General features: G+C 37.0%; 1 protein-coding gene across 1 annotated transcript; it reads left to right on the top strand.

Annotated features, from left to right (window-relative positions):
* The first annotated feature begins 4,510 nt into the window (after positions 1-4,510).
* Positions 4,511-43,298, top strand: LOC129264889 (A disintegrin and metalloproteinase with thrombospondin motifs 16-like). Its single transcript, XM_064105352.1, has 18 exons — positions 4,511-4,780; positions 10,533-10,834; positions 11,734-12,028; positions 14,265-14,497; positions 19,550-19,698; positions 20,071-20,226; positions 22,086-22,254; positions 23,057-23,140; positions 29,062-29,277; positions 30,220-30,340; positions 30,901-31,058; positions 32,742-32,871; positions 33,693-33,773; positions 35,611-35,881; positions 39,585-39,663; positions 40,233-40,361; positions 40,922-41,099; positions 42,504-43,298. Exons 3-18 carry the CDS (start codon positions 11,797-11,799, stop codon positions 42,728-42,730), a joined length of 2,613 nt encoding a protein of 870 aa, XP_063961422.1. The 5' UTR covers positions 4,511-4,780; positions 10,533-10,834; positions 11,734-11,796; the 3' UTR covers positions 42,731-43,298.
* Positions 43,299-72,089: the final 28,791 nt, after the last annotated feature.

Here is a 72,089-nt window from a genome sequence, read left to right on the forward strand (position 1 = left end):
AAATTTGACGAGCGCGTACGCGCGCGTCGTGACCTCCAGGTGACCTTTGATGACATGACCTGTTGACCCTTGACCTGAAGTTGATGTGATGTTAATTTGATCGATTTTTAATTATTGATAATGGAGATATGATCGACAATGTGATTTTACAAAATGGCGCCTGGATGACGTCATCATGACCTGATGACCTTGAAAAAGTTGATTTTACTTGAAATCATAGAGCTTGATGACTGACAGAAATTTGAAGGAAATTGACCATGTCGATTTCGAGTGAACGTGTGTACAAAAAAGTGTACGGAAGAAATAAAAATTCTGGCGAAATCAATAGGTGATCTGTCGTTGACAGACCACCTAATAAAGAAGAAAGAATTGAGCTAGAGTATTTCCCATAGACTTTACACGTAAGGAAAATACGAGAATATCCAATCCAATTTTGCAAGTGAAATACGGGCATGATCCCGGCATCTGATCGAAAAGATAGGGTAACATTTTCGAAAGCTTAGAATCTCAGCTACAACATACTAAAAGCTCAGGAAAAACTGACAGGAAGAAATGGAGATATGGCTCACGAAATAGAGGAATGTCGAATCTAGTTTTGAGAAAAAGTCATGTCCCATAGAGATTGCACGCAAAATGAGGAAAAATGACATGTCTTTATTATTTGCAATTTTTGAGGATGATCCGTTCATTAAAATGAAAATTGAAGGCAATAATTCAGAAAGAGTAAGACTTAAGCTACAACATATCGAAAAATGGGCGAAAATTGACCAATATTCACGGAGTTAGAGCCTAATTTGCATAATTGTTATGACGTCATAACAAGGAAAATGGATATTTTAACTTCCGATGCCATTTTGATGATGTCATGATCGAATTGAGGGACAATGGAGACATGAAATCAAATTTACAACTCATACTCTATCGATATATGAAAAAAAATTGGGGGTCAACGGACTATTTAAAGAACTACAGTGAATTTTTAATAGGCATGTTTTTGCCCATATATGGCCTATAGTAAGAGCTCGCGCGCACACGTGCTGCAAACTTTAACGGGTGTTAATTTCGTTATTAATGGTCGTAGAAGGTTGATCAAGGTATCAAATTGCTCAGAATTATATTATCAATGCAATGATATAAAAAAATGGCGTTTCTGCGTTGCGTTGAAGGCGTTACGCGCGGAAACGCGCGCGCATACGTGTGCGTGCGCAAATTTTTGAAATGCTTGAAATGACCTGAAACGTACTTTACTTTGGTCAAAAAGTGATTTTGAGCATTTTAAAAATTTGACGAGCGCGTACGCGCGCGTCGTGACCTCCAGGTGACCTTTGATGACATGACCTGTTGACCCTTGACCTGAAGTTGATGTGATGTTAATTTGATCGATTTTTAATTATTGATAATGGAGATATGATCGACAATGTGATTTTACAAAATGGCGCCTGGATGACGTCATCATGACCTGATGACCTTGAAAAAGTTGATTTTACTTGAAATCATAGAGCTTGATGACTGACAGAAATTTGAAGGAAATTGACCATGTCGATTTCGAGTGAACGTGTGTACAAAAAAGTGTACGGAAGAAATAAAAATTCTGGCGAAATCAATAGGTGATCTGTCGTTGACAGACCACCTAAAAAGTAAATGTTTACTTATTTAAAACATGCAGGCGCTTAACCCTAAATCTCCCGGGGTATTTTGATTCTTGTCATTCCCGGGGGGGGGGGGGCATTATGGCCCCCCTCAAGATCTTGGCCGCCGATCGCGCGAGCGACGCAAAATTTTGAACGCTGGTAGTGTGCGATGTAATCTACAATAATTTGGTCTCAAAATTTGCACGAGACTTAAAAGTAAAAAGTTAGTGAGCGGCGAAGTCAAAAAATTTCGCGCAGCAGATATATCGCGAAAATTGTCGATAATGGAGGGGTTGAGCTGAATGTGGGAGGGAGTGATCCGGCCCCTAAAAATCACAAATTTATGGACTTCGCGTTTTTGTATACGTTTGCTGAATTTAGGGGGGGGTGGAATGACGCTTCATACCGACTCCAACGCATCTGTAATTAATTGAACTAGTACAAAGATAGAGACAAAACGGGATACAAATCTTTCATGGCTAATTTATTACTTTTGTTTTCGGTTGTGAAAAAAATCCAGAACGGTTAAAAAATGAATAAAATGAAAGAACAAAATAAAACACTTAGATGCTAAAATTTCAATAGATAAAAATGATTTACTTTCTCTCATTGTGACGAACAGTAATCGGTAGCATGGTTATTTTGGAGGGAAAACTGAGATAGAAAAATGAAACGTAGAACGAGACGAGGAGAGCGTTCCCAGGTAACAAGCCAACGTTGGCTCCACGTTGGAAACTTGAAAGTCGTTGGACGTTGGGAAAACTTGATGGATTAACGTTGAATCGACGTTGGAAACTAGTTTGATGGAAAGATGATGGACAATCAACAATGACACGACGTTGGCAACGTTGGAAACTTGTTAGTCGGAGAGTTGTTGGACAGTCGACAATGTCACAACGTTGGAAACACGTTTGATTGGATAGTTGTTGAACAGCCAGCAAAGGCACAACGTTGGCAACGTTGGAAACTAGTTCGCTGGAAAGTTGTTGAACAACCGACAGTGGCACAACGTTGACAAAGTTGGAAACTAGTTTGTTGGAGATTTGTTGGACGGTCGACAATGGCACAACGTTGGAGACTAGTAAGTTGGAGAGTTGTTGGACAGTCGACAATGTCACAACGTTGGAGACACGTTTGATTGGATAGTTGTTGACAGCCAGCAAAGACACAACGTTGGCAACGTTGGAAACTAGTTCGCTGGAAAGTTGTTGAACAACCGACAATGGCACAACGTTGACAAAGTTGGAAACTAGTTTGTTGGAGATTTGTTGGACGGTCGACAATGGCACAACGTTGGAGACTAGTAAGTTGGAGAGTTGTTGGACAGTCGACAATGTCACAACGTTGGAGACACGTTTGATTGGATAGTTGTTGACAGCCAGCAAAGACACAACGTTGGCAACGTTGGAAACTAGTTCGCTGGAAAGTTGTTGAACAATCAACAATGACACGACGTTGGCAACGTTGGAAACTTGTTAGTTGGAGAGTTGTTGGACAGTCGACAATGGCACAACGATGGAAATTAGTAGGTTGGAGATTAGTTGGATAGTCAACGATGACACAAGGTTGGCAACGTTGGAAACTAGTTCGATGGAAAGTTGTTGAACAACCAACTATGGCACAACGTTGTCAAAGCTAGAAACTAGTTCGATGGAGATTTGTTGGATAGTCGACGATGGCACAACGTTGGAAACTGGTAGATTGGAGATTAGTTAGATAGTATACAATGACACAACGTTGATAAAGCTGGAAACTAGTTAGATGGAAAGTTGTTGAACAACTGACACTGGCACAACGTTGGAAACTGGTAGATTGGAGATCAGTAGGATAGTCGACGATGACACAACGTTGGCAACGTTGGAAAGTTGTTGAACAACAGACAAAGGCACAACATTGGAAACTAGTGTGTTGGAGATTTGTTGGACAGCCAACAACGTCACAACGTTGGAAACGCGTGTTTGATTGGATAGGTGTTGAACAGCCAACAAAGGCACAGCGTTGACTACGTCGGAAACTAGTTCGATGGAGAGTTGCTGAACAACCGACAAAGGAACAACGTTGGAAACTATTTTCTTGGAGATTTGTTGGACAGTCGACAATGGCACAACGTTGACAAAGTTGGAAACTAGTTTGATGGAGAGTTGTTGAACAACGGACAATGGCACAACGTGGACAGCGTAATTGGAATAGTTTATTGGACAGTTAACATTGACACAATGTTGGAAACTATAGTTTGTTGGATATTTGTTTGACAGTCAACATAATATCCTGGCATAATATACACAGTGTTGAGAACGTTAGAAACTGGTTCATTGGAGAATTGATAATTGATAAAGTTGGCGGAGTACAGCAAGTCTGCATATGCCGACTTAACCCAAGACAAGACAAGACTACTGGCATAATTTCCAATGGGGCCAAGGGGGGGGGGGGTCGATCAAGTAAGTTTGCTTGTCTATCCATGTCACCCTTGGTATCCCCCAGCAATAAGGGGAAAAGAAATCGAGAGAGAAGGAAAATAATGGGAAGGGAAAGAGGAACTAAAACTAAGTCTAAGGGGAAAACAAAAATAAAGATGGGGTAGAATAGAGAGGCTGCATGCACCTGCATGGGGATGCAAATTAATGTGTCGATTAATATAGAAAATAAAGAAGAAAAACAAGAAAAAAAATGTAGTTCAAGACCAGAATTTCCAGAAACGCCCTCGTCGATCCTTTGCAGCTGGCAAGGCCTTTCACAGTAAGTACGAGATATGTCATAGGCCTACCGTACCGTCACATAACTAGAAGAAATTGAAGAAGGAAATACAAGCATCAAATGTGCCTATTTAAAAATACCATACTATTCTGATGCGCAGAATTAGTCGCGACGTCGGACTCCTTCTGTCATGTCTGTGTAGTCTGCTTCCTTCAATTTTGAACTTGAAGAATCTGGCAGAATTTGGACTGGATAGTGGATATAGATAAGTAAATTCCAGAATATCTAGTGATCTGGAACAGTACTTATAAGCTGTATATTTAGGACCTACAATCTACAGTTGAATTTTCTTTGCACTTGCAGATAATCGGTAACTGCAACCATTGATCCCCTCCGAAAGATCCCGGAGTCAGCTTCTGTGTGCGTACAGTCCGACGCTATAATATTCGTGTACTGTAAGTAGTAGTAAAGTAGTACTTAACACCAGTCACTGCACAGTATAACATACTAACTAACCTCGTAATTAGCTTGTGTGAGTGACTAATACTAACCTCGCAATACGTGTGAGTGGGAACGAGTATGCGATACCAATGGCAAGGCAACAGTCATTGGATGATTTTCAAAATTCAAGTACGTACAGTGTTGAAATCTGGTGTTGGTGTAACCCAGAGAGCTCCGGCCCGCGTAGCGGGCCGGAGCCCAGACGCTCAGTGTGCAAACGGGCATTCAGGTGAGAGTACCGTGAAGTTTGGTCAAAATCATTTTAATAATAAATAATTAAAACAGAAATTAAGCACTTACCACGATTGTATGGATGATAGTCTAACGAGTGGCAGTTTCCTGACATCGAGGCACAGACTGGAACCTCAAAAAACGATAAGTTCTGTCGCGGTAGCTCTCCTCTTTCAGAATTCAACACAAAATGGCCGATCGAGACCGAGGCTAGTATAGCACTAGCGCATATAGACTTTGTCAAATTCGCGCATGCGCCCTACACCCTCTCGAACGGCCATTTTGCTATGAATTCTGAAAGAAGGAGAGCCACCGCGACAGAACTTATCGTTTTTTGAGGTTCCAGTCTGTGCCTCGATGTCAGGAAACTGCCACTCGTTAGACTATCATCCATACAATCGTGGTAAGTGCTTAATTTCTGTTTTAATTATTTATTATTAAAATGATTTTGACCAAACTTCACGGTACTCTCACCTGAATGCCCGTTTGCACACTGAGCGTCTGGGCTCCGGCCCGCTACGCGGGCCGGAGCTCTCTGGGTTAGTGTTGGTGTAACCCAGGCACCCAAGGGTTCATTACATGCCGCCGCGCACAGAAAAATCAAGCCATAGAAGTCGTGTGTTGTGGACCCAAGAAGTGAGATCCCAGCACGTGCGACCCACTAGTAAGAAATCCACTGCCAAACGCGGTTCGTGGTGCGAGGTTAGTATACTAATACCCCGGGGGGGGCACTCAGTATATAATGCATAGTGGGTATGTGCCGCGGAGGGGACCCCCATTTTTACACTCAAATTTCCGTTCCAAGGCATAGCATTTTTGTCTTTTTGAGAAAAAGAACAAAGAAAGCCGCTCCAAGGCATAGCATTTCCTTCTTATCGAGAAAAAAGAAGAAAGAAATCCGTTCCAAAGCTTCGCATATTTTTCGTTACGCCGTTCCGGTCGCATTGATCTGCTACAAGGAGCTGCAATTTTGGTGAAAAGCGGCCGTAGAGCGCTTTTCGACCATCGCCTAAGCGCGAGCGCACCCGGCGGAGGCCGCGCTAGCTGCGTCATGCACGATTGCCCGTTCCATAGGAATGCATACGCACTCACAGAGATACGGAGATCCGTTCCGAGGACCCCCATTTTCACAAACATTTGTAGTTCCGAAGCCCGTTCCGAGGACCCTCCTTTTTACAATAAGCCCGCTCCAAGGCCCCCGTTTTTTGCCTCGCCCGCGGCACACCCCTACCACTTTTTTGGTCGAGTGCCCCCCCCGGGACTAATACTAACCTGGCAATACGTGTGAGTGTAACCCAGGGAGCTCCGGCCCGCTGTGCGGGCCGGAGCCCAGGGGCTTACCGTGTAATTCACCATACCCACGGTAGTAGCATGAAGTATGGTCTAAATAATTATCCGAATAAATAGTTAAAACAGAAATTAAGCACTTACCACGATTATATGGATGAAGGTCTAACGAGTGGCAGCTTCCTGACATCGAGGCACAGACTGGAACCTAAAAAAACGAAAAGTTCTGTGGCGGTAGCTCTCCTCTTTCAGAATTCAAAACAAAATGGCCGATTGAGACCGAGACTAATAGCACTAGTGCATTAGTATACATCTCTATGATATAGACTTTGTCAAATTCGCGCATGCGCCCTACACCCTCGGTACCGGTCTCGAACGGCCATTTTGCTATGAATTCTGAAAGAAGGAGAGCTACCGCGACATAACTTTTTCGTTTTTTGAGGTTCCAGTCTGTGCCTCGATGTCAGGAAGCTGCCAATCGTTAGACCTTCATCCATATAATCGTGGTAAGTGCTTAATTTCTGTTTTAACTATTTATTCGGATAATTATTTAGACCATACTTCACGCTACTACCGTGGGTATGGTGAATTACACGGTAAGCCCCTGGGCTCCGGCCCGCTGAGCGGGCCGGAGCTCCCTGGGTTAGTGTTGGTGTTGTGACAACACCGTACTTGAATCAGGCTGGTGTTAAGATTGACCTCGGAAAATATGGTGTATTTCCGGCAGTTTGTGTTGAAGGCTGGTGTTGATTGTCATCTGCTGAACCCAACACTGCACTGTGGCTGCATGGTGTTGATGATCTACAAGCAATTTCCCCATTCAGCAACACCGACGTACCCCAGGGATTGGGAGAATCGTGATTTAAAGTTCAGTGTTGGTGTTGATGAACTGTAGCTATTACGAACAGGGGGCGAACACGACGAACCATCTCCGTAAAATTATCTTTTACATTTAAGATGAGAGCAAATCATTAGAGTTTTAATACATTTCAATGAAAAATAATATTACGCTTGGTGTTGGAGCTCAGTTCAGCAGCCCTTTCACGCTCTCAACACCGTACACCGTACTTGAAATCACCCAAATGACTTGCTACCTGGCATTCCTGCCTTATTTATTATACGCTGCCTTGAATTGACTTGGTCGGTCCTGCCTGGCCTAGCCTGGACCGAGTGTTTTCCAACTGCTGTCAAACCTGTAGTTGCTATGTGAGGCATGCTACACTTGACGCTGAAATATCATTTAATAGTTATGGCACGAGCGAGACTAGGCCATGGCCATGGATATTGAGATATCAGTTGACTTCTATCTTAATCAAAAAGAGGCACTCTTTAGTTACAGTAGGCAGTAGCTACGTTACTCTGAGTGAGGCCAAGTTACGCGACCTCCTTTTTTGATTTTGTAAATACTGAGAGACTGCAATTACACATGTGAGTTTTTGTGATGATTACTGACGTTGCAATTGGCATTGCATACCGAGTCATTAAACAATTGTAGACAGAAACAGAGATTGCAACTCGCAAGAAAATGTAATACATCTTAATTTTTATTACATATGCATATGTTTTTTTGGTATTAGTCTTGTTTGAGAAAAAGAGGATGTCAAAAAAGTTTGAATGCTACAAAGGCCTCAATAAATATCACACGTAATTATCTTGATTTCTCTTAATTATGTGAAGAGACTTGTAACAGAAAGAATGAAAAGAAATGAATAGCTGTAATAATAGTTGTAATGTTTTTTGATAGAATCATGAACAGATTACAGATGATGATGGCACAGTGTTGAAAACTGTTTGATGGAGATGGCGCATCGTTGGATTTGTTTAGAATTAGACCAACAAAGAATCAACGTTACAACAAAATTTTACCGATATTAGACAAACATTGAATCAACGTTTACGCCAACGTTGGACTAACATTGGACTAAAGTTGAATCAACTTTCCATCAACATTGGACCAACATTATACCAACGTTGGATCAACGTCACCCAACGTTGGACCAACATTGGACCAACGCTGCCATACCTGCCTCATCTGGACAATGATTATGCACTCATGAATATTCATTACATCAGTAAATGACCAAAATTTTAGGTAATATTGCTATAATAATTAGAGTATTTATGTTTATTCAATATTTCCACCATGAAAAGTTTCAGAAAAGTATGTGGCTCCATTACCATATCATATATAATCAAAACATATTATTCTAAGTGAAATATTCAAGGTTAAGTGTGGAAAATGATATTAACTGTATTCTGCCAAGTATAGCAAAGTTGCTCTATATATAGGAGTCAATGACAGGTAACAGTGGATAGGTGTAGGATGATAGGAATAGGATATAGGATTAGGATGTAGGATTTTAGGATAGGATAAGACATATGATGATAAAGATTTGAGTGTAGAGTTGTAATGGTGGACTTCACCTTGAAACCAATTAATGTTTTGTTAATTACTGCCATACGTTGGAATAACGTTGGAGCAATGTTGGAGCAACGTTGTGACAACGTTGTAACAATGTTGGAGCAATGTTGCCAGACAACGTTGGAGCATTGTTGCTGGACAGCGTTGAACCAACGTTGTAAACATAGTTGGACTGACGATGTATGCAAGTGCACGTCCATCGCTGCTTCAACGTTGCCCATCAACGTTGCAGCAACGCTGTTATTGATGACTCAGCCGACATTATACCAACGTTGGAGCATTGATGGTGGACAACGTTGAACTGACGTTGGAAATGTTGTTGGTCTGACGATGTATGGACGTGCACTTCTATCGATGATACAACGTTGCTTACCAACGTTGTAGCAATGTTGTATTTGACTATTTAGCCAACATTAGATCAACGTTGCCAGACAACGTTGAAACATTGTTGCTGGACAACGTTGAACTAACGTTGGAAATGTTGTTGGTCTGACGATGTATGCGCGTGCACTTCTATCGATGATGCAACGTTGGCCTGCCAACGTTGAGGCAACGTTGGGAAAAAAATTCCCAACGTTGATCCAACGTTGGTCCAACGCTGTATTGTTACCTGGGTTGGGAGGTATGATTTCAGATTTGAGTCACATTTACACCCTTCGCTCTTTGAAATTGCAACAGGAAAACAAATCGAACACTGGTATGCAATCTTCAGGAACAAAATTATTTTTTATTACAAACTGTAATTTATGAAAAGAAGAAACCAAAGGCGATTTTTAGTGAAACATTGAGGCCACCGTCTTGAAGCCCAGAAGCCAAAAATCACAAAATAGTTTCGGACTTTCGTTGCGCAGCATCATCATCGTACTTGCAAGGGAATATATTCACCCTTTTTTATTCATTCTGGAAAATAAAGGTATTTGGTATGGTGTGATTTCACCAAAAACGGATTATCGTCGTAATTATACACTTTGCAAATGATCTGAATACAAGGGGGTAAAGAGACCATTCATGAGTAGCGTTACAATAGGCAAAGAAAAAAGCACTAGAGCAGACAACAAAGCGGTATCGATCGAACCCGACTTGTCCGCGCGTGCTGATTGCCCTTACGCATTTTTGTACACAGTGCCTATTGACTTGGGAAAAAGCGAAGATTTGACAAAATAACACGACTTTTTGCTCGTAAATTTCTTAACTATTCTGTCGATTTGAGAAGCGAGACCTTTAATTCTAGAAAGAAAAATGTCTGATCTTTCATCTTTACATTTACTAAAAATCCTGAAAATACTTCAGTTTGGCGCAATTAGCAATAGATTAGGAAAACACCGCCACAGATCCAAATACTAGCAATGTACAAAAACGGCTCCGCCGCAGGGAGAGGTATCCGGTTTCGCGGGCCCGCACGCAAAGGGATATTTTCACTGGGATTTGACTTGCAACTATATCATCATCATTGTCATCATGTGTTAAAAAAAACTTATAGACTAAATATGACTAGAGAACGGAACTACATAGACGGATGCAACAGCCAAAACTACAACAGCCCAAATTTAATGAAAACTTTAATTAATGTTGTGAACAAAAAACATAAATACAATATCTCGTTGTAAGGTTTGATCATGTTAAAATGTGTGATCGTGTTAGAGAGACGTTTTATTATGATTCCGAGTTTGTAAAGGGGGAGTAGTATTTTTAAACAGACAAGCATTGATCTTTGAGAGTAGTTGAATTGCCATGAAAAATATAATATTGTATTCTTCTTCTAACAGATTATGATTTCACACGACCAGTTTTCGTCGAACCCAAATCAATAACCAATAAACGAAGCGTAGATTCAGAACCAGTCTCGAATCCAAACCCTGAAGTGAAGTTCAACGCGTTTGGCCAAGTCTACCATGTTCGTCTCCAACCAAACCGCTGGTTACTAAGACAAGGTTTAGTCGTTGAACGAGTAGCTGCAGATGGAACGGTTACAGAAGAAGAGATACACGATCGGGATTGTTATTACTTTGCTCACCTATTATCTCATAGTAGTGAATCTGCTGGTGCTCTCAGTACATGTAACGGACTGGTAAGATATGTTCACAATCTTCTTAATCTAAAAAATCTATTTGTGGGAACCACACTCAACAGCCCATGCTTTCCTCAAATTTAGACTACTTTAACAAAATTAAAATGTATATTAAAAAATACAATTCCGGTATTTTGTCCGCGCTGTCCACACGTGAGGTTGATTTTTTTTCCATTTTTATATTGCCTCGTGTATTTATGGTATTGGGAAATGATTTACGTATCCTCTAGTTTAATGGTTATAGATACATTTTATTTTATGATCTAAAACCATAGAGATATGTCTAAAACAAACGTGAAACCATCGAGCGTAGAGGGCAGCAATAGACAAAAGTGCTGCCTTCTACATTAATTTCTTGAAACTCAAATAAAAAAAATCACATTTTACGGAAAGTTTTAATTATCTTCTCATGAAGTAAGTGTAAGTGGACGTACAAACACTAAAATCAAATTTGAATACTAATATAATACTAATTCTATTCTTTATCTGTAGTGAGAACTTTATTCAAAGAAGGCATATATGGTTGGGACTGGTTAAAGAGGTTCTGGATTGAATGAAGAATTTGATCCCCGATGAAAACTGCATGTGAAACTTTTCTCAGTATAAATGATACTTTTATTTGTTTTTAGCGAATTCAAATCGATCATAAAGTCAAATATCCTTAAGATTACAGAGAAAAGATTACTAAAGACAAATAAAACAAAGGGTCACAGCTCATTGATTCAGAATGAGGGGTCTACATAAAAAAAAAACATAAACAGAGAAAGTGGTATATGAGGCATATATAGAGTATCAAAAAGGATATCATTAAATCTGAGAAAATATATACAATATCGTGATAAGTTATTTCATGCTCCTGGCATTCAGAAATCTCATGATTTATTCTTATATCTCGACAGCGTGGTTTAATAAGCCATGACGATACTGATACCTACATTGCTCCGTTGAAAGACCATCATGCAATGCGATACCGCCGGGAGATCGAAGACCTGATCGAAGGCGAGCAAGCTCATATTGTGTATAAACGAACATCACGTACACGGCGACAAACTACGACGTCATCATCGGATGATTACATTGATGACAGTGATGATAACGACGATGACAGCGAGTTCTACTCCTATGATGATCAAAGGAGTGATTTTAGCGGCAATGACACTTACAACAATGACACATTCTGTGAGCAAGTTTTCGGTAAGTGTCTGAAATGAGTTATAATTATATCCTATCAGGGGCCGCGGAAGCGGGGGGGGGGGGGGGGGCTGGGGGGGCTTCAGCCCCCCCCCCCCCACCCACTTTTTTTTCCAAAACCGTGTACAAAAACGTAAAAATTACCATATGATTGTGATTTTTTGCATGGTCAGCCCCCCCCCCCCACTTTTGGCTCAGCCCCCCCACTTTGAAAACCGTTCCACGGCCCCTGCCTATGATATATTATAGACATATGTATGTTAAAATAATTATGTTTTTAAGTACATAATAAGTGAACAACTTCAAACATCAGCGTAGACTAGACCTACCCCTTGTAGTATTTAGTTACAATAACTATGATAACTTATATACGCTTGGGGAAAAAACACACGCCGGGTTGGATTGAGTAAACAGTATATGTCACGTGATCTGCTTTTAACCAGTCATTTCATTTGGATCGATGGGCCTATAGGCCTATCAATTTTAGTTGTAATGTTATTGGTATCTCACTTCAAAAACAAAACCTACAAGTTGTGTCACCTGAGGAGCGTTTTATTCAAAAAGGACTTGGGCGACGTTTAATGTAACGAGTCCCGTTGTATCCGACAGTTACCATTTTCAACATTGCCTCTCAGCTGATCAAAACCAAGAAAAGTTGTCAGATCGCACAACTCGTCGGACAGAAATGTGAATGAAACACTCCCATGCTGGTCTATGCAATTCTTAAGAACTGAATATCGCAAATTGGTATAGTACCAGACTACCAGGTGAACTTGAACGACATATTAATAAAAATGAAAAACAGTTACGTACATATCCAATTTGATAAATGGGAAGGTCGTTTTCGAAAAGTTGCTCTATACAGTGCGTATCAATAAAACGGAACAGTTTTGAAAAGTCTATAAAATATTTGTTTCAAAATATTATATCTATATTTTGATGTTAATAGATGCTCTGAGATCTTATCTTTAAAATGCCATTCAAATTAATAAATTTTGTTCATGCTTGAGCGAACACGAGACGTTTTTGTCGGGGGTTCAAAAAGAGGCTTGCGCCAAAATGGCAGAAATTAGAAATTTGATGATTAGACTTTTGGCTAATCAGCAGACTTTTTCTTAATCTTTTCATTATCTTTGCCATAATTTTCGAATTATGCTGTCAAATTTCATTTACAAATTTATTTATTTACCTGAATTATTTTGTTTTTCATTTAAACTTTTTTTACCTTTGAATTTTCTTCATAACTAAGAAAAGAAGACTTTTTGTCAAACCAAGTAAGAAGATTTGCATTATTAATTGGGAGAGTTTGTAATTATTTAAATCCTTTTATTATGTGAAACAAATTATGTTATGGTACCTATATAAAAGACATGAATCCTATTTTCAAGGGGTTATTGAATCCTTCACCAAGTTTAATTATGTGCTTGACAGGACAAACAGGAAAGTATTCATTCTTTCAATGGCAATGGTGTATTGAGTCAATTTTGAAGGAGCAAGATATGGCAGATCGGGTAAAATGTATTAAAAAGTTGTGAAGCGAGCAAGCAATAATTTCCACTTTTTTTGACATAATATTCAGAAAATGATATCATATTTCACTTTCTATGTTTTCTGTTATTTTTCTTTCCACTTTTTTCTTGGTCATGATTTTTTTTTATTTGGGGGGGGGGGGAGCACCCCGAGCCCCCATCCATCAGTATGCCACTGTTCAAAGGCACCATAACCTTTGTAGCACACAATGAAAGGATTTGAAAAAAAAACACGCTCTCCCATACTTCGGTTTAAAAAAAAATGTCCTTGCCTAAAGAAGGAATATTCAAAGCTAAAAGAGAACATATTAAAAAGGAACAACAACGGAAATATTCAAGCAAATAAGTAGATTTGGAAATGAATTTTGACCACATAATTAAAAAATTATGGCAAAGATAATGAAAAGGTTAAAAGGAAGTCTGCTGATTAGCAAGAAATCCAACTATCATATTTATCATTTTATGCCATTTTGGCGCAAGCCTCCTTTTTAACCCCAGACAAAAACATTCCGTGTTCGCTCAAGCATGAACGAAACTAAATTATTTTAATGGCATTTGAAGGATAAGAATTCAGAGCCCCTATTGACACCAAAATATAGAGATCATAATTTGAAACAAAAATTTTATAGACTTTTCAAATCTGTCCCATTTTTTTATACGCACAGTAGTTAATTAAAATTGGCTGATTGTATCTTGATATTACACCCCAGCACCAGTGGATCTACCTGAGCACTCCTTCCTTGATCACGGATCGGTGGATGGTGGTAATGCGTCAGACTATGAACCAAACTTTGCCGATAGGATGGCTGCAGATCAAGAAGACGGTGATCATTCCCAAGAAGGGGGTCACAGATACATCGAGGTCTTCGTCATCATCGATGACAAAATGCTCAGACGTCACAGAGAGGACGTCATGAACTACACATTATCTATCATGAACATCGTAAGTAAAAAATAATGTTGAATTAAAGGTGGAAGTGTCGTGGTCTAGTGGTTCGGTCTTGACTCTTAATCCAAAGGTCGAGGGTTCGAATCCCACCCGGCACTATATAGTTCTTTGGCAAGGCATTTATCCACGTTTGTCACTCTCCACCCAGGTGATAAATGGGTACCGTCAATCAGACCTTCATTTTTGAGGAGCGCGATCGCGCCGGTGTACCGGCGGATCCTGCGCCTGGCAGATACTGTTCTAGGCACCAAATCCGCCGGCGGATCGTGTTCTACTCCGGGAGATTCAGTACCAAAAAAGGCCACTCTCTTCGGAAGATATCGTTCTTGCGCTATCGCGATATCCTTCCTTCACATGCTCAATATACATTCATTCTTTCAGTTTGCGTATTGTTATTATTTGCTTTAGCAGCATTTTTGCATGATTTCGGATTATGTCTCTGTTCTGATACAATTTGTCTGCTATATGTTACAGTGTTATTTGATTTGAGTATTCACAGCTGCAATTATCATTTTTTTTTTCCTTAATTATGTATGTATGAAATTTATTTGAATGAATAATAAAGATCACTACAAAACAAAAAAAGGTCACGTGGTACTTGAAAACTATATAGTCAAAAGCGGTAGATTTCATCAATTAAAGCTTGCAGAAAAAGATATTTATGATATATCTATGTGATAGAAGTGAAGAAATAAAATGCGTAATCTGAAAGGGGAAAATAACCCATTTTCTTGTAACAACTCTATGGAATTACTCCACTTCTAACACTACATGACGTCACGGTCTCGGTGCGAGGCCGGTGAAAGCATTTACAAGAAAGTATATTTTCGAAACCCGATAATTGGAGTTATTCTTATGCAAAATATTCAGCTGTAAGCGATGACTGCATAAAACTTGCATTTCTGTTTTTAGTTTAAATTAATAGCTTTCGTCGGATTTGTCTGATTCGTCAATTAAATTTTTGGGTCTGGTCTGGGTCTTTAAATAGTCCACATTTAGTCTTCATTCAACTGTCAATGTCTGCTGCACTATAGTATACAAAGAATTTACCCCAAGATATGATAATAATGCTTGTAATCAAATAACATGCATTTGTTAATTTATTTTATGCCTATTAATTTATTGCAGTATGAAAAATCCTTCTTATCACAATTTTAGGGATAAATTGGGCACAATATGCATCAATTATGATTAATACAGAGTATTAAATAAAGGCAAACAATGGCAGTTTTGATATTTAAAATTAGTATTTTGTAATAAGCTTTCTAAAGGGAAGTATGAATAATGATCACTGCAAATGAAATTTCTGATTACCGAAATTCCAATGTATTACTATTATTTCCTTCACATTTTCTTGTGTATTTTTTATATTTTCTCTCCCCTTCCTCTTTCTCCTTTTTAGTGCTATATCACCCACTCGTATACGCCCCAGATATATTCATAATGTGCCAGAAAGGTTAGGAAACTGGAAAAGAGGCAAAAGGGGCGAAATGAGCAAGGAAAGAAAGAAAGGCAAAAAAAAATAAAGAGATGAAAATCAGGAGGGGGTATATATAGTGAGAGAAACAAAAGATATAAAGGAGAAATCATATTTCACTAAAGATCCCATATTGATCTTAAAATTAGATGACTAAGAGGTAAATTAGGGAGCACCAAATAGTACGTGGCGTATCTAAATTCTGTCAGGGTGAACTTCCGGTCCCCTTTAATTAATTCAGATTCCTTAACATTGAAAAAAAAAAGAATTAAAAAAAACAAATTTAAAAAAATACATGAAAAATTAAAAATAGGCCTACAATAAACTACATCATGTTTTGACATTCTTTTTTTTTATGTTTGTTAGAAATATCAAATTTATGTTTTCACAAAAAAATTAACATTCTACAAGCAATAATATGAGTTAACATCAAAACATATTTTCATACACTAATTTGCATCATTTATTTTGAAATATGAAGTTTTAACTTGTTGATTTTTTTCTAAACATTTGTAGTTTCAAAAACCTATAGGCCTATATGGGGGTGCAAATTTTCGCCAACCGTCTGGCAAACTGACACATGGTGTGAAAAAGCACAGTTAAAGAGATCGATGCATACTGCGGACTGAAAATAGTATAAAAATTCACAAAACAAAATGATGGAAATTTCATCAAAATCTTATAATTATGTTTAGTTTTGACGTATGTGCCAGGTCTATGTAATACATGAAATATCGAGACATTATTCAGTTTCAGTTTCAGTTTAGTTCATTTCACTTCCATTTTCTGATAATAAACATAACAAACATATATACATGTGTATGAATGTACATAACAGAATAAGTGTCATAAGAATACTTCAATAATTAATTAACAAACTCGTAGGAAATAGTCGGAGTATATATAATTCTTTTTGTTCCAAACATTTTGATAATTAGACAAATTATAGATTACAGTTAGCATGTGAAAATGAAAGTGAGGGACTTATTAAAAAGCAAAGCTTGTAATGGTAAGTCCCTTGGGATAAATTTATAGTAATCTTAATCGTATGTAATTAAAAGTAAAGTAGGTCAATCTTGACCATATATGAAGAACGGCAACACCATGGAAGTCTACATGTGGGACTACAATATTTACCGAGTGTAAGTTCAAATCAGAGTTGGGAAAGAGGTGAATATTCTTAATTTTTCTGATAGTTTTCAAGAAAATAAAAATAATTTCAAGGAATTATGGAAAATAGATGGCCATTTCATGGATTTAAAGATGTAAAATGTGAAATTTTAGCTTTTTTTTTTTTTTTTTTTTTTTTTAGCAGGAGCGTCATATTTTGTAAACGTATTGACCCAGACCTAGTTTCACCTAAGATTAATTAACAGCTACACAGCTATTGCATATATATGATGTTAAAAAAGTCTACAATTTATCATACATGTATTGTATTGAATTGATTTGGGCTCCTCAAGGATAGCGATTCTGAGGAGCTCAATTGCGCTCCTCAAAAAAAATAAGGAGAGCGATTTATGGAGCTCCACGAAAATATAAACGTGAAGGACTGCGTCAATGTGATTAGACTGGCACGTGCTTGCTAGGCAACTCCCCAGGGAGTGCAGATGGTGCACTTTATGTAATGACCGGCGTAGAATCCAACGTATGAAGCGCTATATTAATAGTAATAATTATTATTATTATTATTATTATTATCAGTGAATTAGTTCGACAAGCTATAATCCCTTTCGTCTACCATGTCTCCCTCTTCATGAATATCTATCATGTGCCTCTCTTCTCGCATCTTCCCAATGTGGCATTACATTCTTCTACATCATTTCCCCTTCCCTATTACATGTATTATGTTCCCTCCTTTTCTTACCACTCACCCCAACATTGTCTCTCCGTTCCCTTCCTCATCTCATCTCGACCTCTCCCTTCCTACCTATTTTTTAACCTCCCTTTGCCTTCTCTATATTCCTCTTTATCTCTCCCTTTCTACCTGTTTCCTCTCCATACATTGTTCATTTTTCGAACATCCTATTTCCCTTGTGGTTGTCGTCACATTACTCTTCTTTGTGTATCACACTTTATTCCAGATTTCAAGAAGATACATTGATCCTTCATTGAAGAATGAAATACGAATGGCTATCGTAAAATTAGCAGTGGCTGAAACCGAAGACTTAACGGTAACGTCGATCTTACTTTTCACCTTCTTCTCCTTCTTTTCCTTGATTTTTTTCTCTTCATCTTCTTCTCCCTTTTCTTTTTCTCTTTCTTCTTCTTTTTCATTTTCTTCTTCTTTTCCTTGAGCTTTTCTCTTCTTCTCCTACTTATTCCTATTTTTCTCCTCCTCCTTCTCCTTTTTTTTCTCCTTCTTTTTCTTCATCTGCATCTTCATCACCGCCTTGTTCTTCTTTTACTCCACTATGGTGAGCAGAATTTTCACGTTTAAAACATTGATAAACCAAGGTCCGCTCGCCGCCAACCCCCCCCCCCCCCGAATCCTTGCCTTTGGTATCATTTATAGTACAAAAAGTAGCAGCAGCAGTTGCGGTAGTAGAAGTAAAACTAGAAGTAGCAGTAGCGGTAGTAGAAGTGGAAGTAGTGGAAGTAGTAGAAGTAGTAGAATTAGTAGCAGCAGTAGTAGTAGTAGTAATAGTAGTGGTAATACATGTAGTAGTAGTAGAAGTAGTAGTAGTAGTAGTAGTAGTAATAGTAGTAGTAGTAGTTGTTGTTGTCGTAGTAGTAGTATATAGTAATAGTAGCAGTAGCAGCAGCAGCAGTAGCAGCAGCAGCAGCATCAGTAATAGTCAGGGGCGGATCCAGCTTTTTATAAAGGGGGGGTTGGGGTGGTATGCGAGGGAGCGTAGCGACCGAGTCCAAGCGAGCGGAGCGAGCGAGGGGGGAGGGTGTGTGAGGGGGGTGTCCCCCCTCCCACAGTAGGGAAAATTTTTGAAAATCTGTGTGTGAAAATGGCGTTTTCTTGCATCTAAAAAAGATAAGATTTAAATAAATGGTCCCCGGATTTTTTTTTTTTTTTTTTTTTGGGGGGGGTTGCAACCCCCCAACCCCCCCTCTAGATCCGCTTCTGATAGTAGTAGTAGTAGTAGTAGTAGTAGTAGTAGTAGTAGTAGTAGTAGTAATCATGGAAGTAGTATGTCCTTTCATAATCGTTCAATCGCCAAGTTAAATCCTTTTCTACCGTAAAGCAAGCTTCGATTATCTGAGAAAAGGAAAGCACATTTTGCCTCGATCTTGAATCATAGGCTAGTAACATAATCACTTTCATTTCATTTTATTTCATGAGGTGGTTTCATCGGCTTCAGAGTATTAGCGTTTTACGTGTATGATAGAAAGGTTTTAAAGCAATTAAAAGGATGGTCTTTTAAAAAAAAGAAATTCCCAATATAATTATTGAAACTCAAGACTCGAAACTCCAGATTCGAAACTCGAGACTAGAACTTTGGCAACACGCGCAGACCGCCGTAATAGTGGTGGTAGTATTAGTATTATGATGAGGAGTTGTTGCTATTGTTGCTGCAGTAGTGGTAGTAGTATCTTTCATGTTCATTTTCATACAGCTGCTTGGAAGGGATGGTAGAAACCACACTCTGAGGATACATGGTAATGGCCCTGATCTAGTGGATGACGTATGTCGCTGGGCAAATATCTTGAACCCCTCCAGCGTTAATGATCCGCTACACTTTGACAACACCATCCTCATGACAAGGTATTTCACTGATTACATTGTATCAACGCGATTTAAATAATTACCGGTATGTAACAAAACCATATTTTACGATGGTAAATGTTACCATATACCTTGGGCCGCTCTTTAAGCTCCGAAGTGTGACGCCATCAGTTCTTCAATTTTGCATTTGAGCAATTTTGATATTTCGGTAGAACACGATGAAATGCCGCCACATTCTAAATTGGGTGGGAATCTGTCAAGGGGGCCAAATATATGATTTTGTGAACGCAAATTTAGCCCCTTGCAATTTTAAGTGACCGGTGCGTGTAATATGGAGAGATTGAAGAGCGCCATCATTTTTTATTAACTATTATAATACTACTTTGATAATAATCCTCTCACCATTTACAGGAGAGACCTGTACACCGTCTCTGGAGGCCAAAAGAACTTTGGGCTGTTAGGAAGGGCACCTCTTGGGACGGTCTGTAGACGGACTGATTCTTGCAATGTAAATGAAGAAGATGGATTGGAAGCAGCACTAACAGTCGCTCATGAACTTGGTCATAAGTAAGATCTGCTTCTGTCTCGGCACGTTGCGTATGTCATGATTGGAGAAAAATAATTAGGATATTATAGAGAAAGTGAATTGGAATTAGAATCGGAATAGGGCCTCCTGTATTTTGGATGCTGATTTGGGAAAATTAATTCATGAAGATTAAAAAATATTTTTCAAGGTATGCATGTCTTTACTTAATATCTTTAACGAATTTAGAGGAACAATTGTCGTTTAAAACAATACTGTACATATCTAGTGACGTAGATAATAAAGAGGTGTTAGTAATTGCCCAACTCAAAGAACAGTCAAGAGCCCCAACGTCACATTAATACTGGTTCTTGATATACCAACTCGATATATTTTATTCATGCCCTCCTCTCGTGATTATAATATAATCATTAAAAATATATATATTATATTTGTTTTTAAAAAAGTATATATCATATTTGTACAAAAATCTATTATTTGTATTCTTCATTGACAATTTCCTATCTGTTTCAATAATTTCCTCTTTGTTTGAATATGTCATGTAAATGTAACATCCTCACAATTTCATGCCTATATAAATCATTAGTGATGATGCTTGATGGTTTGCACGGTGGTATGATGAATCGCCGAAGTGTCTTACAGTACACCAGGGGCGGATGCAGGATTTTCAAAGGGGTGGGGGGGTATTTTTTACAGGAAAAATTCGGCATACCCCTAAAAAAATGTGACCCTGCCGGGATACGCCACTATTCATGGTGTACTGTAAATCACTTCCGCGAAAATCTACCTTATTATCTTCTATCTATCTATCTTTCTATCTATCCATCCATCCATCTATCCATGCATCATATCCATTTTAGTTTGAATCTATACCACGATCCCGACTATGGTTGTGCAAATGGTCGATATGTCATGTCATCTATGAAGGTCGTAGGGGCGTCATCCTTCAAATGGTCTCATTGTAGTGCAACCTACTTAGCACTGTTTCTCAAGTTAGTCATCCAACATCATAGCAACCAAATAATATTTATCGACATTGTTAAACCTTCCTCAAAATATATCCATCCCGTGGTCTGACACAAGCAATCGTCACCACGGTTACATGTATATTCTGTGGCTGATTCGTATCCCATCCACGTAGGCCTACTTCAAAACTGCAATAATAATCTTTGGTGTGGTATTTTTATATTTATTTCTACACCTGATTTGTAATGTTGCCTTATTATTGATATCGCTTGATTGGCCTGTATTCAATGAACAACGTGAATTAATTCTACATCGATGGTATCTAAGGTAATTAAGAGCAACATTCGTTTTCATATTATTTCATTGATCTTTCTTTATTTATCTATTTATTTGTTTTATTATTTATTAACTATTTTAGATACTAAAGTTAATATCCAATTAATACTAGAAGTAATAAGACAATGGTAGCGGAGGAATCAAACTGTATTTCCATATCTAATTTAGATCCCTATTTTTATCTTCATGACTACACCCTTAATTGTGATCGGTCATAAATTATAGCCAAATTGTTGGTTATATCAATTTTGACATACAAAAATTATCAAAATCAATAATTTATTGGTAAGAATATTACCAGAACTTTGGTTGATATTGACCACTTTCATTTGGGCGGACACTTATTCACCAACAGATTGAATGCTTTGATTTAAATGATGCATCGAAAAATCTAATCAGCCGATCTTTATGTTCTTTCGATAGTTCGCATAAAGCAGCATGCGTCCTACATGGTAATCGAACTCTATTTCTATATCTAATGTAGATAGCTGAATTCATCTATCATGACTGACATGAATGATATTCTTCAATGTTGCATCTTATTATTTAAATGACAGACCTATTTTTTTTTTATATGCAGTTCTCCCAAAGCGGCATGCCTTCTGGATGTACCCTCAACAGATCACCAGGAAGTCGATATGATACCTATAGATCAATTAGCAGGTACAAAGTATAGCAGATTGCAACAATGTAAAAAGGCATATGGAACTGATGTCTATACACTATGTGGAGGAGCACGGGCTCATACTGTAAGTATGCATGTTTATTAGCTAAATTTGACTTATTTGATTCATTGGCACTATGGCTGTCGATCCGGAGAAAATTAGGGATATATTTCCCAATATTTGAGGTGGGAATGACCTTTAATATCACCTCCAATAATTTAAAGTACAATAATTATGAACATCATTCATGACAAGTGTCATGATGATAAAGAGGTAGTACGAGTATGATGATCATGATGGTAGTGATGATTGTCGTATAGCCCACAGGCATGATGACAACCATATTTTTTTTTTTTTTTGGGGGGGATCTCCTTACGTTAAGTGTTATTGAATGAATCCATTGCTTTCCGAAAGTGTTATAGAAACAGATGTACGGATAGAGCAAACATAGAGTAAAATAGTTAATATTTTTACACTTAATATTTTTTTTCAAATTCACTCTTTCCCCAACAACGAATACCGATCGACACCCATGACCGTTATAGTATAACAAGGTAGAAATATGTGATTTACTTATATCGAGTAGTGTTTAAAATGCCGTGTATACAATCTTCTCATGTCATTATCAAGTTGTAAAGTATCTCGATATATACCCGATAAATGCGGCACATATTTTGGACGTTAATACAATTCATCTGAATTCCGTTTCATAAAAACAAATTTGCAATAACAGATAAAAGCTAAAGAAATCGATCAATTTGATTGGCTAACTGTAAACGTGTTGTGGAAGTTATGCATCTGATATAATAATAAGTCTTTATCTACTTTCGAAGTGAAAACTGTTATGGTGTATTGTGTTTTATTCCACTGCTATCTACTTTGCCAGACTTGTGGACAACTCGGTTGTAACCGGTACGGGTGGTGTATGCACATGTCAGTAATGGAAGGCACCAGCTGCGGAGAAGACAAGGTAAAATCGGTTCTAGGACAATTACCCCCCGGACAATCACCCCCGGACAACTACCCCCCTGACAATTACCCCCGAGGACAATTACCCCCTGGACAATTACCCCCCGGATAATTACCCCCTGAGGACAATTACCCCCGAGGACAATTACCCCCGAGGACAATTACCCCCGGATAATTACCCCCTGGACAATTACCCTCCGAGGACAATAACCCCCGAGGAAATAACCCCCCCCCGGACAATTACCCCCGAGGGCAATTACACCCGGACATTCACCCCCCCCCCCTCCCCCGGACAATTACCTCTGAGGACATTTACCCCAAGACAATTACCCCCGGAAAATCCCCCCCCCCCCTTCTCTCCGGCATCGATATCAGAATCAAGCGGGACCCATTGTAAGTCTTGGTCGGTGGCACAGGTTTTCGAAATATTTTCTACTGTATCTTATGTTAATAACTTTTTAGTTTTTTCCTGGCTTTTACCTTTTTTTCTTCCTTTTCCGCATTTTTTTGTTTTTGTTTTTGTTTAGCAGTGCCTTTTGCATCATGAAAAATGGGGATGGGGGCTTGCGCCCCAAACCTCCCGTTTAGCTACGCATATATACATCAGAAAATATGTAAACTGGCCCTCATACTAAGTTTTCATAGAACAATTGAATATTCATGAAAGGACACGATTGGACATAATAATCACAAATACCTAATATCCCTGATTCCAACTGATCTATTTTTTAAAATTTATTTTGGGTTTAATTTCAGGGAAAAAATCAAGCAAATACATACAACGTTAAAAGACACCTTCACAGGTAGAAATATTGAAAGTCGATAACGCAACCATCAACACTAACACTGACAAGTAGGAACTATAAACCTGTTATTTTAAAACAATTCAACTAACAAGAAGCTAAGAATTATGAAACAATTGGTGCACATTCCAGATTAAGATGTGGCTTTAGTTTATAACTTAATACAGTAAGCTAAAAAACAAATCTATGCACAGATTGTGTGTATTATCTTAGAGTGAAGGCAATTAAATGTTAAAAAAGGAAATTAAGTACCAAAATTACTCAATTTGTAAACAGTATGGCATAATCAAATACTGTGTTTTTCCATACAAATTGGCAATCATGATAGTGTTAAGCATATATACAATTCGTTTAAGGGGCATTTCAAGGACGGTGAGAATTTATAAAGAAATTGGCCTATACATAATTATACTAAACAATCAAATAATGCGACCGCGCATTGTGAGCTGAAAATATTAATATTTAGACCATAAAACGGACATTGTACAGAGCTCTTGAAAAAATCAATTTGTAAATGAAAAAATAATGAAAGCTCGATATACGAGCTGAATTATATTTTTATATTGACTTCAAAAGTTGATATTTTAAGCTCTATATCAGCCTATATTGAGCAAGATATGAATCTCATCGAACAGGCAATGCGAGCGCGAAGCGTTACCGAAACTTGTATATACTATAATAATAATAATAATAATATGTTCATTTATATAGCGCTCTTACAATATATCATCGTTTCACAGCGCTTTACACAATGATGGAATAAAAAATTACAATAACTAATACATGTAAATATTATTGATTAAAAAGCAGAGTCTTGAGATGTTTCTTAAATACTTCCAAAGAAGGAGAAAGTCGCATATATCTTGGAAGGTCATTCCAAAGTCTTGGGGCACATGTCTGAAAAGCATTGTCACCAGGTTTAGTATTTGTCCGTGGAATATGGAGTAGAGTAATGTCCGTACTCGAGCGAAGCCCGGGACGTTCTGACTGATGTAGGCGGATGAGAGAGTCCATGTAGTGTGGAGCTTCATTGTGGACAATCTTGAAAACAATGGTCATAATCTTGAAGACAATACGTTGCTTCACTGGAAGCCAATGCAACTCTCTTAACAGAGGAGTAACATGATCGTGCTTACGAGCTTTGAAAATCAACTTGGCTGCACGGTTTTGGACCCTCTGAAGACGTTGCATCTGTGAGGAGTTGATTCCATACAAGAGTGAATTTGCATAGTCAAGACGTGACAATTCAATGGCTCGAATAGCATGTTCACATACATTGGCAGTTATGTAGGGTCTAATGCGGGCTATGTACGAAAGCTGACAATGAAGTCCCCGACAAAGTGCTGAAACTTGTTTATCCATTTTCAGAGTCGAATCCAACTCAACACCCAGACTCTGAGCATGAGACACTGGAAGGATGTTCATACCGGACAACGTGAGAGAGACATCTGCTACATATTGCCGGGCTTGTGGGTAGAAACTACAAGAAATTCAGTCTTGTCACAATTAAGTTTCAACATATTGGCAGCCATCCATTCCTGTAGATTTTCAACACATTTTGTGAGTGATTGAAGAGCTTGACTCAATGATTCAGGACTTCTAGGATCAGCAAATGTATAAAGAGAGACATCATCTGCATATGAGTGATAACATACTCCATCGTATTGTTTGATAATATCCGACATTGGCAGTGTGTACATGCTGAAAAGTCGCGGTCCAATTACCGATCCTTGCGGAACGCCATACTGAAGCGACTTCGGTGAAGACAGTTCACAAGTAACTTTACATCTGCTGGTACGACCTGACAGGTAAGAAGTGAACCAGGAATGAGCATTACCCGTGATGCTGAACACTTCAGACAGACGATTGAGGAGAATGTTATAATACACAGGATCAAACGCAGATGAAAGGTAAAGGAGAAGAACAAATGCATGTCTATAGCCTGAAGGATATCATTCTCTATCCCCAACAGGGCTGTCTCTTTGCTGTAATGTTTACGATAGGCCGACTAATAATCAGAGTTGAGCTGATTCAACTCTAAGTGTTCTGAGAGCTGACTAAGAACTGTTTTTTCGATCACCTTAGACAAAAAAGGTAGATTCGATACCGGGCGATAGTTTTTCAGATCGTCTCGATCCAAAGTTGGTTTCTTGATGAGAGGCGTGACAACAGCATCCTTCAATGGTGATGGAAACTGCCCAGAGTTCAGTGACGTTTCGACAATTGACACAATGTATGGAACAAATATGTCAATATTCTCCTTCACCAACCACACAGGAACAGGGTCGAGTGAGCAAGATTTGTTTGGCGATGACATGATAATCTTCCTGACTGCATCGGCTGACACAGGTACAAAGAATGATAGCTCTCCTCCACTTGCGGCAGGATTTTCTCCAGGGTGGAGATCTTCCGAAACAGGCGGAGTAGGATCGGTTGAGGGAGAAACTGATTATAAAGCCTCCCTTATCAGTGCAAATTTACTGCTAAAATAAGTGGCAAATCTGTTGGAGAGATCTTCAGCAGACGCATGTACTGGATGGATTTTCGGAGACCTGTCCAAGAACACATTCAGAGCGCCAAATATTTTCTTAGCATCAGCATCACTCAATTGGTCATTGTAGAATAATGACTTTGCTTGTTTGACAAGGTTCTCTATCGTGTGGATCTGGTTTAGGTATTTATCGCGATTATCAGTGGTGCGATTCTTAGACCACACCTTTTCAAGTCTTCGTCTAGTACGTCTCGCTTCATAAATCTCATCATTATACCATGGAGGATGAAAACAAAATTTGTGGGTCCTTTTGGTGGCTGGACACAGGGTATCCAGTACTGTAGAGATTGCATTGTTGTAAAATGTACCCTGTTCATCTGCAGTACCTTGAAAAGGAAAGTCCACAAATGCTTCAGCTATCTCAGATCATAGAGAATCCTTGTTGAGGCTACGAAAATTACGGGAAACAGATGTCACATTCTGTAACTTTGGTTTTGCCACGTCAAGTACACAGTAAAAAAAAAAGATGATCAGAATAGAACTTCTCTCGAATCCAGCAGGACTTCACAAAGGAATCCTCATTGTCCTTAGAAATAATCAGATCGAGCGTATGACCACACCTGTGGGTAGGGCCCTGGATGTGTTGGCAAAGGCCAGCTTCATCAAGAGATGAGAGAAGCTGCATTGCCTCAGGTTTACTTGGGATGTCTACATGAATATTGTAATCTCCGAGTAAAAGGACATGGGACGAACTTGCAGAAAGTTCTTTTACAAGTTCATCAAAATCAGCTAAGAATTCACTAGTTTTGAGGGAATTCCGCATATAGAATGAGGTGGTCTGTAGACAACCACATAGCAATTAACCATCCGTGATGGATCGGTAACACCGATATGCTCATAAGTATCATGTCTCAGCTCAAGTTTGATGACAGACAGGATGAGCTGAGTTTTTCTCATTGATCACCACTGGATCCTCACTTTTCAAACATGTTTCAGTCAGAAACATGATGTCAACGTTGTTTTCTAAGATGTAATCAGTCAGAAGGAATGTTTTTTTCCTGAGTGAATGACAATTCCATAGATGAACATTAAGTTTATCATACTTCTCTCTTTTAACAGGCACTAGATTATCAGAGGTAGCTTTTATTTTGTAAGATGGCAGCCTTCTACTAGAGCTCACGATTACAGGGATTGTGTCGTCATTCCCTCGATTGTACATATATTGATCCTTTACGTACTTCTTTGTATAACCATTTACAATCCTTTCTTGAATATGCCGTCCACCTCTCCTACCTCTCATTCGACATATACCCAACTCCTTGATACGAGTATAAGTATCAGGTGATAGATGACAAGATCTTGGCTCTGGCGGAGAGAGTACATAGCTTGCATAGTATAACATACATGCTTGTCATGTCCATTGGCAAAGGAGCTAGACTTGACACTACTAGGCATTGAAAGCGTGCGCCCATCCATTGTCACTGTATTCATTATGTGTCCATTATCTATTGTCCAATGTGTGAATTGAACAACAGCAGCTCTCTCAACTGTAATCCCATCAAATACACCAGTTAAACAGTCCAAACTTGGGCAGAAAACATAGTGATATTACTCCAATACAGAATGATGAACAGCTGTCAAATTTGTCCAGGATGTTGACAACAACTACCCAAACCGAATTGCCAACCGAATGATCTTGTGCTACGGTGACATAAAAATTATGATAGAATTCTGGGATCGTAAAGATTTGCAGATGGAGCTCACTTTTTACGGCTTTCTTACTGCGTTCGTTTGATTCCAAGATACTCGAGAATGCCTTGAGTACTTCTTACGTCAACCGTACGGCCGTCGTATGACTCTGTGCACTCCCTTTGTCTAGGCCCCAGGGGGTTATTGTCCTCGGGGATAATTGTTCCCGGTGGTAATTGCCCTCGGGGGTAATTTTCCGGGGGTAATTATCCGAGGGATAATAATTGCCCTTGGGGTAATTGGCCGGGGGGTAATTGTCCGGGGGGTATTTGTCCAGCGGGTAGTTGTCCTGATAAGGGTAAAATCATCACTGGTTGATTATTATGTTAATCCCAAAAATTTCATGTCTTAGAACATGTAAGATATATATAATAAGATGGGGAGGAGGAAAAAGGCAACGAATAATAATAATAACGATAATAACAATAAGAAGAAGAAGAAGAGGAGGAGGAAGGAGGAGGAGGAGAAGGAGAAAGAAGAAGAACAAGGAGAAGAAGAAGAAGAAGAAGAAGAAGAAGAAGAAGAGGAGGAGGAAAAAGAAGCATGAAGAAAAACTTAATCACCAATTTCCCTTTATCCCTTTTCTCCTCCCCTTTACTATTTAAAAAGAAATGGAACAGGTGGCAGTTGCTCATCTGCATGTCCCCCCCCCCCCCCCTCCCCTCTGGAGGTGCCGAACCTAACTTAATGCATAATTGCTAAATTTAGACAAAACTTAGCTTTTCAAAAGCCTTACTTCTCCTATTTGACATATAATTTTGCTATTTTATTCAGTATTATGCTGGTTCGGTTTTACAAACTATTTTGCTGTTTGGTTGACTTAGCTTTATTTACCTGCCCCTTAATTAATACAATTTTTTACAATTATTTTTGCTGCAGTGGTGTTACAGCGGGCACTGTCGTACATCTATCGGGGGCATTCCCGACCCCGTAGACGGTGGATGGGGGGACTGGACGGAGGACTTCACCCCTTGTTCTCGTACATGTGGTACAGGTGTCACTTACAGACGACGACCATGTGATAACCCTGCCCCTCGTTATGGCGGCAAAGCTTGTGAAGGCCCGATGTATATCATGCACACTTGCAATGAGAATGTAAGGCATTCATGTTTTTAAAATCTTTCTTTAAAGTTGTAACCACCCCCCCCCCCCCCCTCAGTGAAAAGTTATGAAAAATGTAGTTTGCCTGTTTAAAAAAAAATAACTGCACATTATTCAATAATATTGTTGAAATGTTTAAAATGCAAAGTCTTTATGGATAATTACTGCAATTAAGTGCTTTCCGCATTATTTTTACAGAGAAGATTATTAATTTCTTTAGTTTCATAATGGCGAAGCACGAGCTGAAATTTTGTTAGATATTGATCTGAAATACGATACGTTACTTCGCTTAACAATAATACAATCGAGAAGCATGAGCGGACTTTTTATTATGGTTAGTGACCTAAAAGATTTGATATTCTGTCAATTTTTTCCTCTGTACTTTTCTTACTCCTTTTGTTTGTCCACTTCTTGTACTTACCTTCCTTTTCTCCTTTTCTCCTTTTAACCCCCCCCCCCCTTGCGCCGCCAAATAAAGGGTGGGGCGCTTCGCCAGTGTGCACAAGTGAGCAGAGATCTCATCAAAATTTTATGCTGGCCGTCCCTCTCACGTCCCTGCTCCGAAGTAACGATCCACCAATGTATTGTTTAACATGCACGGATATAAAGAAACATCTTCACTCTTAACCAATAAGATAACTGGGTTGTTTCTCACTCTTATCACAATATAAATATTGAATGTGCGAATAATTGATTCCCTCATTGTCGTACTGCCAAAGATGTGCATACCACTGTTTTGTGTAAAGTAAGATAATTATAAATTTATCATTTTTTAATCTTTAAAAATGGCTAGTGAAAATATTTCTAATGAAATTTTATTTTCATGCTTCTTTGTATTTATCTCTAGATATAAGTCACATGTTTATTTTTCTTGGGGTTGACTTAATGTACCCTTAAAGTGCTAAAATTAAGCTGTAATTTTTATTGTCTTGGTAGCCTTGTCCAGGGATCGAAAGTGCAGACGATTACAGACGAAGGGAATGCTCCAAGTCCAATTCTATTGTATACAAATATCGCACGTTTGAATGGTCCACGGAAACGGATGGCAATATTTTAGGTAAAAATTATTGAGAACAAATTAAGCTTAAAGAAGTTAAAATCCAAACCATTTCACTTCATATTTTATTAATCATTTCATAAACATTTTCTTTTATTTTCCTAAGAAAATTAGATTTGAAAGACTTTGGATAGTTATTTATTGATCACTGGAGTACAAAATGGGGGGGGGGGGGCTTCTGGGCCTGGACCCCAATATTTTCAAAAACAGGAAACAAGGAGAAAATGAAAAAAGGGGATGATGAAATAATTTTGTGATTATGTTCAAATTTGTAACAAAATCAGATTTTGAAGCAACAAGGTCGATTTTTTTGCTCGCTTGCATCTTTGATAAATGTTGCCACATGTGCTATGTCTGACCCCTTCAAATCTTTGAGGTCATTATGCTGCTATGATTGATTGTCTTCTTCTTCCTCTTTTCTTCTTTTCGCCTGTTTTCTGCCCCTTTCCCCCTCCCACTTCTCTTACCCTTTTTCTTTAAGGGTACAATGCCTAATCCTGAATGAATGTTGCATGTTAGTTGGTCTTGCTTTTATTTTCTTTCTTGTTTGTTCATGTTAGATGATTGGCTGTGCATTTTGAAATGTACAGCGAAAATAGGAAGTTATGTGCTCGAGCATGTCCGACCCCCATATAAAGTATCGGGTGGAACTAAGTGCTGGAGTGATGAACCAGATGAGCTAAGACGAACTCGAAGATGTGTCAATAACGAATGCAAAGTGAGAAATAATAATAATAAAGCATTTACCAACGAACGATTTTATCATAATAATGTGAGCAATTTTAGGTTTTGTTGTTTTGGAACTTGGACGTGATCTTTATTATTAAAAAACACATCAAAAACGTTGTTGTTGTTGATGATGTTTTGTCCAAGCGCCTTTTTTATTGCTATTTTGATAAATTAACCGTATATAAATCAACAATATCTATAATTCAACCTCCTCAGCAAAAATATAGTATTAATTCTAGGCCCATGCCATTACCGGCTGCTTAAATCTAATTACTTTCAACACGAATACCCTGAATAACTTCATTTTAGTAAATACAGTTCAATCTATTTATTTTCAGTCAGACTGCAGGTCCCAAGAAAGTGGCTTCTTTCATCCAAGTGATATTCATGACTTGAGATGTTTTGCATATTTAATGAGCTTGATGCGACCCAAAACACCTCTTTTCATTCGGTCATTGCTGCTTTAATTATGCATCGAATTTCATGAATTTGGTACCATTGTAAAGAAGAAGAATTATTCTTTCAGGTCATGTGTTTGGATTTATTCAAAGATTTTGTAATATAGGTTAAAATTGTGATCTAAAATATGCTACAAAATAAATATTTTCACCTGACAAAAGCTGCTATTTTCACACTTTATTTTTGTTTGAGCCCAAATGATATTTATATCATGATAAAGCTGAATATGTATGCTTTGAAATGATATAGGTTTCAAAATAAGAATTGGTTTAATCGGGTCAAGATCACACTTTTCATTTGCCAAGTACATAAAGCAGCTTGAAAACAAGTATACTGCACTCTGATTGGTCAAAAAGACCACACAATGGCAAATTCCAACGGTTCCAGTGCCTGGGTTCGTGGGAAGGTCACACTTCCCATGTGGTAATCTCCTCAAATACCCCGCGCCTGTTGTTCTGTGAACCTTATCCAGCCAATCAGAACTCTGGATTTCATGCAAGTACAAAATTTCAGAAATCTCGTCTTGTACCTTGGTGGGAAAAGTGTGATCTTGACCCGATTAAAAGTTGCCGCATATCAAGAGTGGCATTGTGAGAAAGTACAGAAGTTCAGCTTTATGGTGATATAGATATCATTGAGGCTCAAAATAAAAAGTTTTGCACAATTTGCAAAAGAAAACAGAGGAAGAAAATTCAGTTTTGAGGCACAATTTCAGGCCAGAAATTTACTTATTTAACAAAATATTGTAAACAAAATAAATGACTAATGTGAAAGAGTAACTTTTACTCTATCTGATGGTGCAATAATATTTCATTTAACTTGAGGTTAAAACAGGTAAATTCTTAGAGAAAGAAAATCTCACGAATCACGAGATTTTGCAAGGAGGAGGATTCAGCCACGAGATGATCTGGATGAATCTGGCCTTTTTGCTCATTAGCATAGGGACCTGCGGTCTGACTGTTTTCTCAGCATGAAAATGATGTTTACATGAATAAACAAATAACATGGTTCCGGCTCAATCTATTTTTTTTGTCAGCTTGAAAATGATTTGTGCAGGAATAAACAGATACCATTTATTATAGATAACAAACGGAAACCAAAGAAAATTTTAGAAAAAAAAGCTTGTAGTTCCCAGAAAATTAATATAAAATACAAAGCCATGATAACATCATTAAATGGTAATTTATTACATTTCAAACCCATTATGCCATAGGAGTTTGGGTGTGATGGGGTATATGGATCGGGTAAATTATTGGATAATTGTGGTGTTTGCGATGGGACTGGAAGGACATGCAAACGGGTGCATGGAGCACTCCTTGAGAGGATGCCAGTAAGAAAAATGAGTAAGTTCCAGCATCATCTCTATCTGTTTCTACCAGTGGCGTACAGAGGGGGGGGGGGGCTTGGGGCGCTCGTCCCCCCACAAATAGTAATAACGGCAAAAAAGGAAAAGGAAAGAGAGAAGGGTGAAATATAATATTATTTTCCGAACGAACATTATGTCAAAATCTATCACAAAATTGGATATCTGTAATTAAAATGTCGAAATTTTTGCTCGCTCGTTTTGCTCGCTAGCAACTTTTTGATAAAAATTGCCCGATACGCCATATCTAGCCCCCTCATTTTTTTAGCTCAATACTCCACTGGTTTTTACCAATTCTTTTGCTAATATTTTCTTGTTATATCGTTTAGAAGATAAATGTTTGAATTGTGAGATTGCGAATTTTATAACTGACAAAACGCTTGTAACTGTAAAGACAATGAAAATTACTAAATAAACACTGGAAATAATTATAATGCATATTGTTGAACATAAGGATGATTATACATTATTAAGAATATGATTTATGGATTAATATGAAGGGATACAAAGTTTAAATACCTCTTTGATATAATTTTTTATATTTTGATTAAGGAGAGTTCCAAAACTGTATACCATTGTTATTGGAGTTTCAAAGTTGATTGTAATAGCATGTCCATGAAGCCATGATTATTTTGATAACACGGATTTACAATGGCAGCAGGGTATCAATTTTGTGCCACGGGTATGGTGCGCTATTTGTCCCATAAAGGCGAACACTAATTTTATCGCCGTTATGGGACAAATGGTGCGCCATAAATGAGGCCGCAGAAGTAACCCTGGAACTTTTCTCCTATCCCCAAGGATATTGGAGGTGGTTGGAGATACCCGTTGGAGTTATAGGGGTGAATATAACAAACATCGATGCCTTCAATCAAGGTTTGGGTGAGTAACCTTTTAAGGTAAACTGCAATTCAAAAGCTTACCAACGAACGTAGAGGGCAGCAACACACAGCAGTGTTGCCGCCCTCTACGGTTGTTGGTAAGCTTTTGAATAAAACAGAAAATTGAGAACAACAATTAACGTTTATCATGTTTATAAAGATTAGCCGAAATCTATCATAGAATATCAATATTCCCATGGGTGAGCGGAGTCAGGAGCGTTGCTAGATATTGTTACAGGGACAGAGTTTGGGCCATCGCGAGATATTTCTAAAAATGGATTCATGTCTGTTCCCGAATATTTTTTTTTTCAATTTTGGGTTAACGGCCCCGCCCCTCCCCATTACTTCTTGATATGTAAGGATTCATTTTAAGAAACGTGATTTAGTTAGTAATAACCATTTTCTAAACAATGAAGAATGAAAATCCAAACTTGTATAATAAGGATGGTAGATGGTTAAGTGAATATGCCAAAGTAAGAACAGCAATTAATCAACATTGGTTCAAATGCATAAAAGAAAATGAACAAACAAATGAACGGATTTAAATAGGCAAATACAGTTTACGTACTCTACTGTGAAAATTGTAAAAACACGAAGTAAGCGTAGAGTGTGTTAAATTGAAACAAATTTATAATGATCTCTTGACTATAAAAAAGAAGACGTCTAGAGCAATATGTTACTGGAATAAATTTTTTAACCCGAATCCTGCGACGAATTGGAAATCACTTTGGTTATATAAGTTAAAATATGTTCGTGATAATTCTCTCATTCAATTTAATTTTAGTTCCATCAAAATTGTTTAAATAGAATTTGAAAGACTCTGATATTTGTAATTATTGTGACCAAAAGGGAGATTTAATGCATGCATTTTTCTTTTGTGATTCAGTTAAACAATTTTGGAATACTGTAGAAATAGTTATACGAAACATCTGTTGTAAATTTTTTGTGTTTTCACCTCAGTTTTCCGTATTTAACTTAGTTACAAAGATAGAAAATATCAATGATATAAGATTATTTATCAACTACTCACTTTTTTTCTATTTATAGAGCCGCAATTATACATATAAGAAACAAAAATGCGACACATACATAATATTTTGAAAAATTATTCGTCTTTATTGTTAAGAGATCGTATAGAGGTAGAAACAAACAAAAGCAAAACAAATAATGAGATAAATATTGAGTTGTGGAAAAGGGTCCTCGGAGGATTGTAATTCCTTTTTAATTCAATTCATTGTTGTCATCGTATTCCGACAATTTGTATTGTTTTCCTTGTTTGTACCTTAAATTTTAGTATACAGTTTTTTTTTGTTTTCATTTGAAAAAAGGAAATTTTGTAATAGCCCGTAATTTTTATGTGGATTTGATATGTAATAAATGAGAACAGAAATGGTATAAAGAGAAAAAAGAAACGTAAGGGGCGTTTATACACAAGAAAAATTTATTTGGATCACGATCCAAATTTCGATTTTCGATTTTAAATTCGAGAGAAGGTTTACACACACCCACACATGCGGTGCTCAACAAATTATCGCGATTATTATTAACAAAAAACCGCAAGAACTATACGAATTAAATCGTGGTTAGGACCGCGACATTTCTAGGATTTATTTTGTCAACAGTAATCGAATTTCAAATTCACTTTTGCCATGTCTGCCGTATCTATGAGGACCTATCCATTATTATTGGATGTAGTAACTTAAGTGAGATAAAAATTATTGTGTAGCTTAAATCTCCAAGCTGCCCTACTGCTTCGAAATTTTGTAAAGGTTGAACAAAAATGTCCGCCGGGAATCGAACCTGAAATTCAAAATTTATGTTTTCATTCTCGTTTTCAGTTCTGATGGTTGATGGACGAACCATTTTTCGCCCGACTGCTTTGAAAAGACAGAATGCTAAACGATTTACCTTGCATAATATGTTAATTCTCTTGCAAAATAAATATATGAAATGGGAAAAACTGTGGATTCTTTCTGGACCAACGACTAAGCCGATATTTCTTGATCTTCTAAATGAACATTTTATTATCAAATCAAATGCCGAAATTCGTGCGAACCCAACAATATTCTACGAGTGGTATGAACCGATCAACATGACTGTCTCTTATTAGTGAGTATGTAGTATTTACACTGAAATATATATATATATGTTTATATATATATATATATATATATATATATATATATATATATATGTAGTAGTACATGTATAACTTCACACATTTGTATACTTTCTCCCATACGTGTACTGTATCAAAGCAATAGCTTTGATCCGGCTGAGGCATGGCGGCTTGTCATTGTTCAAAACCCACCTTCACCCGACAAAGGAAATTATAATTGCTATGGTGTCGAAAATCTGTCTATCTGACGGTCAATCGGATCGGGGTCGCCCTAGCCACTAACCCGTCTCTGTGGTCTAGTGGTTAAGGCACCGGCGCACAGTGGGCCAGAATGAATCCAAACTGCGCCAAAACCCATTATTCACACATTTGTAAGATTAAAGTTGGTAGAAAGGGGTAAATTCACCCGTAGAATTCAATGAAAGTATTTTCAAATATTGATGACGTCGTCAAAATACCGTTTTCTGATTGGCTGTTAACATTTGAGAAGAAATTACATGTTTCTAATTCTACAATAGGTTTCAAATTTTCAGAAACTAGTTTTAGAGAAATTTCAGCAATAATTTAGCATATTAGCAAACAGCAAACACACAAACAGGCAAACAAACAAGAAAAGTCTGTGCTCGGGGTACAAACAATTCAATTGGTGACTTGAGTATCGTTTAAAGAGGGCGCCCTACCATGAATCCGGAATTGTAAAATTCAAAGTGAAATTGTAAAAAAAAATGCAAATGAGTATTTTCATTCCCTGGGTACAGTAATTAACCACACCTATATGATTTTTAACAACTTTTTTATTACAATATCAAATTTCGTGATCGATTTTGACATAATATTAAGAAAATAGTATCATATTTTACTTTCTACCTTTCCTTTTATTTCCTTTCCACTTTTTTTTCTTGGTCATGATTTTTTTTCAATTGGGGGGGGGGGGGCATCCCCGAGCCCCCGCCCATCTGTATGGCACTGTTCAAAAGGCACCATAACCTTTGTAGCACACAATGAAAGGATTTGAGAGAAAAATACACTCTCTCCCATACTTCGGTTGAAAAAATTGTTTTTGCTTGAAGAAGGAATATTCACAGCTAAAAGAGAACATATTTGAAAGAAACAACAACAATTCAAGCAAATAAAAAGATTTTAAAATGAATTTCGACCGCATAATTTGAAAGTTATGGCAAAGATAATGAAAAGGTTAAGAGGAAGTCTGCTGATTAGCAAGAAGTCCGATCATCATATTTATAATTTAGATTTTGGCGCAAGCCTCCTTTTTAGCCCCAGACAAAAACATTCCGTTATTCGCTCAAGCATGAACGAAACTAATTTTTTAATGGCATTTGAAAGATAAGACTTCAGAGCACCTATACCAAATATAGACATCATAATTTGAAACAAAAAGACGTTTCAAATCTGTCCCGTTTTTGATACACACTGTATAGTTAGTGGAAGTGGAAATGAAAGCTTGTCTTTATGTAGGTTTAACGAAAATATTTTAGGTAGATACCAGTCACAAGAGCCAAACACTTGAGCCAGACATTCATGGTCATTTCAACCATTTAATGTAAACATTGGATTGCCCCTACCCGTCTCCTCCCCCTTCCCTCTCTCTCTCTCTCTCCCAGCACGCGACGGGGATTTGTTTATTATGTGACCCGCAATTATTTTTTGACGTTTGGCTGGTCTACTACATAATGGGACATTAACTTTGAACGATTTTTGTGATAAATACGGCGAACATGTGGTTGGAAAATTGGTTATATCTCCAGAAAATGCACGTTTCTGCAGCTAAATTTGGTATCAATGTAAAGCATGAACTATAACAAAGACCGTCATGGTATTTATAGCGCAGCAATCGGCAGCAATTTGTAAAAGAAATGCTCATGAAAAAAAATTGCTAAAACCCCCCCATTGTCAAATAGTTTCGTCCAAAATTACCTCTGAAGGGATTATCATTTTATCTTGAAAATATTCGATCACTTAAAACAATTATTCATCAATAAGCACCGTGAATTGGAAATACATTAAGCAATTCGTTTTGTTAAAACAGTGAAATATCTAAAAACGTGTCATTTACACATGCGGTAGCAGTAAAGAGTCATTTGCCGGTAATATTGAATAAAATTGGCAACTAATAATCAATTTCATGGAGAAATATTGTATGGAGACATTCTACAGGTTCTTATCTTTGCTTAGAACATGAAAAAAACAAAATTTGTTTCATGACCAAAAACCAGTTTTGGCGCACTTTTGCTCTATCCTGGCCCACTGTGCGGCGTTCAAAGCTGGGGGCCCGGGTTCGATTCCCGGCAGAGACATTTTTTCGGCATCACCAATTTTTCCAAAAGGGTAGATAGCTCTGGGGAACCTTGATTTAAGCTACGCCTACCATTGTTCTCTTCATCCATTTCTTTCACACAATATATATATATATATATATATATATATATATATACATATATATATATACATACATATATACAGTGCGTCCCACAAAAAACGATACCGAGATTTAGCGATGATTTATCATAACTTAATCATAAATACAAAAGACAAATGACCTATCAATGTAAAGCTCTTCGTTCATCTGATATTACGTAGGTTATTCCTAATTCACGCGTGAGTGAGCAAAAACAATTTGAAGAAACGATATCAAAAACTCATTTGGCGGGGGGTATCTGAATTTCAACAAGAAAATCACATGCCTAAAAAGTTCAATATCTGCTCTTTTATTTGATACCTTAATCACACAAAAATGGTCGAGAAGTAAAAAAGTTATGTTCCCTCGAAACAAGGCTTGTATTTCGGTAATTTCATGAAATAAACGTGTTTTCACCGGTTTTCCACAGAAGCTATATCGCAGTGCACGGTTAACAAACGACTTAATGCATGGCTGATCGTCAACAAAACGGAGTGTCGAGTAAGTTTGAACGCCAGCCTGTAAAAACCTCTTCATTTTATGAATTTATTTAAATTCAAGCCTTATTTCAAATAACCAGAACTTTGTTATTTCTTGACCATTTTCTGTAATTGAGGTATCAAATTTAAGAGCAGATATTGAACTTTTTAAGAATGTGATTTTCTTTTTGAAATTCAGATACCCCCGCCAAATGAGTTTTTGGTATCCTTTCTTCAAATTGTTTTTGCTCACTCATGCGTGAATGAGGAATAATCTAAGTAATATCAAATGAAAAAAGAGATTCTAAGCTTTACAATGGTAGGTCATTCGTCTATTGTATTTGTGATTAAGTTATGATAAATCATTGATAAATCTCGGTTTCGTTTTTTGTGGCACGCACTGTATATATATATATACATTTTCTTGGGGAGAAAAACAGGGGGTTGCCATATTAAATTATAATTAACTCGTTTATAATTCCACGATATAAAAGCACGCATAATGTGGCTTTGATCTATTATTTTCTTATTCTAATGGTCGGAAGAACGGAATAAACCATCCGCAAAAAGGTTTATAACGTAATTACTGCAAATAGCATTATTTCTATTATAGAAATCGGAATATCCTTAAACTCTCCTGGAAAGGTAATGATAAGACAGATTTTCAAATGTCTTTGTAAAAGAAGAGACTTCTTGTAATAATGAAGATATTCAACCGTTTCTATTTACCATTTTGTGTTTTATATTGAACTTCATACATTATTATGTTATCATTTTCCTTTCATTGAATTCATATAGTTGGGTGTTATATACTTTAATTGAGTGTTCGGTTACGTGTGGAGGAGGTAATCAGACGTTTCAACCAGTTTGTGTTGAGGTAGGTTTATTATCTCTTGCTAGCTTTCCCTCCCTCTCCATCCACCTCTTTCTCTTCCTCTCTCTTCTCTTCCCCACCCCATTCTCTGTCTTTTTCCTTCTACAACTCTCTATTTATCTTTTATGTATCATTTTGTCTATCCATCCATCCATCTATTAATCATCGTCCACGTATTTGCGTAAGAAACAACAACCATCAAAAGTCAATGTGCAGAGCTGACTCATCATATGCATATAGTTGTCAACATGATCAATAAAAATTGATTTTCCCCAAATTTGGGGCCCTCCCCTTTCCTTGGGGATACAGACGCTCCCTAAAAATAGGGGATCGAGCCCCCCCCCCCCCCCCGAGGGCTTTATTTGATTAACAAACCTCTTATTAATGTATGAGGTTTTTATTCATCGGAGAATTTGGATTTTCCAGATTTTGTAGATAATGCCGTAGCTATAACGTGCGTGTCTTTTTAATCAGCCGCCACACTCTTTCTTGTTCGGGGCCAAAATAGCCCAGTCTTTTAACGGTTAAAACGGTTCACATACAAAATAAATGATTCTGTTTTCAATGTTCAGGAAATCAATGGAACGCGTGTAAACACAAGTGATATCTTCTGTAAAGATTCCCCTGTGCCACCAACCGTCTATGATTGCAATACTCAGAGATGTCCAGGAGTGTTCTGGTTGATAGGTGATTGGGGTCAGGTGAGTTACCAATAGACACACTGTCGGAAAAAACAGAATATTTTATAGAATAAAAAAAACTGATTCTATAGAATAGTTTCTATTATTGTTATAACAGAAAAAAATTATACAATTTTAAAGAACAGGTCTGTTTTAAAAAGGGAAAACAGTTTATGTTACAATAAATTTGTAAGGTTACATACACCAAATACAAATTTTCTGTTATTTTACACAAATGCATGTAGGATTACACAGTGCAGTAAGATTATATAAGTGTTCTCGAGACTCTGCTGCAGGAAGTTTTGTCGTTGCGCCGAACTGAGCAGTCTACTAAAAATGCGTTACAATTAGATTTCTGGTTTTTTTTATTGCTGTTTGAGCCTAGGCTTGTTTAGCCACAGAAATGATGCACTTTTATTTACTGACAGGTCGGAACGAATTTGACCCCGTTCAAGATTTACATCGACCCCCCCCCCCCAAGGACATTTATATATGTTCATATACAACGTAGATGAGTTACATAAGCGTATTTAAATCGTATTTTTAAAACCAACTTGTTCCTTTTGATATAATATTTCAAGGAGTGCTCTGTGACATGTGGACAAGGCGTCTTCGAGCGTTTCGTTGAGTGTGTAGAAGGATATACCATGGTGGTCAAACCAACCATTGACTGCATTGCAGATCTGGGGTATAGACCTAATATCACCTTGCCATGTCCTCTAGGTCCATGTCCTACCGTCATTGCAACCACATTATCAGGTATCCTATCTATCAATCAAAGTATTTCATACTTTTAAATCAGGGGAGCTTTTCATCGACATTTTTGTTCGACAAGTTGCCGGATCTGACTACTTTCCTTGATTTTTGGATTGCTAAGGGGAAACTCTACAACCACCAATTCCTTTGAAAATGCACGTCAAATCACAGTGGAGAGCTGAGAGGCTTTTGTCTAAAGTTTGTGGACCGGGACAGCATCGAAATCACTTGACTCTGGACAGCGACAAAATTTTATTTGCAACTGTTCGTTCGCTGCAACTCTTCGGATGATCTGCTGTCCCAGTCCGCCAACTTTCGACAAAAGCCTCACAGCTCTCCATTCAGTTTGATTTTAATTGCATGCATTTTCAAAGGAATCGATGCGTTGTAGTCAGAGTTTCCCCGTAGAAAATAAGAAAACTGAGAAGCACTGCTATTATGGTAACTGTCAGATAAAAGCCGAACTTGTCGGATAAACTGTCCTATAATTCCTTACATGAAATGCTCCCAAGGTATCGGATCACTTCACATCTACTCATGATGCTTGAATGCAAGTTGATACCTCATTCTCCCTCATTCGCTGTAAGCCGCCGTAGTTGGCGTCATCAGATGAATTATTAGGAGAAATGCCCAGCCGTCATGGGCGCACGCCTCTTATTATTCCACATCATGCCCATAGATTCATGTTTAATCAGATTTGATAAAAACACCAACATTAAGCTTAATAAATAAAAAAAAATCAATTCTTTCTGAAAAATAAAGTGCTAAATTAACCACTTTCGGTATTACAAGCATAAATGCCTAGCAGTAAAGGATACACACTCTGATTATTCATCATCATGTCAATAAATTTATGCGTTATAATTAGATCTGATAAGTCACAGAGAATAATTGTTAATAATTAGAGACTTCATACACTCTAACATAAAGGGCTAAATCCACCCATGTAGGATAACAAGTAGAAATACCCAGACGTAAAGGGTGCACGCCTCTAATCATTTCTCTATCATGCCTTATATATATATTTATATATATACATGCCTCATGTAATATAAAATGATTTGATAAATACCACACAGAATAAGTGCTGATCGATGGTAGGATTCATACATGAATAAATTGTAATTTCAGCACTTTCAGTAGCTCCTATTGTGACTACACACACATGACCTGTTATTCAGCACTTTCGTTGCTAAAATGGTCGTGTGGGGGTTCACTCAGTTTATTCACATTCTATTACGTTTGCTTGTTTTTGCCCTGTTTAACTCTCCTCTTCAGCCTCAGATATAGTGTGTGAACTCGTACTCCATGCTTTTAAGTTTACCTTTTTATCAAATATTGTATGTGATTAACTTATTTGTGATCATTTTGTATCTCTAAGATCTAGAATTCGTTCTTCTGTTTCAGATATTACAACAGGCACTGAAGGAGAAGCAACTATGTATAGTGACGTAACAATGGAGACAACTAATGAGTCAGACTCGGGTCAAGGAGCAGGAGGATGGCCCGGAGGAGGAATTCCACCATTTATTTCTTTACCAAATACTGCTTCTTTTAACGAGTACAATGTTTATCTACTACTCACAGCTCTTACAATCAGTGCTCTAACAGCGTGTTATAAACTTACAATGTGATCGTAGTGATGCGAAAAGACAAATTCATTGGAAGTATAGATCTTAGATATGAAGCTCCTTTCTATGTAAAGCTCGAAGCGAGCGTTATCACTGACATTTATTGAACGCTTGATGGAGCTGTTTTGCTGTAAACCTCAGAGTGCATTAGATAGTAACATGTTTCAAAATAATGGTTGTCATTGTTTTTTAAAATGGACAAGTAAAGGCCCTGCCTGTCAAAGAAAAGAATGAAAGTATGTAATCAAGAGAAGTTAGAAAAAGGCCATCGAAATAATCGTATAAAAATAGGTTGAATGAAAAAACGAAACTATAATGATTTTTTAAAAACAGATCTAGGAAGTCGAAGTTGACTGTCTTCTCCATTAGTTAATTCGTAGTTGAAAATATTTGAAAAGTTGATAGGCCTGTTATCGAAATGAATTCTTAAGTAAAAAAAATATATAACATACAGTGTTAATATTTATTTCTTTTTCTGAATGACTTTGATCAGTTGAAGTAATTAAAAAAAAACAGTGGTTTATTTTTGAAAATCTTTGGCCTCAAAGAGGTAATAAAACGTATAAAGTTCGAATTTAAGTTTTCGTGTTCATCTTTGCATAGTTGATGAGGTCTAATTGAGGATGGATGTCATACTGCCGTCACATAGAAGAAACCGATTACAAAGCGATCGATGATAATTAACTTTGATCGCTCTGTCACTTAGGTATCGGATTTGTTGGTTTGACTGCGACATCACCTCCCCGACTGGAAATAACACAGTGTGCGCCGCAGTGTGTTCACAGTGTGGAACACAATGTGAAATCACCTTTACATTGTTAAATTTGAGCATTTCAACAGTGTGAATCACATATTCACTTAGTCGACCATGTGAACACGCTGTGAACTGTCGAAGTGTTCACAGTGTGAAAATATCTTCACACTGTTGAATTTGAGCATTTTAATAGTGTTAATAATGTTTTCACATAGTTCATTATGTGAACACACTGTGATCATACTGTGTGGCACTGTGTTCTTTTCCGCAGGGATAGCACTACGGTGGCTGGGAGTTTTGAAAAAGTTGGAAAAAGGAAAGAGAGAAAGGAGAGATCCTGTTTCGAGATATCTATTGTCGAAGACACAAATCAATATTTTTCATAATATGCTTTATGAAATTAATTATAACACGTGCAATTTTCAAGAACAAATTTTTTAATCAAATAATTTTAAGATTTTGAATATGAAGAACATCAAACTCTAAGCATGCTCAGATGGAATGGTTCGTAGCGAATAATGATAGTTTCATTAATGAGATGAAACTAACTATTTTTGGCAGTTAATATCCTTGGTCCAGCTTGTCATAAAAAACCTGCCAATGTTTGGTTACACGGGGGAGGGGGCAGGGCGCTTTGGGAGACTCGAGTGAATACTAATCATAATTAAGAGTAATGTATACTGTTCTCACTATACACAGTTGTATTTTTTACCCTCGTCAACAAGCTCCAATCGTTCTTAAATTGTAAGAGATGGTGTGGGGGCAGCTATCACTACTATTCCAAAACGATGCTGATAACCATATCTGGGCAGCGAGGTGTCTGATTATGCTCAAATTTTACAGGGAGATGTAGGCCTACAATAATAATTCAGTAACTTTTGGGCGAATCTTTTCCAATCATAGGATGACTTTTGGGCTCGGTGTAAAAATGGCAGAGGTAAAAATGGCAGAGGTAAAAATGGCAAAGGTAAAAATGGCAGAGGTAAAAATGGCAAAGGTAAAAATGGCAAAGGTAAAAATGGCAGAGGTAAAAATGGCAAAGGTAAAAATGGCAGAGGTAAAAATGGCAGAGGTAAAAATGGCAGAGGTAAAAATGACAAAGGTAAAAATGGCACAGGAAAAAATGGCACAGGTAATAATGGCAAAGGTAAAAATGATAGAGGTATAAATGGTCAGTTAAAAAAAAAAAAAAAAAAAAAAAAAAAAAAAAAGCCCCTCCATGTACAGTAGATTAAATATGAAAGGTTCTGAGAAGAAATTTGGAATTATAATGTTTGACTAATGGAAAGGGTAACATTTTCAAATGATGCTGTAGATCTTCTACACCAAATTGATAACACTTGAGTTGGTATTTCTTATTTTTTCCTGGACTTACATGCACGGTCTTCTCATGTCAAATCGCTCTTCTAATTTTCAAATTTGAAGCACACTTTGGATCCCAAGTATTATACTTCATTCATTACAGGAGAAATTCACACTGACATAAAGATTATTGTAGAAATAGCAGAAAATAATTAAAATGATACTGGTGGGGGTTTTAGGGAATCCATCAAAGATTTAAAAAGCTGTTAGAATTTTACATCTAAACGGTGACGTCATTTGCGAGCAGTTTTCCCTCATATGGGGCCTGTTGCATAAAACTTTTTACCTGAGAAAACTCTGGTAAAAACTGAAAACTAAGGTTAGTCTGATTTCTGCCATTGACTTTAACACAGGGCAAAAACTCCGGTAAAAACAACCTGAGTTTTCTCAGGTAAAAATTTTTATGCAACGGGCCCATGGTGTATTAAAAAATATCAATGAAATCCGCACCTGAAATATTTTTTTTAGCAATCATTAACCACTGATTAAAATTTTGAAAAGTATACATTTTGGTGCATTAAATACGGGGCAGCTGCTAATATATGACGTCACAGATCATAAAAACTCAAACTTCTAATAACTATCTTAATCTTTGATGGGCTTGCCGCAAACTACCACCAATATATTTTTCTGCTAATTTTACAGTAAACCATTTGTCAGGGTGAATTTCCCCTTCAAAACAGGTCGATAGAATGGTACCTAAGAAACACCTAAAAATTCAAATCCCTGATTCGCTACACATTTCAAAATTAATGCGGTAACCGTTACCATAGAAACTAGGTTAGGAACCTGACATCCACTTGGACTAGGTGCAATGAGGTATTGCTCTGAAAAACTGAACACTAGTTGCTATTATTATATAATTTACATTAAACTATATACGTAACATATCAATATCTATTCGGATCCATTATGATGTTGAAATATGAAAAATTGCTTTTATTGCAGAACGTTTTGTTATTTTTCTGTTATCCAAGTTATGCCAGTGGTTCAAAGAAATTCCGAACTTGTCTATTTCAGTGTGTTAATGGTAGCGCACATTGGTCTTTACATTAAAATTTGTTGGTTATGTATGGGATGAAGTGCTGTTCTACTATACGAACTGGCCAAGATAAATACTTTCATCAATCACTAATTGAAATTATTTTGGCATGAAATAGTTTGAGTTTGATCATATCGACGATAAAGTATAGACCTAAAATGATGACAGAAAAATCCATATAATATCTGATCAGTTCATAATACTCCTTTCGTCGAGAGGAGTCCATTCAAGTTCAATAACTATGACTGATATTAACCGAAAAGTTTCTGTTTTTTCATTGTTGATGTAGCATATCATGATCTTTACCTCTGCCATTTTTACCTCTGCCATATTTACCTCTGCCATTATTACCTCTGCCATTTTTACCTCTGCCATTTTTACCTCTGCCATTTTTACCTCTGCCATTTTTACCTCTGCCATTTTTACCTCTGCCATTTTTACCTCTGCCATTTTTACCTCTGCCATTTTTACCTCTGCCATTTTTAACTCTGCCATTATTACCTCTGCCATTTTTACCTCTGCCATTTTTACCTCTGCCATTTTTACCTCTGCCATTATTACCTCTGCCATTATTACCTCTGTCATTTTTACCCGGCACCGACTTTTGCGCACGTCGCTCACTTCACTCGCTTGTATATAGAAGCATACAGATTTCATTGGTATAGCTATTTCAAATTCTACCAATTTGTAGCTTTTCTCATTTCATTTTTAGACGATTTAGTTCATAGTCAGCGATTTGGGACACATGAAAAAGTGCAGTATCAGTATATAGTAGCAACAACAATGACGATGATAATAAAAACACTGACAACAATTATGATAATGATAACATTAATAGAAATCGTATTGATAATAATTACACTGTAAAAAATGAGGTGCTAATTTAGCACTTACAGTGCTTGTATAGTGACTGCACTACGAGTGCTGATTTTCTAGTTCAAATTTAAACTAGAAAATCAGCACTCGTAGTGCAGTCACTATACAAGCACTGTAAGTGGTAAATTAGCACTTCATTTTTTACAGTGTATAATTACAATAATAATGATAAACTATAGTGATATTACTGCTGCTGCTGCTATACTACTACTACTACTAAAAATGATAACAATAATAATAATAATGATGATGACAACCGTATAAATAAACATAATGATAGTGATTGATAAGTTTTTAATTCTAGGATCTAAAACTAGATATAAGCATAGTGACAATTACACTGAAATTTCAGATTAAGTAAGTAAATACAACAAGTGACCAGGGTCTCGTAACACAAAGGTTAGCGATTAATCGCTCATTTCAAAGAACAATTTTGATTGCTTCCTAATCAGGCTACAGAGTAAAATGCGCATGCAACGATAATCTTAATAGGCCGTTTAATTTAGCGATCAATCGCTAACCTTTGTGTTACCGGGACCAGATAATACAACAGAAGATCGAATTGCAACGGAAATCCGTTTGATAAAATAACTTTATCTTCTATTTTATCCATTTGCTAACAAATAATTGGGATTGCACAAAGATATCTCTGTTCTTTTTCCTCGGAAGTTGACATATTTTGAATTTTTGTATGTGTCGTCTTCCCGAGAATGATATTTCAAATGCAAAATAAGTTCCTGAGAGTGACGTCATTCTTCCTTTCTTAACGGGTTCACTGATCCGTAGCATTTCGTACAGACATGGATGGGGTGAAACTTCGGTGAATTCTGATGTCATACAATCTCAAGATATAGAAAATAATTAAAATTAGCAAATAAAAACTAGAATGCCTTACTTTTTCACTGAGTGAATGATATTATTCATTAAAAATACTTAACATTGTGAATTCCATGACGTCATCGTACGGGCTTTGACCGAGACGGTTTGCGAATGCTCCAGCGGGTTGCGAGGTTAGAAAAAAGAGGATTCTTTGATAGGAAAGTGATGAAAGATTTACATATATTTTTTCACATATGGACGTGCCGTATAAAGAAGCAATTACTATCAGTTCTTAAAATATTCTAGCTTCCCCATATAGACTTGACACAAAATGAAATTGAATTGAATTCGTGTTTGGGCAAATGCCAGTGAGAAGAGTTTTCACTCATGAACATGTATGACGTTTTGACATATTCAATATTCAAGCATGGTGTATGAAGTACAGGGGCATGGAGGGCACGCCCCCCCCCCCCCCCCATTGGCTGACATGAAATGGGGGTAAGGCAAGAAAAGGGTGTAAAAGAAAGAGAAACATTGTCATGATTGTGTGAAAGGGATTTTGAAAAAAAGTATGTCTTTGAAGCAAATTAACAAAGAAATGCAATATCCCCGGACTTAAAGAATATGACAGAATAGACTCGTTTTTTTTTCGAGTGATGTGATGCTGCTTAGGTAGGTATATCGTGCATTTTGATAGTATTAATGTAGAACATACATCGCTCGTTTGTAAGATTATAATTCAAAGGAAAATTAATGCGACAAGAATAGTGAAAATATATCGATAATCTAGGGTGTGAATAAAGTTTATACTGTTTTCTTTTCAGTAAGGTATGTTTGAAAAGGCGCTTCGAACGTGTCGACATTTTGTTTTACACATATTACTTTTGCTTAAGCAAATGCACATATTTTGTGTATTTTATTTGTCAATTTATTTTCGATGATTCCAATTCCCAATAATAAGCCAATGTGTTTCAGTATCAAATAACCTCCGAGCAGTAACGTGTAATCATCCGTTGCAATATAAGTTTTAGACTGTCGATGTGACAGACCATAAAAATTCCAGCAATTATAGCTGGTTATTCATCCGATTGATATAAAATCTATCGAAGACGTACAAATAAAATAAGTTAACCTAATTCACGTTAACCTTTATTTGCATACCTGATTCTCTGCGTTAAATTGTAATATATAACAGTATAATATAAAGAGTAGAAGGACTTTCGAATGAATCTAACCTCCAAGTTATTGTGAATACCAGCTATTTGATATTTTTAGTCTTGAAGTGACTGTTTGAAAGATAGATAATCACCCCTAATCAGGGAAATGGCGATTGATTGATCTTTAGTACATGGTAGTTAACTTTATCTCATTTTCTTAATGCTTCTGGGTATATTTTGGATTGAAGCATTTCTGTTTCCTCTTCAATTTTTACTATCTTTGACTGAATATTATGCAGAGCAACTGCAATTTTCGTAAACTCGTCCTAACAATCACAAGGCAAAGCTACTTACAGCCTACCATCCGAAGGCTAGTTAGAAAAGACATGGATGGTGGTTAGTGCTATGAAAGATTAACTAAGGTGATGAAAGGGGAAGTCACTCAAACGAAAAGTACATTTGAATGGAATACAGAAAAAAACATACAAAACACTGAAAATTTCATGAAAATAGGATGGCGCCTATTTGTATATTTTTATTGTTATTATTTTAATTATTATCATCATCATTTTGTAAGGCATATTTAAATAAATTGAATAAAAGGGAATATAACAATGAGTGCCATGTGGGTTAGGGTTCACAAAAGACAGTCAAAGAGAAGTTCTTCCCTGTTGTCTGATAGGTATGAACCCGCACATGCCACTCTAGACGATAAAATTTCATGTTGCACCATAATCACGGTCGCCCTTCAGGACACCGTCACATAAACATGATACATGTTTGCGATGGATTCGAATTATGAAAGCACCATTCTGTTTAGTTCCGTTGAACAAGGTGCCCATGCAAAAACGATTTGTTGATTGGCTGTTTCCATTTAGTGATTGATTGTAAAGCATTGTGAGCCATGGGCGAGAGTAGGATTAGCTTGAGTCTATTATACTTGGGTTCAAATCAGGCTCTTTTCTCCATGCAAATCTTCATTTTTTTCGAGTAGTATTCCAATGTTAAGAAATGCATTTAATCCTATGGGGAGGTAAGTAAACGTAGACTAATACTGGGACAATAGTCTTTCTACCAATCCAATGCGCATGCTTTCAGGCACTGAAGCAAAACTAACTTTATTTTCCTTGGATTTAAGATTTCTTGGATTTTATTTCTTCTATACAATTCATTTTAGCCAAGGAATGTAAGATTTGTACCGAGGACCCTATTATATGCCTTTACACTCATTGAGTATGAGGGAGAAAAAAAGGTTGTCAGAAGGTTGTTCGTATGTTTGTTTATCTGTTTGTTTGTTAGACTTAGAATATGTTCAAAATAGGAAAATATATGCATAGAAATATACATGGATGTATGTAATAAACTTGATGCAGTCATGCAACTTCTTACACATGGTATATGAGGACCACGGTTTGAATTCAACGTATTTATCACAGAGTAATCTAATGAACTTTTGTTTTTTTTTCTCCAATAATAACTAAATCCTGCATGTGAATGACTTGATATTAGCCAAAATGATAATTAGACTAAGTGGAAATTAGCCGAAGTGGAAATTAGACCAAGTGGTGTTAGACCAACTGGAAATTAGACTTAATGGTTTTAACCCAACTGCTCATTAGACGAATTGGATATTAGACCAAGTGGGAATTAGACGAATTGGATATTAGACCAAGTGGAAATTAGCCCAACTGGTTATTAGCCCAAATGGAGATTAGACGAATTGGATATTAGACCAAGTGGGAATTAGACGAATTGGATATTAGACGAACTGGTTGTAGACGAAATGAGTTTAGACTATGTGAAGTTGGACGAGCTGATAAGTAGACCATGTGGTATTAGACCATCCGATAATTCACCAGCTGTATCACCTCGTTGAGCACTAATCATCCCTTGACATTGGAAATTGAAGATACTTTACTTTTTAGAAATGCCTCTGTTAAAGGGCAAGTCTACCCCCAACAGAAGTTAATATGAATGAAAACAGAAAAATCAAAGAAACCATTATACTTTTAAAAAAAATCATCAAAATTAAATAGGATGTAAGATACGGTCGGTATATAAATCAAGGAACTGATAACTTTACTCATTCATGAATTCTTTTGTATTTTTTATATTACATTTTTTATATTACATAAAATGTTAAATTTCTTAATTTTCCTTCTCATTTGATATGTGAAACAAGTGCAGTTTGATTCCGCCTTAACCGTAAAAGGACTGGGCTATTTGAGATGTATTATGGACCGGGGGGGGGGGGGCATGATGGCCCCCTTCTGATCTCAGCCGCCGTTCGCGCGATCGCGCCGAAATTTTGCACGCACATTGTTTACCACATAAACTACAAGCTAGAATTAAAAAATTCTGAAAATAATTATTTTGTATTTATTATGAATGAAATATGCAAATTTATTCATGAAAACATTATTTGCATATTTAACACCAAATTTATCATTATGTATTTTTTTGTTTTTTCATATTTTGTTTTTCATTGTTTTTTTTCAATGGAAATTATTTCAGACCATTAACAAACTAAATAAAACACTAAATTAATTAAGCAGACCAATTAGAACGAAAATTAATCACCCTTTTATGAATTTCATCTCCCATAGACTTTGTATAACAATGAGCAATTTTCGGCATGACACTGTCTCGTAAAAAGTCATGTGACGTCGCGATGCTATACCTGTATGTCGCGAAATTGGTCTCAAATGTTGCGCGAGACTTCATGAAATTTTGCGGCGCTATCTTTTTGGGTTTCAGAAATATCGCGCGAAGCGTCGAGGGGGGCCATCATGCCCCCACCCAGTTCTTTTAAGGTTAAATATGTAACATTACCATGTTTCCATCCTATTTTCATTCACAGAAGATGATTCATTATTGTATAATCTACATGAAATATTTACATAAATGTTTTAAGCGAAAATTCAAATTATCATAACTTTAACGTTATACTTATTTGATTTTGTTTTTATTTATTCAAACCCACTTTTTGTTGGGGTGGACTTACTCTTTAAGTTCTGATGAATTTACCTAAAAGTGGTCCATTGAATGAACGTGTATGTCCTAAATTAAAACCCGGATATAAAAATAGATGATGCTGATGCTGCTACATGTCTAAAATTACTTTTTTATGGGGGATGTCACAAAGCCGAAAGGTGAACTAAAACATGATCCGTGGATTATCCCCCCCCCCCCTTTCCTGAATAACCCTGAGATTCCACTTATTCTTATGTAGTGAAATTGGTTCTTAACCTCTAAGCGGGACCTCTATTTAATGTCCTATCCGATGGATGCATGGTGATTTCCATCCCAGCATATATCACATGTGTCTTTAAATATTAAAGGGAGGGACTCGGCAACGCGCGCTTCAGTCATCCACCCGCGGCATGGGTAGCCTCGAACCCACGAACTCACTTCATACTTCTCCCACAAGGCCACAAGTATCGCCACCGTCACCACCTCCGCCATGTATTTCCTCGAATTTCCTTTCTATTTTCTGGAGTGGACCCTTCGATTTTTCTTTGTCTAGGCCTATCAAGCGTTCCAATCTCATTTCAGTTTTTTAAACACTGGTCAGCCCACTGTCTGGATAAACTTGGCTCATCAACTCCAATCAAATTTGATATAATACTTTGCGGAGAAAGCTTCAAATTGAGATTTCCTCGTTATGATTTAGATCATGAACTTGGAAAACAACAAAGAACCACATAAATATCCCAAAGAAAAAAAAATCACCCGTATTCCTCAAATGGAAGTCATCTTTGAATATGTTTCGAATAAGATTCACCTTCACGCTTTCAATGCTCATATAAATACGTGTTATTAATTTGTACATATATATGTAATCAATATCCATCTTTTTTTTAATCCATTAAAACTTTGTTTTTTTAATGAAAAGACAGGTAGGTGCATGTACTGACCTACTGATCAATTGTTTTAACCGAAGAGTCATGGCAAACCTATTCAGGAGGGGCAAAACAATTCTGAAAAGAAGAAAAAAAAGAAAAAGAGGCGGGGTCACAAAAACTTTGGATAACGTTTTCCCGCAAAGCTACAGAACGGGTGGTCTTTAAAATTATGTCGGGGGGGGGGGCACTCTAGTAGTCACATGAGCTCAACAAAAATTCGAAAGAAACATGTTCCAAGATTTATAAAGCTATAGTGCTTCATGTAGTGATTTTTTTTTTCAAATTGAGATTATTGGGGTCTTCGAAGGTGGAAGGAACACCAAATCGATTATCTTATCTATTCATCCGATCTTTAATCTAGAACTTCCTATACACAGTAAAAAAAATATCACTCTAATAATTTAAACATCGTTTTTACATAGTAGTCACAAATTCCCATCCGTGGAGATGTCTTTACTTTGAATTGACTGATTGATAAAAATAAGCCTAAGCCACGAATAATGATCAACCAAATATTTACATTGATTTTCTAAATTAGAATCTTGATGCATCATCTTCATAATGCATATTTCTAACTAAAATGGGAACCAATATTTACGGTTATCAATGAATATAATTGAATTGTGCTTTTAACCAGACGAGCGTAATTATACTCATGAGGCTATTCAGTTGTTTGCGTAGCTTCATGCCCACCGGGTGTCTATTCAAAACAATAATTTTGCCTGACAGCTGAGGAGCTCACAATCCAGCGGTTATTAATCTACTTTGAAAAATACACGAAAACACCCTTGATAACTACTTTTTTTTCGTTGGATGACAATAATAACTGATAACAGACGATAGATAAAATGATTTCTGAAACCTTTTAATGAAATATTCAAAAACTTCTTTCAGATTGCCGTCGCCAATCCACCCCCTTACAAGTTTGTCGAACTTTTGTCCCCGTCTGAATGTGATCGAAAACCACAAAAACCACTTTGAGCACACCATAATACAAGAACCATAACCACGGGCGCACGCGAAACGATCGAACTTACGGTCGAGTCATTATTACGCGCTATGACTGTTTAGCGGGACAAATAGCACCCGAAGCAGACGATATTTAGTACAAATGAAATGAGCAACACCGTCCCACTTCACATCACTGACAGATTGTCAATGCAGCGGGAGGCTTGAACTCTGTACAAATTGTTACTTTACCACCCTGCAGCTGGCAAGGAATTTATGCACCTTTTTTCTCAAGATGATCCACATTTCTCGAGGAAGATATTGATCTCTTTTCATAAATTTACGGAAAAAGCACCTTTCATCATAATTTGTTGGTGTTTTGTGAGAGAGGGATCATATTACTTCACGATTATTAAGGGTGAAAGTGTGACGGATATTACGCGGACAGGTGTAATCATTATTGACCAAAGTTCAAGATGAGATTTGTTTTGTGGAATGTAATTAATCTGTTTGTGATCTGGTCAAATGGAGGAGTACTTTCCAATGGAACACGTAAATTCAAGGTGAGTTCGATTTGACTTTTGCCGCGGGGTTAGTTTCTTTGCTTTGTTTCAATTGTCATCACGAACTCTTCAAGATGAAAAGTAGGCCATCCACCGTACTGACTTCCAAGGGAAAGTGGTCTTTTGTTGTGATTTGATTTCACATCGTGTGTTGATGTTAATTATTCTAGTTGTTCCATAATGACATCGTGTTTAAGAGTATTCATAAAGGTCTTATTTTTATTGCATTTTTAAATACATTCTCCAGCTTACAGGATGATCCAGAAAGCTTAAAAAGGTAACCTACTTTGAAATTGTCTTGTTTTTATTTGCAATTTCAAATTTATCCTTCTTTAGTATGATTTTTCCTTCACGAGAGTTTATATAGAAACAACCATTATTTTGCAAAGCAGTATACCGATTATATGGATTGAAAAAGCATGCATGGGGATATGTGATTAATATATGATCTTAAATTACAGAATCTCCAGCATCCAGCTGCATTATTTCTTGTAATGTAGTGTGTAGCCTTGTGCTTTTGGAAACTTCGTTTCGGGTTATCCTTGAGAAAAATCAACTACTCGTTCTAATCGAATTTCCGAACGTTCAAACTGGATTATCTTTAATCCATAAACACAGAGTTTATCGCTTGGGGTTTCTAAATCTTATGCTTATTGTGTTGTATTCCAACCGGGTGCATGGTCTGGAAACGGTCGTCAATAGATATTCATTCTGAACTCTATTTTTCGCTGATTGAAATCATTGAATAAAGACGCATGGGAAATCTGCTCTGAATCGAGTTCAATTCTTCTCCAAATCGTCTGATGATTATTCTTGCTATATACACGCATAATAGAGAAGAGTTTTTGCAGTTTTTGCTGACCTTCTTTTTTTTTCTCATAAACTGTTTAGTCTTCTGTTCTTCCTCTCCCTCCTCTTAACATTCCCCTTCTTATGCTGTAGAGTTTTCATATATAGTCATTGGCGTACTGATGGGAGGGGGACTTTGGGCCATGGACATGCCGAAAAAAGGAATCAAAGGCACGACAAAGAAAAAAAGAATGTGAAATGTAAAACTAGCTTGCTCGCAGCCTATATTTTTTTTCAATTTTTTCAAAGAAATTCTGTCCAATTTGCCATGCATGGTCCCCTCAGAATTTGTTAGCTTATTAAATCCCTGCATAGAGTAACGACATTTAATTTATATGTTGAGAATATTTTTGTTCTAATTATTGGAGGCTTACCACAGGCGCAGATCCAGGGGCCAAGCGGTGAGCCTCTTGTCTCTTGCCCTCTCACTCTTCCGACCCATTTTTTCGTATGTCATTAATTAAGTGCCCCTCCCATTGGTAAATCCTGGATCCGCATCGGTGGATAGCCCTCCTCCCTTCCAGGTTCATTTATAATGATTGGTCGGTTATACCAGAGAAATAGCAGCGTTATGTTGTTAACACCCCCCCCCCACAAAAAACCCTACTTCTGTACCGAGTAGAGACTGCCATTAATGAGATAATCGAGGCACGGATCTCTTGTTAGAAACCCCGATGGGAACAGGGAACTTCATATACGTCTCATTATACAATAATGTATTGTAAAGTGTCATCGACCTGTGCCATGTTCAATCCATTATCCTTGTAATCGTTGCCAAACGAATCGGTATCTTCTTTAAATGGTTTCAGATTCGCTGCTTTATTTTGAAGTTTTAGATGGTGTCACAGTCACTGTCACTGTCTGTATCATACCTTCGCTTCATCATCCCAAAGGAACTGGGACACGTTCCATCATGGAGGTGAAAGAGTTTCGTTTGACTAAATAAAAACAAATAGAAATAATCAAGTGCAATCAAGTTCCAAATACGCGCTATTAATATTGGCTGATAATCAAGCTGCTTTTGATTGTATTTTTCCGCACCAGACCCTGGTAATATATTCCAAGGATTTTTCCGGTTCCCAATCGAGTTTTCAAAGTGTCATGTTACGATACTAAAACAAATATTTCTTTTTAAAATTCGCATTTTTGTTGTAAACAGCAGTGACAATTTTTATTTCGTATCTTGTAAAGATTTGGAAAACAAAAATATTTTGAAACGAATCGAAAAAAAAATCGGGGAGGATAATTGAGAAGGGAGTTTTCCAAAGATGAAAGAAATGAAGGATTTCTTTGGCAAAAGTGGCCCAATTATCGCCCCTATAAAAATACAAACAAAAGGAAAGGAACAAATGTCATCACCGCAAATATTGTTGTATTTTACCTTTAAAAATGTGAAAAGCACACACACACACACACAAAAAAAAAGTTGTTCACTTGTACAGAAGCGGATCTAGAGGGGGGTGGGGGGGGGTTGCAACCCCCCCCCCCCCCCCCCAAAAAAAAAAAAAATCCGGGGACCATTTTTTTTAATCTTATCTTTTTTTTTAAACTTGTAATTTTATTTTATTCTATTTCTATGTATTTATTTCATTTATTATTATTATTATTATTATTATTATTATTTCTTTTTGGGGGAGGGGGGGGGTTGGGCGAACAAATGTCGCAGAGTCCCTTGCCCCCCCCCCCCCCCATCAGCTTATTCCAAGGTCCCCAATTCTTTGTATCTGTGTTGTTAACTGGCCTTACATTGCAGGAAAATGCAACTTAATTTTACAAATTTTCATGGGGGTTAATTTGGCAACGACCTCTATACCAAAAAGAGTGGTGTTTTAGATGCAAGAAAACGCCATTTTCACACACAGATTTTCAAAAATTTTCCCTACTGTGGGAGGGGGGACACCCCCCTCCCACACCCTCCCCCCTCGCTCGCTCCGCTCGCTTGGACTCGGTCGCTACGCTCCCTCGCATACCACCCCAACCCCCCCTTTATAAAAAGCTGGATCCGCCCCTGTTGTAGTAGCAATATGGTTTACCTTGGACACAGGGCTGGAGCGGATAGCAGCGACAGCAGGCTTTGTAATACCTCGGATGTTATCTCGTAGAATCTTGCGATGGCACTTGGCACCCTCGGAAAGGGTGGTGCCAAACGATTTCTTGAAGTCCTGGGCAATCTCCCCCAGGCGTACCCTTCAAGAAGTTACACGTTGGTGGATCGAGCCCCCCCCCCCCCCCCTTAATCCAACCCTCCCTCTGGATCTGTCACTGGTCATGTCACTGAAGTTCAATCACAACACTGCTTCCTACATCTTGATATGGCGGCCTGAGTAACATTTACATGTACCTCGAGCCATTTACTTTTGATCATATCTGAAGAAACAGAAAAGATCAGAGACAATGAAATATTTTGTTGTATCAACTCGAGGATATACGTCTGATTGTCACTATCCTTTTAGTCATTCATCTTGTTTTCGTATCACCTCTAGATAATAGGTATCTTCGGGATTGGGAGGAAGTGTCCTTTATGAGGCCATTGAAGTTTTCTTGGCAAGTGGTTAGGCGGAAGTTCAAGGAGGTTTCAATGATGATTGCTGGAGGAACATATCCGATTTCAATTTCGAATGCCACCCCCCCCCCCCTCTCGAAGTAATTAATTTAGAAAAGATTCAAAATTAAATTAGATATAAGGCTTTGGAAAATAGGTTGCGCAAGAATTTAATTTTTCACTATGACCATTTAGATACCAACTTCTATCTCAGTGGCGTACAGATGGGGGGCTTGGGGCTCTTGCCCCCTCCCCGAAAAAATGAAAAGTTCACGACCAAGAAAAAATAGAGATAAGGAAAGAAAAGGAAAGAGAGAAGGGTGAAATATGATACTATTTTTTGTATATTATGTCAAATCTATCACAAATTGGATTTTCGAAATAAAAATCTGAAAATGTCGAAATTTTGCTCGCTCGCTCGCTTCGCTCAGTCGCAACATTTTTAAAATAAATGTTGCCTGATACGCCATATCTTGCCCCCTCAATGTTCTTTTGTCTCATTACGCCACTGCTATAGCAAAAGTAATACCTGAATACCGCGTATAAGTGATTATGGTAATTATGCTATAATTGCATTATGATGATAGATATTTTTTTTTTCCTTTGTGTCACCTAGTTCAAATGTTATTAATAGTTTTTTTAATGAGTGAATATTCATTAAATGATGATTTCTAAAGGGTTGTAGAAATCCTTTGTAACCCAATAACCTGATTACAGTTCGAAATTATTTCAAATAAAGTGTATTGCAGAAATTGTCAAAACGTTCATTTGTAAGAAAATTGTGTTGATTAAAACGTTTGCTTGCATGATTCAACTCACTATTTTTTCACTGAACAATGAAAAGGTTCCTCTGTTGGTTTTGTTTTCATGTATTAAAGAAATACCACCGGACACTATGGGTTAGTGGTAGAGCACCCGTCAATTGAACGGGAAGTCGTGGGTTCGATGCCTTACCGACATGACCGAGTATCTAATACGTAAGAAAAATATGATCTCTTCCTTCTCGCTTTGCACTCAATATAGTTTACAGCAACATATTGTGTAATTCAGGACCCATTTGTAGAGCCGTTTGTTAACTAAAGTTACTGGTGGGTAAAAAAAAACCACTGTTTAAAAGTTTAAACCCATCACTATATATCAATAGGTTGTTTAAACTTTATTGAAGTTGTTTAATCTTTTATTGATAACTTGTTTAAAACTTTCAACACCTTTAAACAGCGTTTAACCATGTTTACAGTGAACGTTATTATGCTTTCTCGTTTGCAAGTACTATTGTGATCTTGTTAAGAATTTGATCGTCACATGAGGGGGAGGGGCGAGTCGGTCTTAGACTTTTTTGTTTTCTGTTATTGAAAAAAAAGTGGATTGATGCCTTGCTAGAGGACGGTTGGACGCGATGTGATTCGAACACATGAGAATACATCAAAACTTTTTTTTTTAATCATTAACTTGCTCGTTTTTCATGGATGACTAGGAAAGAGTTTGGGAAAGATGGGGCTGAGTAGGTATGACGTTGGTCTATGGTGAGTGGCTGAAGGGGGAGGGGGTGGATATATCGCTAATAGGGCATTTTAGCAATCACTACGCAGACGTTTTCTATAAGGCAGATAATCTTTTGCCAAAAGCCCTTCATAATAAAGCAGCCTTTGTCGAAAATCGGTGAATCAAAACAGAAGTGTCGCCCTGGATCCTGGCCAAACGACACAATTATTTGCAATTTTTGTCCGGTTCGAATCTTGAGACAATGTACTCTCCCGGTCCACCAACTTTCGACAATGACCTCTAATCTTTCCATTGTGATTTTACGGGTATTTTCAATAGATTCTAAACGTTGCAAAAAGTGTCTGCGAAGTGATGCTTAATACGCTATTTATTTTAAAAACAGACTTACCTGAAGGTTAGAAGAAAAAAATCTTAAAAATCATCCCATCCTTGCTTGCCCGCACACGTGCACTCTCTACACTCCCTTGGTATTTTAGCATTACAGCCATGCACAGTAAAAACGCTGTTTAAGATTTTATACAACGCTGTTTACTATAATGAGCCTTACATTATGTGTTTAACCGTTTAAACAATCATGTTTGATTTATTGAAAATTTGATATTGAAAATTAAACTTTGTTGCTTAAGATTTAAACACTTGTTTAAACTGTTTAAACAATTACTGTAATGTTCATATATTAAACAGCGTTGTATAATATATTTTTTTACTGTATGCATATCCTACAAAGTATACATTGAGCACCTGGGTAGAGAGTGGAATAGTGGGGACTGATGCCTACCTGTAAGGACGCTATAGGCCACAATGAGATCGAACACAAGATAATACAGCAAATATATTTTTTTTAACTTCATTAACGCAGTGATTTTAGATGGATGAATTCAAAAGAGCTTGGATAAAATGGGGGTAGAAGAGGCACGACGTTGGTGTATATGGTGAGTGGATGAAGGGGAGTGGATGCATCGCTAATTTTGGACAAACAGACTCAACTTCCGTAAAATATACTTTCTCTAATATCCGTTTAGTCTGGGGCCTGGAGCGTTTAAGATTGACAGCTTTCAAATAGTCTGGACATCACCAGAGAGTGAAAAGTATTCTTCCCAACTAAATAACAACATTTTTATCAAACGATGCGTATATATGCGATGCAAATTTTTGATAATTATGGTTATGTGCGAAACAGGAAGTCGACGCCCTTACCTACATGGATGGTCATCAGAGCAATATGAGGACAAAAAAAAAATGATTTGTAATCCAACATTAATAGGACCGAGTAGCCATCAACACCTCAAATATTGCTAAGCGAAAACTATCAACATTACCGATTTCAAGAATTTAAATTCACGTACCAACATGACCAATATGCCGATTGTTTTTGTAATTTGATTTTGGCACGATCTTCAATTTGATAATGTGAATCCGAGTATCCTTAAGGGGTTGGTTTAAGATCATAGCCTCTCTAATCTTTTAGACATTTTTAGAAATAACAATTTCATAACAGTTTACTCACCGCATTATAAATTGTTTGCTTGTAGAGGATTTCTTAACCGCGTTTCAAAAATCGATAGGATTTTTTAAGAGAAAGAGAGTGTAGATTTAAAATGTTCAAGAACTCTCGTGAATAAAATCTCACTTCATTCTTTTTCCAGAATAATCACGAGTATTTGCTCAGCGCTGTTTGTGAAAACATGGCGTACAGGCGGATGAGCACAAAAATGACTTATTTGAAATCGAAATCTAATACTATGACCTTAGGCTTTCATTTATTTTGTTTTCATATCAAGAACTACTATAGTTCTAATACTATACCACTATGCTATTAGTTCTACTCCTACATACTACTTTATTTACATCTCAGGATTACTTGCGATAAGTTGACAAATATTTATGTAATTGATTTGAAAGAAATGTCTACAAATTAGATAAATAGTTACATAATTTTACGCAGTATGAATACAAATCTACCACACCAAAACACATAATTATGTTAAAGGAGAATGAAACTCTTGGAGCAAGTTAACTTTTGTGAAAGCAGAAAAATCAAAGAATAAGATCGACAAAAGTTTGAGTAAAATAGGACTAGAAATAGAAGAGTTATGAGCATTTGAATGTCGAGATCACTAATGCTATGGAGATCCTCCCATTGGCAATGCGACCAAGATCTATGATGTCACAGATGAACAACTCTCCCCTTTTGGACACTGAAAATATACCCCAAAACATCTCTTTTTGCTCATTCTAATCATATGACAAACGATTCATCAATGATATAATGTTGTGAAACCTCTGTACTTGTCCTCTCATAAAGAGAACACCTCACCTTGTGACAGACTCTATAAAAGTGAGAATATAAGTGAAATATGTACTAAAGTAATGAGGGAGTTGTACGTGTGTGACATCACAGATCTTGGTCGCATTGCCAATGGGAGGATCTACATGGCATTAGTGATATCAATATTCAAATGCTCATAACTTTCTTGTTATTCATTCAATCTTACTCAAACTTTCAACAATATGTTTCTTTGATTTTTCTCTTTGATATGGATTCAGCTGGTTTCAAGGGTTTCATTCTCCTTTAAAGATACCGAGTCACATCATGGTCCTACTACATGGTCACATCAACACAAAAATACCCCTCGAATAACTGACATTCTCTTTCATGTTATAGGCGTAATGTTCAAATTTCAAAAGAAAGCTCGAACAGTATAGTAATAATAGCTTTGCACCCTCTGGGGTTCCACGAGCCTAATTACATCAGGAGGGCTAAAGATATTCGTTCGACCCAACCCATTCGAATTTTTGTCAATTTGATATTGCTGATTGACAAAAATGTATGAATGTGATTCAAAATCTAACACTGATTCTAGAAATGGTAACTACTGAACTTACTTCGCCCAAATTGGGAAGATAAATAAGTGACTTGGAACTATTTTTTGACTGGCGGAATAATTAGGGCTATTTTACTGTTTCAGTTGATGAATTCGATCGATTCATAGTTATCTTCATAAATGGCGATTTATTTTTAAAATGAGCTGGCTACGGTACCCTTTCCTGGTCAGATTTGGAATGTCAGATATATATCCTATCCATTGGTAGTAAACATTCCACCCTCTAATTTCACATTTATTTTTTATGAATTTTTCAAAAGTGCCATTTTAACACACAAGTCTATGGGGAATGTTTTACGCGCGTGACACCTGTAAGTAATATGAGAAATCCCTAGTAGTGGATGGAATACCTGGCCAAACTCTTCAGTAGCAAACAATTTCTCACTGATATCAATATGTTTAGTCATCAAGTGGTGCAAAAAATGGATTTAATGGCTAGCAGAGCTACATCAGGTAAAGTTAGTAGGTCTGTGTAGCCTAGGAATGTATGTAGATTGGTCAATGTATAGAGTCAAGGCCTCTTTATGTTCTGATTTATCATTGTTTTGTGTTAGTGTATATCACCTACTTAGCATTAGAAAGACCTATAGAAATTGCTCATGTTAAAATTGTTCTTAGGAAGGGGGTAGGTAGAGAGGAGATAGAACTTTAAAAACTTTACTGAAGATAACTAGAGTGGTACCTTCAAGAAGGTATTTAGAAAAGGGCACAGAGTAAGGTAAGGTATCTAATAGTGCTCAGCTAAGGAGGGAGGGGGGGGGCTGCTGTGTGCTGCAATCTTAGTATAGCCCCCTCCCTCTTTATTAAACCATGTCATTTATAAAATTATCTTTCTTTCTCTCTCTCTCTCTCTCTCTCTCTCTCTCTCTGTTTATGTATATATTATACTTCTTACATCTGAGAGGCAACAGCCCTAGGAAGATTTTGAATAGGTCAAATTCAAATATAATAAAGTAGTATCTCATTCTTTTATTGTTTCCTCATCCAATCTCATGTATATTTGGTAATTATGTTTGGGGCAGTTCTGGTATCCTGATATCTACACAGAATTTACATACACCTTTATATTACAATTGATAGGGACCTATATTGTCATTGCATTCACTGTTGGGCTCTATGCAGGTAGGATTTGTATACATCCATATATAGTGAAAATAACATGTATGGGTAACACATTAAAATGGGTCATTGCATAGAAAATAGGCATTTTCAATGCATTTCTTTGTGCTAGTGTGAGTGTACAGATATAAAAGAATAGCAAAGTAGCTATTCAAAAAAATAAAATACATATGTCATATAATATAGGTTCCACGAGCCTAATTACATCAGGAGGGCTAAAGATATTCGTTCGACCCAACCCATTCGAATTTTTGTCAATTTGATATTGCTGATTGACAAAAATGTATGAATGTGATTCAAAATCTAACACTGATTCTAGAAATGGTAACTACTGAACTTACTTCGCCCAAATTGGGAAGATAAATAAGTGACTTGGAACTATTTTTTGACTGGCGGAATAATTAGGGCTATTTTACTGTTTCAGTTGATGAATTCGATCGATTCATAGTTATCTTCATAAATGGCGATTTATTTTTAAAATGAGCTGGCTACGGTACCCTTTCCTGGTCAGATTTGGAATGTCAGATATATATCCTATCCATTGGTAGTAAACATTCCACCCTCTAATTTCACATTTATTTTTTATGAATTTTTCAAAAGTGCCATTTTAACACACAAGTCTATGGGGAATGTTTTACGCGCGTGACACCTGTAAGTAATATGAGAAATCCCTAGTAGTGGATGGAATACCTGGCCAAACTCTTCAGTAGCAAACAATTTCTCACTGATATCAATATGTTTAGTCATCAAGTGGTGCAAAAAATGGATTTAATGGCTAGCAGAGCTACATCAGGTAAAGTTAGTAGGTCTGTGTAGCCTAGGAATGTATGTAGATTGGTCAATGTATAGAGTCAAGGCCTCTTTATGTTCTGATTTATCATTGTTTTGTGTTAGTGTATATCACCTACTTAGCATTAGAAAGACCTATAGAAATTGCTCATGTTAAAATTGTTCTTAGGAAGGGGGTAGGTAGAGAGGAGATAGAACTTTAAAAACTTTACTGAAGATAACTAGAGTGGTACCTTCAAGAAGGTATTTAGAAAAGGGCACAGAGTAAGGTAAGGTATCTAATAGTGCTCAGCTAAGGAGGGAGGGGGGGGGGCTGCTGTGTGCTGCAATCTTAGTATAGCCCCCTCCCTCTTTATTAAACCATGTCATTTATAAAATTATCTTTCTTTCTCTCTCTCTCTCTCTCTCTCTCTCTCTCTCTGTTTATGTATATATTATACTTCTTACATCTGAGAGGCAACAGCCCTAGGAAGATTTTGAATAGGTCAAATTCAAATATAATAAAGTAGTATCTCATTCTTTTATTGTTTCCTCATCCAATCTCATGTATATTTGGTAATTATGTTTGGGGCAGTTCTGGTATCCTGATATCTACACAGAATTTACATACACCTTTATATTACAATTGATAGGGACCTATATTGTCATTGCATTCACTGTTGGGCTCTATGCAGGTAGGATTTGTATACATCCATATATAGTGAAAATAACATGTATGGGTAACACATTAAAATGGGTCATTGCATAGAAAATAGGCATTTTCAATGCATTTCTTTGTGCTAGTGTGAGTGTACAGATATAAAAGAATAGCAAAGTAGCTATTCAAAAAAATAAAATACATATGTCATATAATATAGGTTCCACGAGCCTAATTACATCAGGAGGGCTAAAGATATTCGTTCGACCCAACCCATTCGAATTTTTGTCAATTTGATATTGCTGATTGACAAAAATGTATGAATGTGATTCAAAATCTAACACTGATTCTAGAAATGGTAACTACTGAACTTACTTCGCCCAAATTGGGAAGATAAATAAGTGACTTGGAACTATTTTTTGACTGGCGGAATAATTAGGGCTATTTTACTGTTTCAGTTGATGAATTCGATCGATTCATAGTTATCTTCATAAATGGCGATTTATTTTTAAAATGAGCTGGCTACGGTACCCTTTCCTGGTCAGATTTGGAATGTCAGATATATATCCTATCCATTGGTAGTAAACATTCCACCCTCTAATTTCACATTTATTTTTTATGAATTTTTCAAAAGTGCCATTTTAACACACAAGTCTATGGGGAATGTTTTACGCGCGTGACACCTGTAAGTAATATGAGAAATCCCTAGTAGTGGATGGAATACCTGGCCAAACTCTTCAGTAGCAAACAATTTCTCACTGATATCAATATGTTTAGTCATCAAGTGGTGCAAAAAATGGATTTAATGGCTAGCAGAGCTACATCAGGTAAAGTTAGTAGGTCTGTGTAGCCTAGGAATGTATGTAGATTGGTCAATGTATAGAGTCAAGGCCTCTTTATGTTCTGATTTATCATTGTTTTGTGTTAGTGTATATCACCTACTTAGCATTAGAAAGACCTATAGAAATTGCTCATGTTAAAATTGTTCTTAGGAAGGGGGTAGGTAGAGAGGAGATAGAACTTTAAAAACTTTACTGAAGATAACTAGAGTGGTACCTTCAAGAAGGTATTTAGAAAAGGGCACAGAGTAAGGTAAGGTATCTAATAGTGCTCAGCTAAGGAGGGAGGGGGGGGGCTGCTGTGTGCTGCAATCTTAGTATAGCCCCCTCCCTCTTTATTAAACCATGTCATTTATAAAATTATCTTTCTTTCTCTCTCTCTCTCTCTCTCTCTCTCTCTCTCTGTTTATGTATATATTATACTTCTTACATCTGAGAGGCAACAGCCCTAGGAAGATTTTGAATAGGTCAAATTCAAATATAATAAAGTAGTATCTCATTCTTTTATTGTTTCCTCATCCAATCTCATGTATATTTGGTAATTATGTTTGGGGCAGTTCTGGTATCCTGATATCTACACAGAATTTACATACACCTTTATATTACAATTGATAGGGACCTATATTGTCATTGCATTCACTGTTGGGCTCTATGCAGGTAGGATTTGTATACATCCATATATAGTGAAAATAACATGTATGGGTAACACATTAAAATGGGTCATTGCATAGAAAATAGGCATTTTCAATGCATTTCTTTGTGCTAGTGTGAGTGTACAGATATAAAAGAATAGCAAAGTAGCTATTCAAAAAAATAAAATACATATGTCATATAATATAGGTTCCACGAGCCTAATTACATCAGGAGGGCTAAAGATATTCGTTCGACCCAACCCATTCGAATTTTTGTCAATTTGATATTGCTGATTGACAAAAATGTATGAATGTGATTCAAAATCTAACACTGATTCTAGAAATGGTAACTACTGAACTTACTTCGCCCAAATTGGGAAGATAAATAAGTGACTTGGAACTATTTTTTGACTGGCGGAATAATTAGGGCTATTTTACTGTTTCAGTTGATGAATTCGATCGATTCATAGTTATCTTCATAAATGGCGATTTATTTTTAAAATGAGCTGGCTACGGTACCCTTTCCTGGTCAGATTTGGAATGTCAGATATATATCCTATCCATTGGTAGTAAACATTCCACCCTCTAATTTCACATTTATTTTTTATGAATTTTTCAAAAGTGCCATTTTAACACACAAGTCTATGGGGAATGTTTTACGCGCGTGACACCTGTAAGTAATATGAGAAATCCCTAGTAGTGGATGGAATACCTGGCCAAACTCTTCAGTAGCAAACAATTTCTCACTGATATCAATATGTTTAGTCATCAAGTGGTGCAAAAAATGGATTTAATGGCTAGCAGAGCTACATCAGGTAAAGTTAGTAGGTCTGTGTAGCCTAGGAATGTATGTAGATTGGTCAATGTATAGAGTCAAGGCCTCTTTATGTTCTGATTTATCATTGTTTTGTGTTAGTGTATATCACCTACTTAGCATTAGAAAGACCTATAGAAATTGCTCATGTTAAAATTGTTCTTAGGAAGGGGGTAGGTAGAGAGGAGATAGAACTTTAAAAACTTTACTGAAGATAACTAGAGTGGTACCTTCAAGAAGGTATTTAGAAAAGGGCACAGAGTAAGGTAAGGTATCTAATAGTGCTCAGCTAAGGAGGGAGGGGGGGGGGGCTGCTGTGTGCTGCAATCTTAGTATAGCCCCCTCCCTCTTTATTAAACCATGTCATTTATAAAATTATCTTTCTTTCTCTCTCTCTCTCTCTCTCTCTCTCTCTCTCTGTTTATGTATATATTATACTTCTTACATCTGAGAGGCAACAGCCCTAGGAAGATTTTGAATAGGTCAAATTCAAATATAATAAAGTAGTATCTCATTCTTTTATTGTTTCCTCATCCAATCTCATGTATATTTGGTAATTATGTTTGGGGCAGTTCTGGTATCCTGATATCTACACAGAATTTACATACACCTTTATATTACAATTGATAGGGACCTATATTGTCATTGCATTCACTGTTGGGCTCTATGCAGGTAGGATTTGTATACATCCATATATAGTGAAAATAACATGTATGGGTAACACATTAAAATGGGTCATTGCATAGAAAATAGGCATTTTCAATGCATTTCTTTGTGCTAGTGTGAGTGTACAGATATAAAAGAATAGCAAAGTAGCTATTCAAAAAAATAAAATACATATGTCATATAATATAGGTTCCACGAGCCTAATTACATCAGGAGGGCTAAAGATATTCGTTCGACCCAACCCATTCGAATTTTTGTCAATTTGATATTGCTGATTGACAAAAATGTATGAATGTGATTCAAAATCTAACACTGATTCTAGAAATGGTAACTACTGAACTTACTTCGCCCAAATTGGGAAGATAAATAAGTGACTTGGAACTATTTTTTGACTGGCGGAATAATTAGGGCTATTTTACTGTTTCAGTTGATGAATTCGATCGATTCATAGTTATCTTCATAAATGGCGATTTATTTTTAAAATGAGCTGGCTACGGTACCCTTTCCTGGTCAGATTTGGAATGTCAGATATATATCCTATCCATTGGTAGTAAACATTCCACCCTCTAATTTCACATTTATTTTTTATGAATTTTTCAAAAGTGCCATTTTAACACACAAGTCTATGGGGAATGTTTTACGCGCGTGACACCCTGGGACAAGCGCCCTGCCCCTGGCTAGGTCTAATTCAAGCAAATAGTAATATTGTTTATTACCTTCATCCAATGCTTTTGAAATGGGGGGAGGGGCTTGGGAGTAATGGACTGACGTGTTTCACCCCCCCCCCCGCCATAAGAGGGAAGGGAAATAAAAAGAAAGAAAGAAAGAAAAGGGTGGAATATTTATTTTTAATCATTACAGCAAAATCTGAAAATCAAAATGGTCAATATTTGTGCTACCTCCCTTCGCTCTCTCGCAACTTTTTTTTTTTTTTTTTTTTTTTTTACAAATGGGGCATACACCATGGATGTGTAATGTTGGACCCCTCATTTTTTATATTATTACGATACTATATCTGCATCCATTGCCTCGTGAATTCAGTATTATAATCTTACACCGTGAGAATTAAATAGATTTCATGTACGCACGTGCTAAGCTGGAAGAGGGACACACGAGAAAGGTATGTTTGCATTCCTTACCACTGTAGTATCAATAACAATAGCAATGGTTTATTGTGCAAATACTACTCGCACGGCTCAAATAGAAGGGTAACATCCTTCAACTACTTCTAGACATGTGGAAAGACGTGTTGAACATTGTTTAACTAAATTCTTTCTTATCGTTCAACTGTAGGAATTTATTGAAAAAAGCCTATTGTATGTTTCATTGTGATAGAAAAATACAATAACCATTCGTAAAACGCAATCACACATCAAACAAGACATTGCCATTGCATGAGTAATAATCCCCTTTTTAACACCCGTGTATATACGCAGGCTACAAGGAGGACCGGCGCTCAGCAAGAAGGGGCGGGCCCTGGGGCGACTACCCCGACCTTTTTCAAGAAGTGAAAAGGAAGGGGGAATAAGAAAGGGGTGTGGAATAAGGCATATGAAAAAGAAGGGCATTCTAACGATTTCATTGGTTATGTAACTATAATATCCCTGGTATTCAATTGAGGGGAAAAATAATGATGTCACTGACTTTATTCGTCTTATATCCCCCTCCCATATTGGAATACCCTGGAGCTGCCCCCGAGTATTGCAAGATCGTTTAAAAAATTGTTTTCAATGGGCAAATTACCATAGCGCTTTTTTTCTTTATGATGAAATTACAACCAATTTATGTAAATACTTCCACTTTTCGGCTTTCTAGCCACTCGTGCATGCATGGAACCGGTTTTGAAACGGCTGATTTATATGAAAGCAATTGCGAGAAATTCTAGCCGTCAGGGGGAGGGGTTCCCAGGCTCAGACTTTGATGACTCCGTGTAGAACACGTAGGATGACACCAGGCATGTCCTTACCAGGGACCAGTCAATCATCAGACATGCTTTTTCATCCCGTACCTTGTGAAACACTCCCTTAGAAGTTCGATGGTATCTTCCTAATCTACTACCGAATGTGGGCCACCTTAAAAACCCTTGTTCATTCATAGGTATATAGATAGATATATATATAGACTGATAAATTGTATTCATTATGATAAAGTCCAATTAGCAGCCAAGGTTAAATGACACGAATTTACACAGAGTAAATTTTCATTGTACCAGCAGATGGCAGCAGAATATGCTACAAAATAATGGTAAACAAAATAAGAAAACTCTGAAAGAAAACGTCTTATGATAATTTCAACATAATAAATTATGTAAACGAGAGTAAATTTTGTGTATAAAATGACCAAAACTTGAACTTGATGATTTCTGTGAAAGAAAACTTATTTTTTAAACGATCTATTGGTTTAATGCCTGTTTTATCCACTGGATATAGTACTTTTAAGGGTGACATACATTTTCGTCGGTAGATTTCGAAGAGACCATCGTACTTTAAAGGTGTGGTCTTACATGGAGCGGATGATATAAAATAGAACAACGACTGCCTGGTGATTGATTGGTCTAGTTACATAGGACGTGGGGGCTCAGTGGCACAGCGCCCGCCTCATGAACGGGAGGTCGTGGGTTCGAGCCCAGCCGAGTCAAACCCAAGACTGTGAAATGTAGTTTTGTTGTCAGGTGCTCATCTTTTTAGGATGGAGAAGGTTAAGGTGACTTAGGTCCAACTGGGAGACAAAAAAGTTAAATAATACTGATATTATTGTTATCATCATCATCATCATTTATCATTATCATCATCATCATTTATCATTATCATCATCATCATCATCATCATTTATCATTATCATCATCATCATTTATCATTATCATCATCATCATATATCATTATCATCATCATCATTTATCATTATCATCATCATCATTTATCATTATCATCATCATCATTTATCATTATCATCATCATCATTTATCATTATCATCATCATCATCATTTATCATTATCATCATCATCATCATCATCATTTATCATTATCATCATCATCATCATTTATCATTATCATGTTTAGCAATATGATTATTATCAGTCATATGTATGTAGGGGTATAATTCCGCCGGGTATAAGAGAGTTGAATTTCACTTTCAAGGCACCTATACAGCTCTCATGCTTCATTTTTATGTTTCTTTATTCACATTCTGTGTTAATCAACAAAGCAAGAATGTGAATTAAAAAAATCATAAAAATGAATTAGGAAATTGTAATTCACTGTTATAATGGTTGAGTATACGTGATGATAACAACGATGATGCCCGAAAAAAACATTTCTCAAATATCAATGTTATTGTTGTTATAAACGCAATGGTGTCAATGACTTATCGTAAGGTTCGTTTACACCTTCCTATTATGAGATCAATCTTAAGTTTCTGGTTATGTCTATCGATCATATCTATATACTGATTCATCTGGGATAAAGGAGAAGATCAAATGAAATATTTAGGATATCAGCTGAAGAGAATGATAATTACGTTGATACGTGTATAACGAAGAATCAGGAAAGATATACAAATGTTCATATCAATTGTCACTCATCTATATTGCTGTAAACAGAGGCGACCAGAAATCGGGTGAATTATGGTTGGTAGTTGCTGGTTGCGGCGCGCTGATGCGTTTCCATGGTTACGCCCTATAAAATAAAAAAATCTAATTGTGAATTTCACTAAATTGAAGCAAAGAAAATACGAGTAAATTGATTAGAGAATTCAGGTCTTTGAAATGAGGCGTATGATTTTTTTTAGAAAATCCTTGAATAATGATCGAGAACTCAAATTGACCAAATGAACAGACCCCCCCCCCTCTCTCTCTCTCTCTCTCTCTTACTCACACATATACACCCACAGAGACACCCTATCCTTCTCCATACCCCCCCCCCCCCTTTATCAACTCTTTCCCTCTATTCACCCTTCATCTTTTTTTCTCACCATTTCAATCTACTTCCCCCATTCAACTCGTTACTGCTTTTCAGTACCGGTACCACACCCATCCTCCCAAACCTCAATCGATATGACATGACCTAAATAGATATCAGGAAGTTTTATAGGAAACACTTCATGCCATACTGGTTTATATTGCCCTATCATAAGCAATGCATGAAACGCAGTTGGTTTTCTTTATAATTTCCTCTCTTTTCTCCTTTTATTCTATAATATTACATTAGTTTCGTTTTTAACTAGCGCGCAAATTTTTACATCATTCCCGTTTTCAGAATCGCTTGTCGGGTAGTTTGTCGTAGATAGATTTATGATTGGTTAATAGTAAATGGCCAATCAGTGCCCTGTATTGGCCTGTCTATTTCGTCTTCTTCTGTCGCTCGGGTGTAAAACAATGATAAACTTAAGTGACCCTCCCCCCCCCCCCCCCGCAGAAACCCGGCGGAGAAAGTGCCACTGACATCAGAGATGTCAAAAAAAAAAAAATCATCTCCACATTTGATGAACTGATTAGAAGTGGATAAACCAATCCTTCTGGAATCACGACTGCCCCCGATGACGGGGACCAACTCTGGCGAGCCAGGTGCCATGATGGAGTTGGTTTCGAAAGGAAGAATACCTTACTGCAGACGATAGCGGAACCTCGATTAAATTTTTAATCGTTTGAAGATAAAAACTAACA

Source organism: Lytechinus pictus, chromosome 1 (genome assembly GCF_037042905.1).
Source record: "Lytechinus pictus isolate F3 Inbred chromosome 1, Lp3.0, whole genome shotgun sequence".
In the NCBI taxonomy this organism is placed as follows: Eukaryota; Metazoa; Echinodermata; class Echinoidea; order Temnopleuroida; family Toxopneustidae; genus Lytechinus; species Lytechinus pictus.

Excerpts from the sequence above, each read along its gene's own strand:
- LOC129264889 (XM_064105352.1), top strand. The coding sequence starts at position 11,797 with ATGCGATACCGCCGGGAGATCGAAGACCTGATCGAAGGCGAGCAAGCT. Across the intron at positions 19,699-20,070 it reads AACACCATCCTCATGACAAG|GAGAGACCTGTACACCGTCT; the intron begins GTATTTCACTGA and ends CACCATTTACAG. Across the intron at positions 41,100-42,503 it reads CATTGCAACCACATTATCAG|ATATTACAACAGGCACTGAA; the intron begins GTATCCTATCTA and ends CTTCTGTTTCAG.